The sequence below is a fragment of the Protopterus annectens genome, chromosome 5.part0, assembly GCF_019279795.1.
Source record: "Protopterus annectens isolate FY-2018-M chromosome 5.part0, PAN1.0, whole genome shotgun sequence".
NCBI classification, from domain to species: Eukaryota; Metazoa; Chordata; order Ceratodontiformes; family Protopteridae; genus Protopterus; species Protopterus annectens.
Window position 1 is genome coordinate 1,415,175,202 of NC_056735.1, and position 72,089 is coordinate 1,415,247,290.

The window sequence follows — 72,089 nt, forward strand, 5'->3', positions numbered from 1 at the left end:
GTCAATATTTAATTTACATATTGAACTCCAGAATAGCCTTCAATGAAATACTATCATTGAGTCCCGGAGGTGTAGTTGCATCTGTAAAAATTTGCCACCATGCTTCTCTGTAATTTAAAATTTTTTTATTGTCTCTACCCCTGGGGTCATTACGAACTAAGTCTAATAGGGCAAACTTAAAATGATGTTTAGGACCTTTTTGTTCTATGTGCTTAAATAATGCACTTTTCTGATCCTTCTTTCTAATATTGTACATGTGCTCATAAATGCGTTTTTTTAAACATCTTTCCGTTTTTCCCACATAATAACTGAAACACTCTTGGCAAACAGCAATGTAGACAACCATCTTAGAGTTACAATTCCCTTTGATAGGTCTAATTCTAGGTCTAAATATATTGTTAAGTATAATTTCCTTTTTATCAAGTATGTAACTGCATTGTCTGCATGATCCACATTTGTTGGTGTTTTGATCCATGTCATTCCCTTTTTCTCCATTATTTAAGCACATTTGTTACGCACGTTGTTATTTGTTTCGCACTTTGTATCTCAACGCATTTGGTTTTTGCGTGTATTAGTGTGCGAACAAACAGGAGTTATCACTGTGATTTTAGTCTCAATTATTCGTTTTTAATTATTCGTTTTTACAAACGTAACGATTTCATAAACCAGTTTTTGAATGCATTGGACTGGCGTGCTGCTCAGAGGAATAATAGAAATTGTACAGGATACAGTCGCAGATTTTTGTTATAAGTGGTAACATTGTTAAGCGAAAGGGCATCATATCACAAGCAGAAGTTTGGCCATATAATGAAATCAGAGGAGGTACAAACTAAGGGTGTTTGAGCACTTATTGGGACTCTATGGTAATACTGACTTTCAGTTCATTTGTGTCAGATTATTACATAGGCGATAATTAGTTTAACATTGTCAAAGGAAGGTACAGGATGGTTATGAGGAGTTAAAGGAGTGGAGTTTAGATAAATTACTGCTGCATAACCTCCTTTTCTTTTGAGTCATTCAGCTGTGATCATGTTGAACCCACGGGAAAGTACTTTGATATCTTTGATGTGAGGTTTGACTCAGTGTCTACTAATATGTCAAGGGATTGTAGTATTATCCAAGCACATAATTCAGTGATGTTATTACAAATACTATAGATGTTTACTGTGATAAATTTAAGTTTATTATTTGCAGTTGGAGAATCTGCTAGTGATAGGGATAAGGATGGTGTGAAATTGGAACCAGGGTTAGGGTGGATGTCACCACAGAGTAGTAGAAATTTAATGAAAATACTGAAAAGATAAACTTTAAATGTGAATATATTGGAAGTATGTTTGATGCTAGACAAGTAGAGTGGTGTCTGATAATGTTTGGGTTTAAAGAAGAAGCCATGGTTCATGAGAAATAGATGGGGAGTGGTGGTTATGGAGTAGTGATGTGTGAAATTAGAGAAAGAGGCAGTGCCTGTAGTAGGGGAGAGTGTAGCTGGAACTGCTACTAAGTATGGTGAAAGGGAAGATGGGGAGAAAAGCATAAATGTAAGGAGGGTAGGAAGAATCATGATAAAATTAGGATTGAAAGACGTGAAAAATTGTAGAAAAAAGGAATGAGTAATGAAGGTTGTAGTGAGGAGTATATTATGTATAGTTAGAGGGAAGGATATAAATAGATTAGAAGTAGTACATTTTTTTGGAAATAGAAATGGCGTGGGTGAGATAGTAGTGGTTTTCTGGGAAAGTGGTAAGGCAAATAGGGGTGCCTTGTACAATAGTGGATAGGATAAGTGATAGCTTAGATCGGAGAAGATTTAGTGAGATAGGAAGTTGAAGTAAGAAATTAAGTGAAGAGGGGAGGGTTAGTGCAAACTTGTGGGAAGAGCAGAAATTCTTATTGGGTGGAAGAAGCTGATGGAGTGGAGTAAGTAGAGTTTAAGTTCAAGTGTAGTGGGGGTGGGTCAGATTTTACGGTAGAGTAGGGGAGTGGAGAGAGCCTGAGTGAAGCAAGGGCTGATGGAGCGGGTAGATTCCAGACCCCAGACAAGCATTAGACTGCCAGAATCAATCAGAAAAAAATGGAAACTAGCTCACGTTAGTAAAACTACAGTATCAAAGTTATTAGAGTTCTACTGATGGGGGGAGCACCTCTATAGTGGGGGAGTGCATCCTAGCTCAAGCTACACTGCAACAACAACTACCATACCAGACAGTAGACAGATGTTGTTCTAAATTAACCACAGTCGCACAGTTATCATACACTAAAAAAAGCTATCATACTCCAAAATGACAGAACATAGAAAGTTAGGGGCATGAAGTACCTTAAGCTAGTTAACAGGGAGAGTAGAAACAAAAAGTTAGCATAACCATCTTGTGCTGCTGTGCACAACATTTTGGATGAGATGTGGCTTAACACAAAAAATAATTTAAAGGACGTACAGTTGAATTAAGTCTTTTACAAAGTTCCATTTTTTTTTTAGTGGATCCTGCACAGCTGAGATGAAGGATGGCGAAAATGAGTTACAGTAACATCAGCTTCTTAAAAGTATTCATAGGTTCATAGGTGTTTACTAGGCTAATGGTCCTGGAGCCTTTACAAGCCTATCCCATAGGATTACCCTGGCACCGTGCCACCCAACAATAGTTCCCAGTGCCTCTGTGGGGTAGAGCCAATGGAGTAAGGTCCCTGGGGTGAATTTTCTATTTCCCATTCACTCATCAAGATTTCTCTTGAAGAGGGCCAGTGAGGTGCTCTGTTTCACATGTATGGGAAGTCTGTTCCATAGCATGGGCAGTCTCTGGGTTATGAACCAGTGCCTCCAGCACATTCGGTTGATTGTGGTAATGAGGTTGAGGTCTCTGGAGCATGTGGTGTGGAGGGATTTCTTTAGATATAGCATTTCTAACAGAGCTGGGTCAGACATGGCTTTGTAAGTCAAGTAGAGATCGCCTCTAAGTAGGCGATATGAGACAGAGAATAGTTGGAATTTTTTTAGTCTGGCCATATAGGACAAGTGTTTAAGGCCTATGATCCTCCTTGTAAGGTACTTTTCTGGCCTGTCCAGTTGTTGCAGGTGTCTAGTGAGGTACATGCCAAATGGGGCATTGTACTTGATGATTGGCCTAATGAGGGAAGAGTAGAGGGAGACAATGACCTCTTTCTTCCTGGATGCAAAACCCTTAGTAATTAGATGTGCCATATAGAAGGACTTTCTGACCACAGTGTCAGTGTGGTGGTCAAAAGAGAGGTTGCTGTCAACCTGTGTTCCCAGATCTCTTATAACGCCTTCTGTGTTCAGTGGACTATCATCGATGTGGTAGTTCATGGGAACTGGGGAGGTTTTCCCAAAGGGGATGACGACACATTTTTTTTTTGGCATTAAGCTTAAGGCCGTGGTTCTAACACTAGTCATTGGCCTCAGTGAGGCTTTTCTGTAGGATATCAACATCACTTGGGGAGTTAATAATGGCTCCCAATCCAGTGTTAGCTGCACCTGAAGTATCTCTGATGCGTTATGTTGGGCTACCAGTCTGGAGGTATGCACATCTTTTATGAATATGGAAACACCACCACCTTTGGAGCTTCGGTTCAAGTTATGGGGCTGAAAGGTGTGAAATGAGTTATAGCCTGGTAGTGCATGCCAAAATAGCACTACAGTGTAAATAGTGTTAGATAAGGAAACGCTGCTTCGGAAGCTGCATTCGTAGCTCCTCAACACTAAAGTAAAAGTCATCTGTACAAGAAGCATAACATAAAGCTCCTATGCTAATATTATAACATCCAATTCACAATTTAAACTTACAGACTGGATAGCAAATATTACAGCTACTCAAAAATGTACTAATATTAAAACAGCTAACTTGCAATTTAAACATACACACTGGATAGCAAATACTGCAGCTAAACAAAAAATGCAGTAAAATAAACCTGTGAACGGCAGGAGATGAGAATCTGTGCAGTTCTGAATATCTGATAGTGCAGGAAGTGGTTTGGGTAGCTGTCAGCTGGCTTTGAAGACTAACAGGTACTAAGGAAGTAAATATTTGTCAAAGCATTGTTTCTGTAAGATTGAATTATCTAGATAGTTAGTGGTACTGAGTTTATCCTTCATGGTGACAGAACACATGAACCTTACAATCAACTGCAATGTTCTTGTTTACAACACTTATTGCAGAATTTTAAACAACTATTAGGACATGGAGAGCTCTGCATCACACCATGACAAGATAAGATACAAAGCTTATATCCCACAGTGCATCAAATCTGTCTAAGGTACATCTTCCATGTATTTTTTCCTGAGCTTATAAATTGGACTACATTTTTAACTTTAAAACATCTTAAAAAAATCTCATGTTTTCACATACAACAGTAATTCTCTGCTATTGAATTATCGTAAATGAGTCATTCCATCTGAGGATGGTATCATTATACAGAACAGAAGGAATAAAATTAAGAACAATGCTTTCATGTACATTATGTGCAAATATTTGGGATGGGCAGATTTCACTTCTTGAGCATGTCTAATTAACATTCATATTTAACTGTTTTTAAATATTTCCAAAATATAGCAGAGTAGTTTGGTTCTGCCTTTCTTTAAGTAGCGGTTTACTAATGTTTATCTGAATTCAGAGGATAGTATTTGCTGCTTAATATACACTGATTTTTGTTGTTCTGTCTCACAGGACATATGCCATTAGTGGAGGGATTTATGGTAAACTCTGTTTAATGTGTACTCCTTCAGGAATTATTTAACGTTTAGAGGAGAATAATCCCTATTCACATCAAAATCTCAAATTAAAACATGTATACCCATTTAAAATAATCCATTCATAATGTACTGCAGTTAAATGCTCCTTTTACTACAGCCATGTTAGCATTGTGTTACAAAGGATGCAATAAGTGGAAGATAGAAATGGAAAAGTGTACATTCATATGGCAGGTGGTATACTTTACACTGTTACCCTTGTGAGGATAAATTTAACATTTTTATGCTTCAGGAGTTAGCTTTCAGAATGAAGAACACAAAAGTATGCGACAAAACTTTCTGTCTGTGTTTGCCTTGGTGACAATTCATAACTTTTGTACCTCTCTCTGAATAAATGTATGTTATTTCAGTCATATTTCATTATATTAGACTGATGGCAGTAACAGATTATAAGCATATCTAGTCTGCCCATTAAAATGGATTTAACATTTTACTTTGCTTCCATTCCTCCCCTTCACATTTTTCTATCTTTTACATGTAGTCTTGTGTGCCTGCATTGACTCCTTTGCCCACTGTGCATTGTACTGGTCTGGTCCTGGCTGTGAAGAAATACTTTTCCAGCTCTAGGGAATGACTGGTCTCTCAGCATACTGCCCATGCATGCCTCTTCCTCCCTGATCCTTCCTGCTCAGGTTGATACATTTACATCTCCCTGACATGATCTTGTATATGCATAACATGCCTCCCGGCCTCTTCTGGTCTTTGGTGAAAAGGATACAGTTTCCTCCAGTTTATCATCATAATCATTCCCCTCCGTCCCACAAACCCTTCAGGATAATTTTCTCTGTACTTTTTCCAGCAGTCTCATGTGCCTATCCCTGTATGGTCTCCAGAACTGCACACAGTACTCAACATTTCCCAGCAAAGTTTATCCTGTTAAGGATGCACATCGACATGTTCTTCATTGCTACAAAAGCCCTGTCACTTTGCTGCTGTTCATCTATCACCATCACTTCCACTACCCCTCTGAACTGTTACCTCTCACACGTTTTGTTGACATCTTTATTGAATTATCACTAATGACATAGGCAAACATCATTATATAAACAAAATAAAAAGAAAACAATTCATATTAACATGTTCACAGTTACAAACATTATACATCACATATATTCTGTACAATTATTATCGATCCAACATTATATAAATTGCTCAATTCCTGCCTTCCTTTAAACCTCACTCCTGCAAAACAGTATTCTGCATGTGTTGTTCCCACAGTTCCCATTTTTTCTATGTAGTTTGTTCCTACGCTTTTCTAAAGACCCCAGTCCCAGTTCTTTCATCTCTGTTACAATCTTCACTACTTCAAATACAGCTGGTGTACGCTTTGATTTCCATTTTTAGCATCCACCAGTATTAAACGTAACAGCCTTACTATATCTTCACAATACAGATACTGTATTCCAGATCAAAAAAATCATTTTCTTAGTTATACCCATTCACTCACCCAATATTTCTGACAGAGTACTCTGTAGGCAATTTTTAAAATCTTTGTAAAAAACTGAAAACAACTGAACTCGCACAACGCTCCACCTCTCTCGGGCAGCAAAGCCAAAAACAAGTAGTAATACCACTGTTCCAATTCAAAACTGCTCAGTTCAATGCTGGAAAATTTTACAAACACGCTTTATTTCACGTGAAATTGTGCGAATTTTTAAAATCTGCCAACTTATTACACTGCTGAAACATGTTCCCAATTACCTCTTTCTTCCCCATCACACCTCCAGCATTTGCAATTTACCTGAGGAAAAATTCTTTGGAGTCTGCTTGAGGTATAAAATACCTGTGCAAACACTTACAAGTAACAATCTTAAATCTTCTAGACTTTGTTGCATATATAGGAGACATACATATGCCTTCTTATTGTTCCTTTGTGAATTGCTTATCCAGTCTCTCCTCCCAATATTTTCTAACCCCCTCTGATTGATGCCTATAGTTATTGTACATTTTTATATGTCATACTAATTATCAGTTTTTTAGCAGCAGCTTTTGTTCTAGATTCAATGCAAAACTCTACCAGAGCAGCTCTTTCACTTTAGGACTGCCCTATCTATCCCTTTCTCTTTGCCTATGCTCTGATATCAATCCCTAATAGGAAAGGTAGTCTCTAGCCTGCAGTCCAAATGTCTTCTTGACTTCTTTTCGTTCTGTTACCTTTCTCTCTCTAGTTATTTGTTCCCAATACCTTGGTTCCTTTGTAAGTTTTCACTAGTAAATTCCAGTCCCCTCTTGCCTATTCACTACATCCCTAATTGCAGTCATCCCTAGCGGCAGAATCTCCTTTCTCCATTGCCATGTTGGCTTAGTTCTTAGAATACTTTCTGCTACTTTATGAATATAACATTCTGTATGGCTGTAGTTATTCTCCCTTAAGGATCTGCATCTTAAAACCCATCCTCACCTTATTTCTTGAATTTTACCCCCTGCTTCATCATCATCCTTTTCTACTTTAATTTGTAGTTTTCTGCTTGTAATTTTTTATGTGATTACTTAATAAATTATGTAAAAGTGAATGCAACATATTTCCTGATCTTTTCTGATGCACATTATGTAGACTTTGTTCTCACCTTAATAAGCCTTCATATTTTGTTTAACACCTTTTTCACTACAGGCAACAGGAGAATGCAAATAATTATCTTTAGCGCTAATTGTCTAACCATGTACAATAAAATAAAACAAATTTCTGAACTGCGGCAGAAAAGTAACAATTGTGTACACACTGCTGTATATGTTTACACACCATTGTTAACTTTATTTTTACGTATCAAATTCTGATATACTACATTCTATTGAACTCCTTACTGGAAAACTCTTAAAACCTGCCATTATGTTCTACGTTCTCTTCACACTGAGAGTAACTTCTGGGCTAAACATGAAATAGATGCAGTGGGATCAATGCTATTCCCCAGTAAACATATTTAAATAAATAGTTAAAGGAAAGCGTTATAACTTCAGTGCTATGCAACTTCCTCTTAGTGGAGGAACAAAGAATGTGTACAGAACCATCATACTGTGACCTTTAGGGAGTTTGGTTGTATGTTCAAACCTCCTTGCTATGCTAAGTAATAAAGTAAGTGTGTTTTGATACTGCAAGACAACTGCTACTGTCTGTGTGATGGCATGTCATCTTTTGCCCATCTGCTTTGCATTTTGTGTGCTACCCCTGTTGATGGCTCTATTCTCCACTGCAGTCTGTGGTCTAGATGTGCTAGATATATCCACCTACAGTCCCTCATGTGAGAGTGGGGAGCCACCATAGCCATGCCATTCCTCTCTACCCCATTATTATCTCCTCTAATACCTGGACCACTAATTGTACTCTCATCATGTGGACCACAGTCAGGACTTCATCACTCTGCACCACAGAGCTGACCACAACATGTGTTAGAAGTGGTACCGAAGAAGGAAGAATCAACATTCTCCAACTGTTTTGTGAAAGGGTTGAGATAATTAAGTGACTTAACAACTAAATGCAAATCTGTTCCACAGGGAAGGTAGTAACAGTTGATAGTTTGTGATATCAAATCCCATTCTCAAATTCTCTGGCAAAGGCTGGACCAAACAAATACTTGGTGTATTAATCATGGGCTTACCCCGAACACTAAGAACTACATAATAGTTTCTTTCAGTAAATCTAGCATCACTACTGATTACCGTATAGATAACACTACACTTAAATTTAACGCAGTCATCAGGGACTTGGGATGTAAATTGATAACAGACTTTTCTTTGACCACCACACCTCTGTGGTGATTCGAAAACCCTTTTATCTTGTACATCTTATCCATTGTAGTATCTCATCAAGGTTCAGAAAAGTTGTAATTCCACTTTGTTAATTTCTTATAATACCCATTATTGAATATAATGCACACTTCGGCATGTACCTTGCTAAGTACCTAAACCAGCTTGAGAGACCTCAGTATTTCTTCTACAAAAATTATCTCATGTCTCAGTAACTTTAGCCAATCTAATAGACTAAAATCCCTGTCACTCTACTCAGTGGCATATAGATGCCTAAGGGGTGATCCCTGCTTAGGTTCCCATGATATGGATGATCCAGCACTTTTTGAAATCCATCACCTAAATATGTTCAGTGATAAAGCAAACACCCATTCAATAGACTTAAACCTGTACTACTACATCAACAACAACATATGGCATGACATATACCTACCCAACGTATATCCCTCTTCTGGAATAGACTGCCCTTATCAATCAAGCAGAGAACCTCTCTAGTAACCTTTAAAACTAGTCAAGATGACTGGATGGGTGACTGCAAATTTTCACAAGAGATATGTGGAGAAAGTTTGCTTAATGAGAGCATTGTTAGTCTCCCACATTATTGGGTTATGTGACTGACTTTCTTGATGGTCTCCTTCGGCCATAAGCTTAGTAAAAACCTATGAATTTACATATGAAAGAATTTCTTAGTGACGTTGAATGTGTAAACAGAGCCAGTAGTGAAAACAAAGTATAGTAGCTACTCACCTGAAGTATAAAGAAAAGTCACACCCTCCCTGGCATTTGCATCCATCCTAAATAATTTTAGTTTGCTTGATACTGGTTAGAAGACAGTGAAAGAAGAATACAAGGATCTTGCTTGTTCTGTTTTTACTGCACTCTGGAAACACTAGTACAAGAAACGAGCTTTACTATTCATATCAGGACATACTCTAATTTTGACATAAAGTCATTGTTTCCAAGAGAGACAGGAGTCGCAAATGGAAAGAAATCTGAAAATGGTATATAATGTATTGATTTGTTTGTCAAGGTTGTTAGGAAACACATGAAGCACAAGTAAGTTAAAAAAAATGCATGCCACTTCATCATTCTTTCAGATGCTGGAAAGCGTCATTGCACCTTCCCTGTCTCACAAAACTTTCCATATGTGCCAAAGATCTAGCGTCTTGCTTGCTACCTCCTGTACAAACTGATTTTCTAAACTTCTGTCCCTTCTTCTTCCATCTACTAACTACAGTCTCTTCTCCTATTCTTCATACTCCGTTAGTTCAGGAACAATGACTTTGCTCCAACCTCCATTTAAGCTGTGTAACACAGAAACAGCCTTTCACAACACTTTACCTGTTATGTGGAAGTCCTTCTATCTTGGGAACTACCATTGCCTTAATGCAATCAGTGTATGTTTCCACAACCATCTGCTCAAATCCCCCCAGTATATTATGCTTTGCTATACCTCCTTAACATCGTCTCCCTTCTTCTCCTCCTCAACTCCTATCCCAGTTCTACTTTTCCTAACTATCCTTGACTCATCCGACATTCCCTTCATTATTTCACTCTCTGCTCCTAGTACCCTGTCAGTTCCATAAGATTTTCTCTATTAGTTATTCTGCATTTTGCATCTATACTGTATATAAATATCATACATATACATGCATACATACATACAAATATTTCAAGCACGGGCATGAATGCCCTTCTAGCCTTCCAATATACAAAATCACTTGTTCCCATAATAAGTGTCCAGGCTGTTCTTAAAAATATCTAAACAGTAGCTGCTTTAATGTAATTTGGTCGTCTGTTCCATGCATCAGCTGCTCTCTCAGAGAACCAATTAGTACACTTCTCATTCCTATAGAATCTTCTACATAGATTGTCTGTTGATTCTTTAGTACTTTTTGATAACCCCAAAACTTCCCAGAGGTAGATGTTTCTAAATACCCCATATCCCTGCATAAGGTTTCCTCTTATGTATTTATATGAGGTACAGTACAAATTCAGAGAGTTTAGTCTTTCATAATAACTTAGATTTTACATCCATGAATGCCCTGGGTATATTTCTGTTGTACTCTTTCCAGTTTACTCATGCTTGTTTTCTTATAAGGTTTCCATATTGTTATTCTATACTCAAGTTTGGGTCTAATGTAACTAACAAACAATGATTTCCTCATTTCTGATTTCCTAGACTGTATAAATCTTTTTATACAACCTACAGTTCTATAACTATCATTAACCAATTTGTTAATATGATTATAAAAACACAAAGCTGGATCTACCTATATACCCAGGTCCTTAAATGAATCTACAGTTTTAATCACTGTGTGCTGTATTAAATATTCACTTTTCAGTTTATGTCTCTCAAATCTAATATGCCTAGTTATTGATATATTTATCAGCATATTATTGTCCTGTGCCCAAATAGTCAATTTAGTTAAGTTCTTTTGCAGACATGCCTTATCTGTAACACATATAATCAGTTTACCCAATTTCATGTCATCTGCTTACAGACTGTAGAACACCTCATATGAAAGAGACAGAGCTGAATGATACAATCTAAACAAATATGGGCTTAGGACAGAGCCCTGTGGGACACCCAGGCTATACCTAAAAATTGCACCTGTCCAATTCCTGTATGATACTTCCCATGTCCTATTTGTAAGTCACACAGCTATCTATCTTATCAACAGCACAGCAATACCTAGGTATTCCGATTTATTGATCAATGTTTTATGTATGATCCTGTCAAATGCCGAAGTTAAATCTATATAAATTATATCACAGCACATTTTTTTCATTCATAACTATTATTATATTGTTATAGAACATCATGTTACAGGTGGTAATAGATTTATTTTCAACACATGCAAGCTGATATACAGTTTCAAGTCCCACCCTTTCTAATTCTGACAATAACTTATGCAATGTTATCTTCTCCGTTATTTTTCCACAACATGAAAATAGACTTAAGGGTCTGTATGACTCTGGGTTTGTCCCACTTCCCTTTCCTTTAAAGACAGTTTCAATAAGTACGTCTCCAGTCTTGAGGAATCTCCCCATGTTTATATGACCTAGTAAATAATAGATATAATGGTACTGTGCAGTGTATGCCCACATTAAATGATGTCATATTATCATACCTTGCCTTTATGTTCTTCTCTGCATCACCTCTCCGTAGAGTGTTTTGAATTATTGCTATTATTTTAACGTCTCCATTAAATTTATGCTCTCAGACAGTTGCTTTTCTTTTCTAGTTTGGACTTATTTTTTTTTTTTTTGTAAACAAGTATGAATTTCTTTAAACAGGAATTCTTCACCTAATCCATCACTCTGCTAGCACATATTGTAAAGTTTCCTTCATTAATGCTTGAATATCTTACATAGCTGTAACTAACCTAATGCAGCTGACTTGTTGATCTTTCAGGAAATGTTTTCCCTCAGTACAACAGTATTTCTATGATGTGTGATATAATAAAGATTTAAGTTAAATATTTGTTCAGAAAGAAAACACAGCTACAAATTCCTTGATGTATAGGTATATTCCGGGTCACATTTATAACAAGTATGTATAACACAGAGGCCGGTGAGAAATTCCTAAAGAGACATGAGACTTCCTGCAGGTCTTACATGGTATGTACAAAGGAGTCTGAATAGGAGAGAAATATCACACAAAGGGAGAAATAGGTCATGCTTTTATTTATAAGTGGCAGAGTAAGGATCATGCTTTTATTTATAAGTGGGAATGGAAATGCCATGCCCAATGTGTAACTGTCCTTTAATGGTATTAGAATCTGATTCAGACCATGGTAAAATAATGATATCCTCATATTAACTTGGATGTCTGTCAGATTAAATGTAAGGCAGTCTCTATTTCAGTAAAATATGATGACCGAAGCAAATAAACTTTGGACATTCCAGAAGATAATTTATATGCTGAAGAAAGTGTTGAATATACCCATGAAATGACTATCTAAAAGATAAATGTAAAACTAAAATTAGTATGGCCCAGAATACCAAAAGCACTAAGACTGTTATTCAGGAGATTATGAGGAATCAAAAATCAGTCTTTTCTATAACATGAAAGAAGATATCTTCCTTCTGACCTTATCAGGGTCTAGATTCTGCCAAATAGTATTAAGTATTTACAGTGCAGTTAGAATGCTATAGCCACCAGTGAAACCATAGTGTCTGCTCCTGTATTACCTGAATATACTGTGCACATATATAATACTACAAACAGGAAGAAAGGCATGAAAACTGATTTAAAGAGAGAATGAAAGAAGAAACTAAACATAGGGAGTGTGTTCATGTGTGCATGAGTGTGTGTGTGTGTGTGTGTGTGTGTGTGTGTGTGTGTGTGTGTGTGTGTGTGTGTGTGTGTGTGTGTGTGTGTGTGTGTGTGTGTGTGTGTGTGTGTGTGTGTGTGTGTGTGGTGTTTCTTTTACTGCTACCCCATAATGAGTAATAACAATCAAAGTAAGAATAAAAGTGCCTCAGAAAATTGGAGTACAGGAAACTTAATAACCAGGCCATGTCACATGTTATCTGCCTTGCTGAATCTTTTAATGCTAACTGGATAGCCCTTCTTTCTAGTCACTACAAAGAGATGTATGAAAGTAACACAAATAAATTGCATCTGTTGCTGTATCATTCACAGATACAAAAAGACACAATACAGTGTATGATTACAAAAAAGTCTTAGAATTGTGGCTGCCACCAGCTCATCCATCCTGGGGTAAGGGAAGCAGCTTAGCAGCCTGCACCGGTAACACCTACAGGAGTACAGGTGTATTACTGCAGTAAGGGGGGGGGGGGGGCTAGCATCATCATGCTGTATAGCAATGTACTATGTAGCCAGGTGGTAGTACATGTGGATCTCCTGGGGACAGCAATTGTGGAGCCATCAAGTTACCAACAAGCATTTACCTGCCCCCCTTACCCAGGTGTGATAACCCCAATGATACCCTCAATCCTAAACTGCAGCCCTACAGATCTTACTAAAAACCCTTTCTCTAACAGTACCAGTATGCAAAGTGTAAGCACATGCTAGTGCTAGTTATATTTTTTGTTAGGTCCACCAATCAGAAAAGGAGTCTGTTTTCTTTTTGTGACTGGTGTAGTTTTGGCTATTTTATCCTTTGTGTGCTGTCAACATGCAGGAAATACTGTAATATGTTTTAATGTTTCTGCACACTGACAGTAATGCCAAACTAAGACAGATATAACAGATAAACAGACAGACAAGGATTGAAATGAGTATCTTTTTGCACACCTTTATTGACATAACTTGTGACACACGCAAACTTACATTTATATAAAAGTAATCAAACCATATTAACAAGTTCACATTTACAAACATTATACATCACTTTGTTTTTGTATCTCCTATAATCCAAACAACATGAAACAAATTATTTATTTCCTGCCTTCTGTGAAACTTTATTCCTCCAAAACATTTTTTCTGCATGTATTGTTCCCACTGTTTCCATTTTTCTATGTAATGTACTCTTAACCTTTTCTGAGGCTCCCTATTGAAAAGTTGGCACTCAAAATGCTGATTGCTGACATGCCAACAAAAGACCGAAACACAGGAGAAGAGTGAGTCTTGAAAATCATTCTTCTGCTTTAAACTTCTTTTTGCAGGGAGGGGCAAGCTCCCTGCACCTCCACACCTCCCAGACTTATATATACCAACTCCAAGATCGCCATACTTCAGAGAAAAGGGAATATTCCGAGAAATGGCGACTCAGACTTAGTGTATATATATATATATATATATATATATATATATATATATATATATATATATATATATAAAAATATTATCTTAAACACAGAGCCAATAATTAAATTCACCAATTTTTTAAAAAAAAATACATATTAAAATTTCTTTAATAATATGTGATGAATTTTATTGGCTGTGACTTAATTAAGGTTTATATAAATTGTTTTTAGTAGGTGTATTGAGTTAATACTAATGAAGGGTGTTTAACCTGAAAGCTTTGTTCTTCTTATTAAACTACTATGCCATTCAGTTCGTTTTTGTTCTATTTCAAATTGTTGCCCTTTTTTAAAGATCCCACTTCCTCTTCTCTTAGAATCATCTATTACTCAAATAGCATGACACAGTGCATGAAAGATGTACATATATAATGTCCTTGGAGGCAAAAATCTCACACACAGTAAACTCAGACACCAAACTCGTCAGCAGTACACCACACAACACACTTCTACAAGGCCATCACAATACACATAATCCATAATATGTTGAGGTTCTACACATTAACTTGCCTAAACCTCAAAGAACTCCAAAACACAACACAGGTACAAAGCACACTTGACAAGTTAAACTTACCACCTCACACAGTACAATGAGTCCACAGTCATGGATGCTGAGCCCATAATTCAGGCATCTACCCAACCAAACATTCTAGTCGTAGGTGACTCCATTGTAATGCACACAGATTTATTTATTTATTTTATTTATTTATTGCAGTTGGTTTACCAGGATAGTCCATTGGGCCATAAAGAACCCGTTTTCAATGGAGTCCTGGGGAGAAAAGCTCCACAAAAAAAATGTACTTTCAACATTTGACAGAGAAAATGTAGGTACAGAGAGTTGATAATACAATGTAGACAGGATACAAGTGAAAACTTATCAAATATACAGTAGCAGTCATAACAGTTAATACATTGAGAAGAAAAATACTAGTAATCGAACAAATGTTAAACATTATACAGATTAGAGAACAAACATAGTAGCTATATAAAGTAGGATGAGATATTGGAGGACTATGAGTAGAGTTAGTTATGTAGGGTGGGAGCATGAGCATTCCCACTGTGATGCTAGATGTAAAAAAAGAGACTTTTTGAAGGTAGAGTGGTTGGAGGTGGTGCGGATGAGTGGGGGTAGGGAGTTCCAGAGGCGAGCGAGGCTGAAGGACAGAAGGCTTTTGCCTGGGAGATGAGTAGGTTTGTGCACTTCTAGCAGATTTTGATTATTTGACCTTAGAACTCTGTTAGGTAGGTGCATTTTAAAGGCAGAGGAAAGGGAGGGACAGAGGGAGGGATTTTGAATAAGCTTATGGGCTAGGGTTAGTTGAGTGTAAGATAGTTGGTTGGGAAGTTCTAGCCATTTTAGTTTATGGAGGGATAAACAGTGGTGAGTGGAGGAGTTATGGCTGGTGGCGAATTTTGCAATTTTATTATAGCAGGAGGTAAGCTGTTTTTTTAACAAGGACTGAAGATTAGTTAGTAGTGGGGCACCATAGAGTAGGGAGGGGATAAGGAAGGAAGTAGAGAGAGTGATTTTAGTGGCAGATGTGAGGTAGGCATTCTGTCTATAAAGCATGCCAAGTTTTTGATGTGTTTTTTTGATGTTTATTTGCAGGTGAGAATTAAATTTGAGTTGGTTGTCGATTTGGACCCCAAGTAGTTTGGTCTCTGACACTATTTCAAGAGGTGAGTTGTTTTGACTAGTAATTAAGAATAATAATGAATAAAGAGGACCAGTGGAGTGAATGCTCAACGGAACAACAAGCTCAAAGATAAACAGTTAAAAACAAACACCGCTGAGCAAAACAATGGAGGATTGCAGTCTCATTTAAATCACAAGTAGCTCCTAAATCCAATAGCCAATGATGTAAATAATCCAAGTGCAGGCGAGGTATGTAAAAAGCAGGTTTATTAATAAAAGAGGTGGCGCATGAGCTTCTTCAGACCTATACAACTAAACTGTCTGTAAACATCAGTTTAAAAAGCCAAAATGGCGCCAAAATCCTGTCCATTATTTAAAGGTACATGGCTCATTAAAAATATCATGTAAAAAGTCATATATAAAATTCCTATACACCATCTTAAAACAGTACGGCATTTCAAAACAAAGCCATTCATATTCATATCCATTATTGGAATAAATAAATCAAAAGTATGTGTGACAGATGGGGATTTAGTAACATAACTATCAAAACATTGACAGAGCATCTATGCATATAAAGGTTCAAAAGACCCTACTGGCCACAAAGTAAAAACTCTTCATAGCCTCTTAACATCTTTTGGACAATAACCTTCTTGATTTCAGCAAAGGTGGGAACCCTTCCATTGAGACCGGTGATATCTGCCCTAAACTTAATAATCCAATGGATTTCCCTGGTCTCTGTATAATTGTTAATGTCCCTCTCCTGTATGTCCTTGAGATCTGTTCCAAGATCCTGAACTTAAAACGATGCTCTTGACCTTTGTCATTAGTGTGTTTGGATAGTGCATTATGTGTAGTACCTCTCCTTGTGTGGTATACATGCTCACGAATCCTATCCCTCAGTGTCCTATTGGTCTTGCCTACATAGTAGGCTGGACAGACTGTGCAGCAGGCTAGGTAAACTACATCTCTGGACATACAATTGCCCTCGTCCTGATGTAGTAAATACCGAACCATATGGATATCGGAAGACAGGGTCGGTTTCTATATATGAACAAAAATTGCATTTGTCGATATGGTCATGTAGGGACCCAACAAAGCAGGTGGATCATTGTGGACCCTTGGGTAGCAGAGCAAACTCTTTAAGTTCTTTTTATTCCGGTGCATCTGGAGTACCTGTAAGGCTCTTAATAGTTGGGTCAACTGATAAAAGCGTGCCAATGCTTAGAAAATATCTTTAAGTGTACCTACATCCCTGGTGTAAAAATGGGAAATGCAATTCCATTGTCCATAGTTGAACCGCCCTCTTGGCTATCCAAGCCATCACTGGCCTCTCGCGTATATTTCAACAGCACCATCTGAGAAATATGGTTTCGCTCTGTCTATCCTCAGATCTGCAATGCCCGCCATCCCTCTGGAGATATCTAAGTGGTCATAGCGTTCCTCAATTGCTGCTAAGGTCTCCTAATTCACTTGCCAGATGGCTGTCTAGGGGTGTATATCTAGACATCGCATTGATTGTCCCTTCACTATGTTCTTATATACATAGCCAGGATGCATGCTTTCGAGCGATGCAGCAGTGTATTCCTATAGCAGGTCTTGCGATAAACACCGTTGACTATCCCACAGGGTAATTTATCAACAAGACATCTAAAAAGGAATAGTGGTCTTCGACCAATCCATAGTAAACTTCAGAAGGTGACAGACATGTTGATCTCTGTAAAGGACTCTAATTGTATTGTAGAGCCACTCCACACAGGAGATCATCCACAAAACGCCTATAGAATGGTACTGACTCCTGAAACAAACTATTCTGAAGCAAGGAGCGATATTCGCACTCTGCCATCACCAAGTTGCCGTGGGTATTGGCACAGGAAGGGCCCATAGCTTCGCCATCCTTCTGAAAAATCTTGTCATGGAAACAAAAGATTGGATTCTAAAATAATAGCCAACAACATAAGAATCAAATCAACATCATACTTCAGAGGGAGGTCGGTTCTCCTCAGATATGCACCTACCATTGTTCTGAAGTATGATGTTGATTTGATTCTTATGTTGTTGGCTATTATTTTAGAATCCAATCTTTTTTGTTTCCATGACAAGATTTTTCAGAAGGATGATGAGCTATGGGCACTTCCTGTGCCAATAGCTACGCCAACTTGGTGATGGCAGAGTGGGAATATAGCTTCTTGTTTCAGAATAGTTTGTTTCAGGAGTCAGTACCATTCTATAGGCGTTTTGTGGATGATCTCTTCCTTGTGTGGAGTGGCTCTACAATACAATTAGAGCCCTTACAGATCAACATGTCTGTCACCTTTCTGAAGTTTACTATGGATTGGTCAAGACCACTATTCCTTTTTAGATGTCTTTGTTGATAAATTACCCTGTGGGATAGTCAACACGGGTGTTTATCGCAAGACCTGCTATAGGAATACACTGCTGCATCGCTCGAGCATGCATCCTGGCTATGTATAAGAACATAGTGAAGGGACAATCAATGCGATGTCTAGATATACACCCCAGACAGCCATCTGGCAAGTGAATTAGAGACCTTAGCAGCAAATTGAGGAACGTGGCTATGACCACTTAGATATCTCCAGAGGGATGGCGGCATTGCAGATCTGAGGATAGACAGAGCGAACCATATTTCAGATGGTGCTGTTGAAATATACTGGAGAGGCCAGTGATGGCTTGATAGCCAAGAGGGTGGTTCAAATATGGACAATGGAATTGCATTTCCATTTTTACACCAGGATGTAGGTACACTTAAAGATATTTTCTAAGCATTGGCACGTTTATCAGTTGACCCAACTATTAAGAGCCTTACAGGTAACCGAGATTCGCATCGGAATAAAAAGAACTTAAAGAGTTTGCTCTGCTACCCAAGGGTCCACAATGATCCACCTGCTTTGTTGGGTCCCTACATGACCATATGCACAAATGCAATTTTGTTCATATATAGAAACACCCTGTCTTCCGATATCCATATGGTTCGGTATTTACTACATCAGGACGAGGGGCAATTGTATGTCCAGAGATGTAGTTTACCTAGCCTGCTGCACAGTCTGTCCAGCCTACTATGTAGGCAAGACCAATAGGACACTGAGGGATAGGATTCGTGAGCATGTATACCACACAAGGAGAGGTACTACACATAATGCACTATCCAAACACACTAATGACAAAGGTCAAGAGCATCGTTTAAGTTCAGGATCTTGGAACAGATCTCAATGACATACAGGAGAGGGACATTAACAATTATACAGAGACCAGGGAAATCCATTGGATTATTAAGTTTAGGGCAGATATCACCCGGTCTCAATGGAAGGGTTCCTGCTTTGCTGAAATCAAGAAGGTTATTGTCCAAAAGATGTTAAGAGGCTATGAAGAGTTTTTACTTTGTGGCCAGTAGGGTCTTTTGAACTTTATATGCATAGATGCTCTGTCAATGTTTTGATAGTCATGTTACTAAAATCCCCATCTGTCACACATACTTTTGATTTATTTATTCCAACAATGGATATGAATATGAATGGCTTTGTTTTGAAATGCCGTACTGTTTTAAGATGGTGTATAGGAATTTTATATATGACTTTTTTACATGATATTTTTAATGAGCCATGTACCTTAAATAATGGACAGGATTTTGCCATTTTGGCTTTTTAAACTGATGTTTACAGACAGTTTAGTTGTATAGGTCTGAAGAAGCTCATGCAAAGCCACCTCTTTTATTAATAAACCTGCTTTTTACATACCGCCTGCACTTGGATTATTTACATCATTGGCTATTGGATTTAGGAGCTACTTGTGATTTAAATGAGACTGCAATCCTCCATTGTTTTGCTCAGCGTGTTTGTTTTTAACTGTTTATCTTTGAGCTTGTTGTTCCGTTGAGCATTCACTCCACTGGTCCTCTTTATTCATTATAGTTTCTTAGAGCTCATTTGAACCAGTGGAGGCATGATTGGAGGAGATTCGACCTCTATTGAGCTGCCGTATACTCCATCTAGCACCAAGGAAGTACCGATGACATCATGTCCGTCTTTGGACCGTTTTGCAGACTGCTTGCGCACTGGAATGAATCCATTGGCGTCATTCGTAGAAGAGGATGTTGGCTCAGCCCCCACTAGTACCTTGGATTATGATCGTGAAGGGCTAAATCGAGCAGTGGAACGGTTGGAGCAGGATTTGTTCAAACTAAAGCGCATGCAAACCCAGAGACAGCATTTCGAGGTTTGCTTACAGCGCCGGCTGGTGCCCAGAGGACTAAGGGTATTGAAGATGCCGACAACTGGCACCCTCTACCCGGAGCTGTTGTATGATTGGCAACAGCTTAATATTGAGGTAAGCCTCAAATATTTGAAACTTATGAATGCTTTTTTTCTCCCGTTAGAGGAGAAACTCAAAGAAGATGTCAGGAAGGCGAAGAATGAGATACTCAATGTGTTTCCGGTCTCTGTCGTAGACCATACCTTATCTGCTTTGTTGGACAATGTTTCGGTTTATGAGCGGCGCCTTCTGAATCAGAAAAGGGCCAAGTTGCAGCGGGACTCAACGGATTTCCGTTTGGGCAACATCTTCACTTGGCCCAGGCACAATGATTACAACAGTACCAACAATACAAACAGTGCATTCCGTCAGGCCCCCGGAACATGTGCCTCTTCCTCCATCACCACAGGGAATACCAGTGACTTAGGGAACACGGACCGTGCTCCCAATAGAGATGCAATCGATGTAGGCACGGTTGAACTTCCTGGCTCATGCCTGGACAACGATCACACTGGCTCCAACAGCAATATTGGCCCAGCCATCCCCACAGACCAAGTTGGTCGTGCAGGTACCGTTGCCAACGCTGTACCCATCGGAACGGACTCTGTGCTGGAGTTGACAGCTACCACCGACTTGGATGCCAATGCTGATTCAGTAAGAAGGGCTGAATCTTTAGTCAGCAGGGTTGAACCAACTGTCCCGCCTCTTGAACCAGTCGTTAGGAGGAAAGTTTCCTCCTATGCATCGAGTAGAGATCCTGATGGACGGGATCCCATTTCCCCCTTGGATTCCACTTTTCACCATTCTCCCCTCCAGAGGGATGGCAGACACCCTTTTCCCATCAGGGTGCCTACGAACGAGGAGAAGCCATTCCAGAATGCCAAGGGGAGGTACAAGAGGAAACTTTCGCCGGATCGTCCATCCAACTGGACAATCAAGAAAATGTGGGAGGGGAAGCATTAGGACTCGTGTTCAATTTGTCTAGTCATGTTTTGACTGAACATGAGTCACAAGTCCTCTCTAAGGGTCTCACTTTTATTCCAACCTCAGATAGTAGATACGAAGAGACCTTAAGAGACTTTAAGCATTTTGTCAGGAATTTGTCCCTGAAGGTTTTCTTCAACAGCACAGAGATGAAGGCCAATACCACTGTGTTTAGGACACCTAGTACATTCCTCCCTCTGATACACCCTCTGGTTGCGGCATATAGCAAACTGGTAGAAGATGAGATATATAGGTTGAATGGGTCAGAATCTGGCAACAGGAGAAGGAAATATAACCTCAGCCTTATACAACATAGGGCCTTGGACTCCCTACGTAACAACAGGGAGATTATTATCCGACCCGCAGACAAAGGAGGTGGGATTGTAGTTTTTGACATGGACAGGTATAATAATGATATGCTACTAATGTTGGCTGATGACAAGTTTTATGTTCCTATTACCAATGATAGGGTGGACAGCATCATTGAGAGCATACGCTCTATATTATTTGGCCTTTTTGATAATGGTGTTATTGATACTTCTCTATATGAATTTTTCAATGTGGTTCATCCCCTATTACCTACCATTCAGGGTCTCCCAAAGATCCATAAGGATTCACTACGTCCACCTCTTAGACCCATAGTTGCAGGGAGCGGGTGGTCAACTGAACCCCTGTCACTTTTTGTTGAGGCACAACTCAGACCATTGGTTGATGCCAATAGGTTCATTCTTAAGGATACCAGACAGTTTTTGTTGGATTTCTACCAATATATCAACACTTGTTCTGGAATTGAAGACCTCATATGGGTCACCATGGACGTTCAGTCCTTATTTACGGTTATACCCAATGAGGAAGGTAGAACAATGGTAGGTGCATATCTGAGGAGAACCGACCTCCCTCTGAAGTATGATGTTGATTTGATTCTTATGTTGTTGGCTATTATTTTAGAATCCAATCTTTTGTTTCCATGACAAGATTTTTCTGCAGAAGGATGGTAGCTATGGGCACTTCCTGTGCCAATAGCTACGCCAACTTGGTGATGGCAGAGTGGGAATATAGCTTCTTGTTTCAGAATAGTTTGTTTCAGGAGTCAGTACCATTCTATAGGCATTTTGTGGATGATCTCTTCCTTGTGTGGAGTGGCTCTACAATACAATTAGAGTCCTTTTTTACAGAGATCAACATGTCTGTCACCTTTCTGAAGTTTACTATGGATTGGTCGAAGACCACTATTCCTTTTTTAGATGTCTTTGTTGATAAATTACCCTGTGGGATAGTCAACACGGGTGTTTATCGCAAGACCTGCTATAGGAATACACTGCTGCATCGTTCGAGCATGCATCCTGGCTATGTATATAAGAACATAGTGAAGGGACAATCAATGCGGATGTCTAGATATACACCCCTAGACAGCCATCTGGCAAGTGAATTAGGAGACCTTAGCAGCAAATTGAGGGAACGTGGCTATGACCACTTAGATATCTCCAGAGGGATGGCGGGCATTGCAGATCTGAGGATAGACAGAGCGAAACCATATTTCTCAGATGGTGCTGTTGAAATATACACGGGAGAGGCCAGTGATGGCTTGGATAGCCAAGAGGGCGGTTCAAATATGGACAATGGAATTGCATTTCCCATTTTTTACACCAGGGATGTAGGTACACTTAAAGATATTTTCTCTAAGCATTGGCACGTTTTATCAGTTGACCCAACTATTAAGAGCCTTACAGGCACTCGACCGAGATTCGTTTACCGGAATAAAAAGAACTTAAAGAGTTTGCTCTGCTACCCAAGGGTCCACAATGATCCACCTGCTTTGTTGGGTCCCTACATGACCATATGCGACAAATGCAATTTTTGTTCATATATAGAAACCGACCCTGTCTTCCGATATCCATATGGTTCGGGTATTTACTACATCAGGACGAGGGGCAATTGTATGTCCAGAGATGTAGTTTACCTAGCCTGCTGCACAGTCTGTCCAGCCTACTATGTAGGCAAGACCAATAGGACACTGAGGGATAGGATTCGTGAGCATGTATACCACACAAGGAGAGGTACTACACATAATGCACTATCCAAACACACTAATGACAAAGGTCAAGAGCATCGTTTTAAGTTCAGGATCTTGGAACAGATCTCAAGGACATACAGGAGAGGGGACATTAACAATTATACAGAGACCAGGAAAATCCATTGGATTATTAAGTTTAGGGCAGATATCACCCCGGGTCTCAATGGAAGGGTTCCCCTGCGACCTTTGCTGAAATCAAGAAGGTTATTGTCCAAAAGATGTTAAGAGGCTATGAAGAGTTTTTTACTTTGTGGCCAGTAGGGTCTTTTTGAACCTTTATATGCATAGATGCTCTGTCAATGTTTTGATAGTTATGTTACTAAAATCCCCCCCCCATCTGTCACACATACTTTTGATTTATTTATTCCAACAATGGATATGAATATGAATGGCTTTGTTTTGAAATGCCGTACTGTTTTAAGATGGTGTATAGGAATTTTATATATGACTTTTTTACATGATATTTTTAATGAGCCATGTACCTTTAAATAATGGACAGGATTTTGGCGCCATTTTGGCTTTTTAAACTGATGTTTACAGACAGTTTAGTTGTATAGGTCTGAAGAAGCTCATGCAAAGCCACCTCTTTTATTAATAAACCTGCTTTTTACATACCTCGCCTGCACTTGGATTATTTACATCATTGGCTATTGGATTTAGGAGCTACTTGTGATTTAAATGAGACTGCAATCCTCCATTGTTTTGCTCAGCGGTGTTTGTTTTTAACTAGTAATTAAGAATGTATTCAGGTCGGGAGGAGTGACTCTAGAAGGAGTAAATAACATTAGTTTGGTCTTGGTAGCATTGAGGGCTAGATGATTACTTAGCATCCATTGCTCTGTGGAAGAGAAGGCATCTTGAGCAAGTTTTTGTAGTGTAGTGATAGAAGAGGCAGAACAGATGGTAGTTGAATCATCTGCATATTGGATGATGCTAGAGTATGGGATTGATTTGTGGAAGTCGTTAATAAAAATATTGAAGAGAAGAGGACCAAGTATGGAGCCTTGTGGAACTCCTGTAGGGGTACTAAGGAAAGCGGAGGTGGCTTTTTTCCATTTTACAGCTTGGTTTCTGTTAGATAGATAACTAGAGAACCAGTTCAAAGAGGTGGAAGTTAGGTAAAGTTTGGAGAGTTTAGTTAAGAGCAGGCTGTGTGAGATAGTATCAAGGCTTTGGAGAGGTCAAGAAGTAAGGTGGAAACAATTTGTCCAGAGTCACGGGCTTTATTTACAATTTCAAGGAAGGAGAGGAGGGCAGTCATAGTGCTGTGGTTAGGTCTGAAACCGTGCTGTGTGGGAGTTATAAGATGGTTGTCTAGGAGGTGAGGAAGGAGTTGAAGATGGACACATTTTTCTAGGAGTTTTGAAATGGGGGACAGGATGGCTATGGGACGGAAATTAGTAATGTTGTTATTGTTGCCACCTTTGTGTAGAGGTATAATAAAGGCTTGTTTCCAGATTTGGGGAACTGTGCATTCTTGTAGGGAGCGGTTAATTAAGATGCTAATAGGGTAGGCAAGAGTTTCAGCTGCTATACTGAGAAAGTAAGAAGGGATATTGTCAGGAGCATTGGTACATGGTTTCAATTTCTGAAGTAGTTTCTTTATAGTAGATGTAGGTATGGGATTTAATGAGAAGAGGGTGCAGTCAGGAGGGGGGAAATTATGGGGTGGTGTAGATGAGGATAGAGTTTGCGTAGAAGAGTGGGTAGAGGAGTTAGTGGGTGGGGAGTAGGGTATAGAAGTAGAGAGTGGGGTGGGTGAGGGGTATTGGATAGCAGGGAGGTGTTGGAGAATGAGGAGGTCAATTTGGAAATAGAGTCAATAAAGAAAGAATTAAATTGGGTGGCTAAATCAAGTAGTGGAGCATTTGGATCTGGAGAAGGAGTATCTGGTTTGCTAGGGTGGAGGAGAGTAGAGATCCCTTTCCAGAATTTTTGAGGGTTGTTTTTATTATGGTTTTGGAGTGTAGAGAAGTAGTTTTGACGATCAGAAGTAATGAGTTTTTTTACTTTATTTCGGAGCATTTTATATTCGTTAAGGAGTGGTGCTGTCTTGTGTTTTTGGTAGCGTGCCCAGACTTTGTCTCTCTGTCTCATGGTAGCAAGAGTACTTTTGGAGAGCCATGGGGCTGATTTAGTTTTTATTCTCTTTGTCCGTAAGGGAGCTTGGGAGTCTAGTAATTTTAAAAATGTTGAGTTAAAGTGTGAGACAGCATTGTCTAGGGGTAGAGTTTTTAAACAATTCCAGTTAATTGCTTGTAATGAGCTTGAAAAGGTTATTGGGTTGAAGTTTTTTTGGTCACGGATAGTAATGTAGTTGTGGGTTCGTTGGAGGATAGTGGGAAGCCGGTGGGTAAAGGTGGGTATGTGGTCACCAAGTGGGTTGGGAAGAGTGCCACTGTTGGTGAAATAGTGAGGATGGGAGACTAGAATCCAATCCAATATACTCCCATTGGAGGAGTTTTTGGCAGGGTGAGTTACTGAAGTGATCAGTTGTGAGAAACTGTAGAGGTTGATGTTAATAGGATTTGTAGGAGTCTGGATAAGGGCCCAGTTAATATTTACATCTCCTAGGATTATGGTTTCATTACTAATGTTACTGGATAGCCAGGAAAGGATAAGTTCGAGTGTGGAGATATTATAACCTGGGGGGATATAAAGGGAAGCTATACATATGTGTTTATGTTTATTGATTTGTAGTAGGGTGAGGAGAAGTTCGGCGTTGTTAAAGTGTGGAATAGGTTTGTTGTAGGGAGTAACTACTAGGGAGGAAGTAAATAGGAGGGCTACTCCTCCACCTTTTTTATGAGGTCTGTCTTTTCTTATGATGGAGTAGTTTGGAGGAACAATTTCAGAGTCTTTAATGTGTGGTTTTAGCCAGGTTTCAGAAATAGTCAGGATGTCAGGTTTATTGTGTGTGAGCCAAGCATGAAGGTTTGGGACTTTGTTTACTATGCTTTGGGAGTTAAAGGAAGTGAGTAATAGGGATTTATTTGTAGCAGTTATAGTGGTGGGGCCCGGATTTGGATGGATGTCTCCAGATGTGAGAGTGCTAATCAGATGTAATATGGAATTGTTTCTATTTCATTGTTCCTCTTACTAGGCTAAGCAAGGAAAGACTGATGGTTAGTTGCTTGTTTGGTGTCAGGAGTCTTCAGATATGCACTCAAATTGTCGAACAACAAGAAGCAGTATGATACAGTCATAGTACATGTGGGTGTCAATGGGAAACAGTATGATACAGTCATAGTACATGTGGGTGTCAATGGGAAACAGTATGATACAGTCATAGTACATGTGGGTGTCAATGGGAAACAGTATGATACAGTCATAGTACATGTGGGTGTCAATGGGAAACAGTATGATACAGTCATAGTACATGTGGGTGTCAATGGGAAACAGTATGATACAGTCATAGTACATGTGGGTGTCAATGGGAAACAGTATGATACAGTCATAGTACATGTGGGTGTCAATGGGAAACAGTATGATACAGTCATAGTACATGTGGGTGTCAATGGGAAACAGTATGATACAGTCATAGTACATGTGGGTGTCAATGGGAAACAGTATGATACAGTCATAGTACATGTGGGTGTCAATGGGAAACAGTATGATACAGTCATAGTACATGTGGGTGTCAATGGGAAACAGTATGATACAGTCATAGTACATGTGGGTGTCAATGGGAAACAGTATGATACAGTCATAGTACATGTGGGTGTCAATGGGAAACAGTATGATACAGTCATAGTACATGTGGGTGTCAATGGGAAACAGTATGATACAGTCATAGTACATGTGGGTGTCAATGGGAAACAGTATGATACAGTCATAGTACATGTGGGTGTCAATGGGAAACAGTACGATACAGTCATAGTACATGTGGGTGTCAATGGGAAACAGTACGATACAGTCATAGTACATGTGGGTGTCAATGGGAAACAGTATGATACAGTCATAGTACATGTGGGTGTCAATGGGAAACAGTATGATACAGTCATAGTGCATGTGGGTGTCAATGGGAAACAGTATGATACAGTCATAGTACATGTGGGTGTCAATGGGAAACAGTACGATACAGTCATAGTACATGTGGGTGTCAATGGGAAACAGTATGATACAGTCATAGTACATGTGGGTGTCAATGGGAAACAGTATGATACAGTCATAGTACATGTGGGTGTCAATGGCTTGAGATGCATCTCCCTGGACTATATACTGAGAAACATGCTGGAGCTCTCAGACAAAGCAGGTATGAACCTAACATTGAGCAAAATTCTTCCTTCCCCAAGGATGATGCCACAATATGAGCAAAAAATAATTGATTTCAAAACTTGGCTTACTTTTTGGAGTTATTCAAAGGGTATCCAATATTTGTCAGCCTGGGAGGATACAAACAACAGCCCACTCTACTTCACCAGGTATATCTTGCGTCTGTCCCATCTAAGGTTTTGATTTTTGGAAAAGACTTTGTCCACCCCTGTAGTGCCTTTTTTAGCCAGTGCCAACCTGATAAATCTACCAACAAACTGAAGCAAGCAAAGGAAAATATGAAGGTGTTACTAATCAATGCTAGAAGTCTAAACAAGAAACTCCACTTCCTATGAGCCCTTCCCATCCTGGAGGATGTAGATGTCTGTGTGACACAAGAAAGCTACAATGCCTATCTGCAAGAACTAGAATCACTCTGTATTAAATCCAATGCCATTTTCCTAGGTGACCTAAGCTATCCAGCTATAGACTGGGGAAATCTACACCACCACTAGTGCACAAGCACAGAAATTCCTAGCCTTTGTCATTATCCATATCCTGAAACAATTAGAGTACCAGTGGATCTTGTTCTTACTAATATGGGAGTATCTTGTACCATCCCTTGCATATCTTTCTCACTTGTTATGCCTAACCATAAAGCCATCTCCTGTGAAGTAAAATTGAAACCAGAGGCCTCTTCCACCCAAGGTACCTTTAGAAATTTCTCTAAGACAAACTATCCACTCCTAAGTGATACTTTGGCAAGCTTCATATCCCCACCAAACCCAGTTAACTCTGCTGAATACAAAAAATGTACACCACCAGCCACCCCACTATACCAGTATGTAAACAGCTGCGTAAATACAGCAGTATCCTATAGGAACAAGCTCGTGGCAAACACTAGAAATAATCTCCCATGGTGGAACAGTAATATCAGCAGTCTTTACAATAAAGGAAGAGAATTTTGACCAAAAGTAAGAAAAATAATTCCCAGAATAATAGACCCCTTGTTGCTGTCATAATAAACAAACAGCTCAGGAGCTTAAGAAAATCCACCAAAGCTAGGCAAAAATAGTTACCCAAGTCAAAGACAATCACTAGGCCTTTTTTCAGTTATGTTGACAATCACGGAAGCACAGTGCAGCAATGCACTGAGATGACAGTGAATGGTGTTCCCTACACTGAGGCTGAGGATATAGCAAACCTACTGGTCAATAAATTCAGCTCAAACTTTACCCCTCTCTCACCTCCAAATGTCCCACAAGATATCTCTGAAATCAGCTCACCTACAGCTATCACCAAGTCCTAAATGTTGCCATCAAAAGCTATAAATACTGCATCGATGGGTCCTGATGATATCTCTGGATGCAGCTTAAATAGCATGAAGCACAATTTAGCCACACCCCTAACAACACTGTTCAATCTCAGCCTCCATACTGATTTTGTAACAAGCAAATGGAGAATAGCTACAGTCATTCACTTGCAAAAGGGAGGGCCTTCCACAATCCGAGGCAATTACAGACCCATAAGTCTTGTCATCCTCATATGCAAAGCCGTGAAAAGACTTATCATGGAAATAATCTATCAGGACATAGCGTTCCTCCAAACCCTGAATCCATATCAGTTTGGATTCATTAAGGGCATGTCATGTTTACTTAACCTAGTGGACTTTTTGAAAAGGTCACCAAAGCAATGGATGAAGTTAAAACAGTACCCACAGCATACCTCAACATGGCTAAAGCTTTTGACGCAATCCAGCACTCCAGCATAGTAAAATGCTAAATAAGCTGGGTATAAACCCCTATGTTACCCTCTGGATTTCCAACCGGCTCACAGATAAAATGCAAGAGATCAAAATAGGGAGCGCTACCACCACAAAGAGACTAGTGGAATACCAAAGGGTTATTTGCTGGGACCTCTCCTGTATGGTGTCTACTTCTCTGAAGTAAAACCCAATCCCAAAGGGCTCTAGTTGATTAAGTTTAAAGATGACTGCTAGCTAGGAGCAGTCATTGAATCCCCAAATGACTTAGCCATACTGCAGAAGAAGGTTTCCCAAAACAAATAACTGATGCCAAAATCATGGACTAAAAATAAATACAAAAAAATGCATTACTGTAGCCTTTGGGAATTCATTTTCCCTGAGGAACTGCCACATTGACAATATGCTCCTAAGAGGTGACCCATTTGCTCAGGATTTGGGAACTTATGTAGACAGTGACCTAAATTTAGACCAACATGTGCCCACTGTCATAAAAAAGTTCTTCTACACTGTGCAGCTTATAAACAAAAGTTTTTTATCTAGATCTAGAGACGTCATTGCCTCCCTTCACTCAGCCCTTATAAAGCCTGATTGAGTATAATGCCCCTTTGGCATGTGTCTGAATAGATGCATGCAAGAACTGGAATGCCCACAGAAATATGATACTAAAAGGACACAAGGCCTAAACAATATGTCCTACATGAACCAGCTCAAAACCCTATCACTGTGCTCGGTATCCTACAGACTGCTAAGAAGTGACTTGTATTTGTCAAACAAAGCATTCTCTGACCCAGTACTAATGGACCTCCTGCACATTAACATGTAAAATGGCATCAGATATACTCAGTCTAGGAAAACAAAACCACATCTGCAGCATCAACAAAATGGTTTGCAGGGATAGGAATTCTTACAGAAGATACCTCTGCTCTGGAACAGACTCACCATCTTTGTAAAACAAAGCTCATCCCTGTCCATATTCAAGCATAACTTGGATCTATAGAGGGGGTGATAGAAACGTTCCCCAGGACTGCCCCTGTACTAGTAATGGAATTGTAGCTACTAAATGCTTTATTCTAAGCATGGGTCCCCTCATATTGCCAGTGGTATGATCCCAGTTGTTCTTATTAGGAGTAAGATATAATTATCGACTATCGGATGGGTAAGGCCAATCTAACACCAAGTAGGATAGGTTAATTCAAGCACCAAAAGAAAGATTGGCTTAAAATGGCCCTCAATAGCAACTAATCTGGTACTTACCTATGAACCTATACATATATAGATGGAAAGATAGATAGAGAGATAGATAGATATGTTGCAGCTGGGATATTTAGTATGAGTTCACTTACTCTTCCCATTTTGCTGACCAAGGAGGAAGCTAAGCATTGCTAGCAGTGCTAGGCCTCATATCAGCATGTTACTATGGCCCCATCAGCAAGAGTATACACACACACACACACACACACACACACACACACACACACACACACACACACACACACACACACACACACACACACACACACACACACACAAACACGTGCATGCACATACACACTCTCACACACAGAATAATTCTGTGTCCGTATGTTTGTGCTTGACCCTAACTAATCTTCAGCCACAAGGTATTCTCAAGCTCTAAATGGCTAATATTTCTGTCTTCACCCCTTTAGGTGAGCAACACTGCAATTATGGTACCCATTCTCATCCCACACACCACCCCACTCCAGATAGCATGATCCATCGGTACCTGAACCTGTTACTTAAACCCTTGTCACATAGGTTGCAGTCATGACTCCATTCTTCTGTGCCAAAATCATACAGTTCAGAAAAATATACTGCCAAATTATCACTTCCATTTATGATTAAGAGCAATTTAAAAATCATCATCATAATCATCATCACCCCCCTTTTTCCAATTCTCTACAGGGGGTCATGTCAACTGTCATCATCTCTCTCTCTTAATTCAGTGCCACTCTCCTACCATCTTTGATAGTCATGCCTGACTGTCATAGGTCTTCTCTCACACATTCCATCCATATCTTTGCTGGATGTCTTCATTTATTTATTTATTTATTATTTATTTTACATTTGTTAACCGGGCTAGTCTAACTGGATATATGTCCATTTTCAGTAGAGGCCCGGGGAGAAAAGCTCCGATATATGCAATAGTATCATAACATACAATAAATGCAAATAGTATCATAACATACAATATATGCAATAGCAGGAAGTGACATTAAATTAATTTAGATCAGACATAAAAAGTGTACAGAGTTGGCAAGAAAAAAAAAATTTAAGATAACATATAATACGAAAAAGAAAAAAAATAAGCAATTTTAGATATTTTACATCAGAGGCCTGGGTACAGGCATACATACTTATACTTACTTACAGCAAAGTAGAATGTGAGTACTCAGAGCCAGATCATGGTCAAATAGGGCCCTAACCAGGATAATGGAGCAGGTCCACACCAGCAATTCTGACGTTCCATTACTTGCCTCTCTTCTCCAATTTACCATAAACACTGCTCAAAACTATCGGTGCACATAGTATTTTTTCTTTACTTTTGAAATGAAGACAGAGATATGAATTTAATTTAAAACTTTTCATTTATTTATCCTTTCTTGACCAAGTTAGTCCCACTAGGCTAGTAGCCTGTTTTCAGGGGACTCCCTTGGTGGTATTTATAGTACTAGGAAAATTTTGGTCAGGTTAATGTGAGACTTATCCCTACTCTTTTCAATAGCTCAGGTAGATGTAAAAGATCTCACAGCCCCATACCATCAACGCAGACAGATGGGGCCTTGGTTAAAAATCCCATCCAAAGGATGACAAACTCAGGAGTCCAGCAACCTCCTTTAAATGACTCTGCAGTATCAACAATCCATGTGGGAGTAGAACTCATAGCCTTCTACACCAAAGACAAGTATTCTACCTGTTGTGCTAATAACACTGCTTTCAAACTTTATAGCACAAAGACTGATGGCCATTTGTGAAACAAAGCAAATTGCACATGGAAAACAGACAGTATTAGCAACAGTAAACTTCTCTTCCTTTGAAGGTCACGTTCTCTGAAAATGCATTCACTGAAAATGCAGTGACATACACATTCATTGAAAATGTATTGAAACCCACATTCTTTTAAAATGCATGTGTGTAGTTTTGAACATTTTTCCATTAAGCAGTGAAACAAAATGTCTGACCCAATAAATGACAAAATTACCCATTTTAGAGCATTTGTATCAACTGTGATGTGTACAGTGTGGTAGATAGTGTAGAGGATTAAGTCTTGTGTCCTCTGTAATGAATGTACATGGTTTGAGCTTGCAAGTTAATTAACTAACCTACCATCCCTAACTAGAGTATTACACACACACACACACACACACACACACACACACACACACACACACACACACACACACACACACACACACACACACACACACACACACAAGTACCTGCTGCTAAAGGAATCTGTAAGCAGTTCCAAAATAATTCTAAAGCTGCAAAGTTCCAATGCTTATATTTGTTGCAATCTAACTCCATGGTTCCAAATTCTAAAGCAGCAACAGTTCCAACACTCCAACAAGATAAAATTGCTCCAATGCACATTTCAGAAATCAAATCTTGTGCATGCAGTGTACTCCTACTTTTTTTTTTGGTTTAATTAAACGTAAATGTTGAAACCATAGTGTTTAGCAACAAAGTATAGTCTATATATAAACACTTGTAAAGTAACACATGAACACATGAACATGCATTTCTGATTAAGCATACTGTGTTTATCAGCTATTTGATAACTGTACTACCTTATACCAGAAGAAAATAATATTACATACCTTGAAAGCAATTCAACCAGAGAGCAGCACCTGGACTTAAACATAGAAAATGGGGCCGAATGCTGTAAACTTTTAGCAAACTGAAGTGTAATAAAACAAATTACAGTAAACAGATATATTTCAGAGCCAGCAAATTCATCTTAACGAATGAAGTATAGCATCCAGTAAAATGCTATGACATTATCACAGGGACATCTGATAGTACTGAAAACGTATGCAGAAATCTGATCATTTGAGAGATGCATTAAGGTAATGTAAACCACTAGAGATTGTATTGTACAAACATTTAGAACTTTGAGAACTGAACCCTAAATAGTTTACTTAAGTTCTGTCACCCTCTCCCCTCAGAGGATTGCTGATTTAAACATGGTAACTCATGGGCACAGTCTGAGATCAAATTAGGTTTGTGCCAGTTCACACCAGTACTGGGTTGTGGTGATTAATATCTTGCACTATATATTTTAGCAGTGCTCCAGAGTGCTGCTTAACAACACCTAGTGAGTTTTGTATAATACCAGTATGAGAAAATGTTTTCCCTATACTGTGTAGCTACAGTTAATTGAAAGCCATCCTAATGCTAAAGTATCTGATTTCAAAAAGTAACTAATATGTACACTTTTCATAAATAAATTATATGCCACCCAGAATAGCTGGGGGATATAAAATTAGACAGTAATGCAAGTATGACTTATGTACAAATGTATGTTCTATATACAGTATTGGTGTACATATCGCTATTGTATACAGTATTGGTGTACATATCGCTATTGTATACAGTATTGGTGTACATATCACTATTGTATGCATTTTCAGCAGTGATGCAAAGTGGGAGTACTGTGCCATCTGTAGGGCTCAAGTGACATACAATAGCAGAGTACTGGGTGTGACTCAGATGCATTATATACTATATTACGTCTATATAACCACATCAGACATGGGTATGTGGATGACCTAGGCTACTCTTGTAGCAGCACATGTGCACTAAGAGCAATCTGATAATACAAAAATATCTCGTCCAAATGAAAACTTAGCAAGAAGTGAAGGATCAAATCCACTAGTTAACATTTTATTATAGCATGTGCCAGAAGCTCTGAAGAAGAAACAACAGGAAAACTATAGCAAACAGACCTGAACTCCTTATCATCTGTAGTGCAGTGCTGTTTTTTAGTGTTTTATCATAGCAGGCCAACTGTTATTCTGAACAGTTAAACGGTTCTGAACTGTTATTCTGAATAGTGAATGCATGGTGGTACAGGATGGTCTGTATCATATCATTGAAGATGTACATCATCAAATGGCATTTCATTGTAAATGCCGTTCATTGACCCACTCTCATGTCGGGGGCTGCACTCCCCCCCAATTATATATACATATATACACACACACACACACACACACACACACACACACACACACACACACACACACACACACACACACACACACACACACACACACACACACACATATATATATATATATATATATATATATATATATATATATATATATATATATATATATATATACCAACTCCAAGATCGCACTACAGTGGGGAAAGGGCAAATTTCCTGATCCCCACCATAATGCGATGTCAGTCAGAACAGTTCGACAAACGGTATCTTTGATAAAAAGCTGTTCAAAATGCCATTTGATGATATAACTCTTTGATGATATGATAGGGACCAGCACAGGCTGCTGTATGAGTCCATAGTGATATGTAATAGCACAGAATTCCTTATCATGCTGCCAACCGGTATGCTGCTCTTAATAACAGACATACAGTGCCAATGGCATGATGTCCATTAAAAAGTACAGTTTTGTACCTACCATAAATGTAGATGTTCGAGGATCTCCATTGCTGCAGTCCTGACATATGGGTATTCCGCTGTCCACCATCAGCCCGAATACCAAAGGGCTAGAACCGGCGTCGGTCATCGGCGCCCGAGACTGACGACAGTACGTGTCAGTACAAATGCGCATGACCGATGCCATAACCTCAGTCTTTCTTGCCTCAGACGTCAGAATGCAAAAAACACCACCCAAACCCCAACCTAAAAAGAAAAAGGGGGAAGGAGGGAGGAATTGGACTGCAGCAATGGAGATCCTCGAACATCTACATTTATGGTAGGTACAAAACTGTACTATGTTCTTCGCTCCCATTGCTGCAGTCCTGACATATGGGTAGAATCCCAGAGCAACGGAAAAAAGGGAGGCTGGTCAACTAAATAGCAGTAGGAGCTGCAGACATGCCCTGTAAGATTGCAGTGGCAAACCCAGCCCTAGACCTAGAATAAAGAGGTAAATGATAATGCTTTGTAAAGGTATGTACAGAACTCCAAGTAGCTGCTTCTAGAATGTCTTTAGTAGCTACCCCTCTCAAAAAGCAGTAGAAGTGGCCGTAGCCCTAGTAGAATGAGGCCTGATCCCAGCGGAACATCCTCTCCATGATGAGAGTAACAAAAAGCAATACAATGGCCAATCCACTTGGAAATAGTTTGTTTGAGACAGCTTTCCTCGTGAAGTCAAAGCAAAAGAAACAAATAATTGTTGAGATCTTCTGAACTCTCTGGTTCTGCTCAAATAATACCTCAACTGCCTATGTACATCCAAAGAATGCAAAACTTTTTCCCCTTCATTTTGGTGGTTAGCATAAAAAGTAGGCAAATGTATAGATTGGTTCAATGCCACATTAGAAATCACTTTAGGCAGAAAAGTAGGATTAGTACGTAAGGAAACTCTGTCATTGTGAAAAATCAGAAAAGGTTCCACTGCCATGAGGGCCTGTAATTCAGATACCCTTCTAGCAGAAGTAACAGCCAATAAAAAAGCAGTCTTCCAGGACAACGACTGCAATTCAGCTGTAGCTGCAGGTTCAAAAGGAGGCAGAGTCAGCTTTTCCAAAACAAAATTAAGATCCCACGTAGGAGTAGGAGCCCTCCGTGGGGGTCTGATATTCTTTGCCCCTCTAAGAAACTGTTTAACCAATGGATGCGAAAATAAAGGAGGGTCACAATCATAGTGAGCAGAAATAGCTGCAGCATGCACTTTTACAGAAGAGAAGGACAAACCCTTGTCCAATAAAATAGTCAAATATTGCAATGTACAACTCAAATTAGGCAATTCGACATCAAAGCCTTTAGCTGAACTCCAAAGAAAAAAATCTCCTCCATTTACCAGCATAAACTTTTCGAGTACTAGGACGCCTGGCTTCCAAAATAACATCCAAAACTTGTTGAGGGAGCTGAAGGTCCTCCTTCTCTAAAACAGAATGTGCCAGGCTGTCAGGTGTAGGGATTGCACCCTGACATTGAGAAAATGATTGTTTTCCTGAGACAATAAGTGAGGAATCTGTGGTAATGGCCAAGGTGGTACCTGAATTAAGCTCCTCAACAGAGGGTACCAATGCTGACGAGGCCAATCCGGTGCTATAAGGATCATGCAAGGTTTGTCCCTCCTGACTTTCAACAGCACCTTCGAAGAAGAGGCAAAGGAGGAAAAGCATACACGTGAAGGTTGCTCCAACTGAAGGATAGTGCATCTATTTTCCAGGCTTTTGGATGAAATAGCCTTGTGCAAAACAGTGGCAGTTGGAAATTCAGAGGAGAAGCGAACAGATCTATGTCCGAGTTCCCCAAGCCATTGTCAACTGAAGAAATACCTGAGGATCCAATTTCCATTCGTGAGGATCCACAATCTGTCTGCTCAGAACATCTGCTAAAGAATTTTGTGCTCCTGGCAGAAACTGTGCTCAAGAGTGATGTGCAGATTCAAAGCAGTTTCCCATAACAGCATTGCTTGTCTGCAAAGAGGGTAAGAATGAGTTCCCCCTTGCTTGTTGATGTACCACATGACAGTCGTGTTGTCTGTTCGAATCAACACCAGTCCTGGTTGAAGTAGGCTTTTGAATCCTTCCAAAGCAAATTGAACTGCCAGCATCTCTTTCATGTTGATATGTAAGTGAAGTAGCTCTGGGACCCAAAGGTCTTGAATCCATTTTCCTTTGAAATGAGCTCCCCAGGCTGACTCCGAGGCGTCTGTCGTTAATATCTGACTTGCCTCTGGTTGGGTCACAGAGAGCCCCTTGTTTAGGTGACATTCCTGAGCCCACCACAGAAATTCTCTCTGAATGCAAGGCAGAATCCGAATGACAGTGTCCAAATCGTGGCAGTGTTGAGTCCAAACGCTTTTGAGATACCATTGTAGCTTCCTCATATGCAGTTTGGCATTGGGAAGTACTAGAATGCAAGATGCCATGAACCCCAAGGCTTGAAGGACTGTCCTTGCAGTCAGCCTGGACATTACTGATAGCTGTTGGAAGTATAGGTGAAGATTCCTTTGTTTGTCCAGGGTAAGAAATGCCATCTGAGCAGCTGTATTCAGTTTCACACCCAGAAAACACATCTCTTGTGAGGGTACTAGACTGGACTTTATTTCGTTCACAGAATACCCTAGGCATCTTAAAACTGTCATTACATACTGCAGATGTTGAAGAAGTTCGTGCTTGCCTTGAGCCAGAATCAAACAGTCGTCCAGATAAGGATAAATTTGAATGCCTTGTAGCCTGAGAAAAGCTATCACTGGAGCCAGGACTTTTGTGAATACCCTGGGCAGTAGACAAGCCAAAGGGCAATGCAGAGAACTGATAATGCAAATTCCCATTCCGAAATCTCAGGAATTTCCTGCAACTGGGCCTGATAGGAATGTGAAGATAGGCCTCCTTGAGATCCAGAGTCACCATCCAGTGATCTTTGCCCAGCATAGGTAACAGCTGTTGCAGTGTTAACATCTTGAATTTTGGAATTTCCAGAAAGGTATTTAGAATGGACAAGTCCAGAATTGGTCTCCAAGTATTTCCTTTCTTTGGCACTAAGAAAAGACGGAATAAAACCCTGTGCCTCTTTCTGCAGAAGGTACTGCCTGTATTGCTTCCAACTGAAGCAGAGAAGAAATTTGAGTCTGTGCTTCCAGTCTTTGCTGACGAGGCACATCCGCATACCTTTGAAAGGAGGGAATGTGTGAAAATAAAATTTGTAGCCTCGATTTATTATGTCCAACACCCATTTGTCTTGGGTAACCAAATGCCAATTCCTTTTGAAAAGTCTCAGTTTTCCTCCTAGAGGGGCTGCCAGCAAGGCAGAGTCCGGCAGCTGAAGACACGGGTCATTGGGTCTGTTTCCGAAAGGACTGACCCCTGCCCTCCCCAGCAGAAGGGGTAGAAGAACTCAAAGACCTAGAAGTAACAGGGCCCTGAGAGGAAGCCCTACCTCTACCTCGCCTCGACCTGCCCCTAGATTGATAATCCGAAGAGGGGAAAAAACATCCCTTAGCAGGCCAATTCCTACTGAACTTAGGGGGCTGAACCTGTAAAAAATCCTTAACTGTCTGCATAGACTTAGCTTTTTCCTCCATTTTTTCAAAACTGATTCTACTGGAGGGCCAAAAAGAACATCAGATTGTAGAGGAGCATCCATAATTCGAGCCTTAACATGCTCTGACAAGGTCTGATCTTTAAGCCAAGCATGCCTACGAATAACTGAACTAGTAGCAGCCACCCTGGAAGAAGCCTGTAAAGCATCAAAACCACACTGCAAAGAATGCTTACCAACTTGGTCTGAAGCATGCACTAAATCCTGAAGCTCCTTACATTCAATACCTTCAGCTAAAGCATCTACTTTACATTTCAATTGGCCCAGCAAATAATTTTGATACCGGAGCATATGAAACTGACAATTTAAAGCTCTCATAGCCAAAGTCGAAGAGGTATACACTTTTTTACCCCACCTATCCAGGGCCCTAGCATCCTTGTCCAGAGGAACTGGATTCCTAACCACAGAAGCCCTAACCCCTTTGGGGCCCTGAGTAATAGTTTCTGGATCAGCCCTAGGACTCTTATATAAGTACTTGTGAGCTTCCGGAACCCTGTAGTATCTATCTGGTTTAACCGGGCAGGAGGCAGAGAATCTGGGTTAAGGGCAGCCTCAGAAAACACATCCTGAACAACATCCAGTACAGGGGGAATAGCCAAGGGCCTATGCTGAGGCAAAAACAAGAATTCTCTTAGTCTTTACGAGAATCAGAATAATCCTGGCCCTCCCATTTGAAATGTTCCCTCATGGAATGCAAAGTCTCAGAGAAAGAAAAATCTTCTGGAGGGGACGAGGGAGTAGAGTCCTCAGCCTCCTAATCAGAATAAGGAGGGAAATCCTGAAGTTCTTCTACAGAGGAATCTGACTCATTGGAAGACTGAACCAAACCCTCCAACTCTGTCTCTACCCTGGGCCTCTTCACAGGGGGGGGGGCATAGAACCCCTAATTAAAGTAATCAAATCTTCAGCCATCTTTAACATGTGCTTCCTAGGAGCTGGACCCTGGGGACTAGCACCAGCAGGGGCAGACTTAGACTTAGAATGGGCTCTGCTTTGAGAAGGAGGAGGCCTAACTACCCTATGAGGGAGGGAACCACTGACATCAGAGAAGCACCCTCAGCCTGGCCTAACACAGGAGAAGCCACTTCCTGCAGTAACAAAGGCTCCCCTTGAGACTCAGGTAAACTTTCAGAAGGAGCCGCTGAAGAAGCCAGTGGTACTACAGAACCGGCGTCCGGAGTGGACGCCTCATCCTGTTTGGACCGCAAAGACTTTTCTTTGCTTCTTAGAAGAACCAGTCGTCGGAGAATCCGGCATGTTATAATTACAACGTTTACCAAACACCAGCCTAGCACAGTCCAACCGACATTTAATAGTACGCTTGTTAAAAGTAGCACAAAAGCGACACCCAACAACGTCGTGCTCAGGCCCTAAACAAGGAATGCAGAGTGAATGGTAATCTCTATGAGGAATCTGTTTCCCACAAGAAATACAGTTATTAACTTTTTCTGACATCCGTCAATACTGAGGCAAGAAAAAGACAAAAGTGTCCCCAACGGGGTACTTAGCCCAACTTGGTCTCCGGTCTGAAACTCGAAAACCGACAATTCCAGAACGCCGAACGGCACTTGCAAATTCTGCTTCTGCTTAGGACCATGCGGCAAGAAAGACTGAGGTTATGGCGTTGGTCATGCGCATTTGTACTGACACGTACTGTCGTCAGTCTTGAGCGCCGACGACCGACTCCGGTTCTAGCCCTTTGGTATTCGGGCCGATGGTGGACAGCGGAATACCCATATGTCAGGACTGCAGCAATGGGAGACGAAGAACATCATACCCATAGCTGTGCAACCACACAGACTGCCACAAATGCAGAACTCAAACATACACACACATGTGGGTGCACACATACACATTTGGTAACTAATGTCCGGTGTTATCCTGTCCACAACCCCAGCTATGGCTCTCATTATCACAGGTATCTGGCTACAGGTTGTGCAGGCTCTGCTGCCTGATGTTTGCCTGCATTCCATCCCATTCATTATACTGCTTCTCCCACCTCAGGTTTGATGCCTACCCCAGCCTTGGCAGTTATTCCACACTGATAACTAACTCTTTCTGCATAGTGTGCTACACTGTAGGCCCTAACTCAGTAACAGCACTGAAGTGTTTGCATACAAAATATGGAATAGGATGTAGAATTTATTAAATCCTGCTTTGTCAAACAATTTATGTCAAAAAAGTCTGTCTTTGTGTGTGTGTGTGTGTGTGTGTGTGTGTGTGTGTGTGTGTGTGTGTGTGTGTGTGTGTGTGTGTGTGTGTGTGTGTGTGTGTGTGTGTGTGTGTGTGTGTGTTTGTGTGTGTGTGTCTGTGTGGGTGTGTAACAGCCAGTTTACTCTGAGACCACTGTTATGAAATAGCTATGTTATCTAAGATGTGGCAGCATGGTATCTTGTTAACAGAAGTAGGGACACAGTACAGCAAAGTTCCCTCCTTAGAAAGTACAGGAGGATTTACTCCCTCTCCAAAAATATGCTTTGTTTTTTTTTCCTGAAGTGCAATTTTTAAGAAAAATCTAGCCAAGCTAGACTTTCCACAGTGTGATTCTTTAAAACCTCTTGCATTAGCGGTAACATGGGATATATGCAAATGACCCCTTAAGGATATCAGATATTTCAGCTATATGGCAATTCTATATGTCCATGACTTTTTTTTCCTTTTTAAGTCTGTTATGACAAAATTCAGGCCAATAAAGCCAAACCCCACTAGCTGTGGAAATGCATGTTTTGGCCTTCTTACGTCGTCATCGGCACAGTATAATAGAATGTTTGGCTAACATTTGGAAACCTGGTATTGTCATACCCAGCTGATGTCTTTAACCATTAGGGTGTCTGCAAAATATCCCAACCAACAAACTAAAACAATGAGTAATAAGGTCCATAACAGACTTAAAAAGGTAAAAAAGTCACCTTAGTACTCATTGTTTTAAAGTGCAATTTGTCTCAAATGGTGAGACCATCCAGGGGTTATAACCAGTAATTTTAGAAATTAAAAACAAAACACCAACTGCCAGAGTGCAGAATCCACAATTGCAGCCTTCCTATCAGGAAAGTTCAAGTTTCTGGACAGAGTACACGTTTTACAAAACAGTTCTTGAAATGACAACCTTAAGCAAGAAAATCGTTTGGCCAACTAGATATTCTGAAAAATAAAATATTTAACAGAATATATATAACAATAGAATGAAACCAGGATTAATATAACATCTTTAAGTTAAATTCAATGATTCCTCACTGCACAAAAATAAAAATATTATTTTTTAAAATGTGAATGCCATGGTATACATGGTGTATGCCTGCTATATCCTTGAGGTGAGATTCTTTGGGAAGCATACCTCTCAACTTAGCAGATTTTTGCAAATTCCCGAGATTTTTACCTCATGTATTTGGTGTGTTTCCTCATAAAATTTGTATTTTTCTGGCAAATCACTGATGACTAAAGTCATTAAATAATGACATACATTTGAGTTCTAGATTTCATATCCATCAGAAAATGCATGGTTATACAAATCATGTTGCTCTAGCAACTTTTGAAGTCTATAAAAGCTATATTTAAAGTCTATCCCTATTTTGGGGACTTTGTCCCTCCTCATTATTTTAGACTTTGTCCAAATTTCTTTCTCTAAGACGTTGAGAGGTATGTTGGGAAAACTCCAAGCTGCTTCAAGGCCTAAGCAAGTCTGTTTGTTTTGGGTATAACTACTTTTAGGTCTTGTTTGTATGATGGAAGGGGATCACACTAAATGCTAAAGCTAACTCAATGATTATATGCATTTAACTAAAATTTAGTAATATATGAAGGTGATAGTACAACAGAAGGTTTTTCTGTTCCATAGTGGTTGTTTCTCCAATTCATTGCTTGTTAAGATGCCTTCTGTGCAGAGTCTGCACTCCCTCCCCTGTATCTGTGTGGGTTTTCATCAGGTACTCCAGTTTCATCCTGCATCCCCAAGACATAGGTTAGGTAAACCAGCAGTCTGCTAAGCTGTTCATAGGTGTGAGTTTGAGTGTGTAAACATTCATCCTGAGATGGTTTGGTGACCCGCTCAAGATGAATTTCTATGTGTTGTGCACTAGGGAAAGCACTGGAATAAGTGAGTGTTCAGAGAATGAATGAATGAATGAATGAATGAATGAATGAATGAAGATTAATATTGTTAGCCAAATTTAATTATATTGTGTATGACAGTTGTCTCAACAAAACTATTACATTTTGTACTCAAAGTATGTTTATTTGTATGGAGAGGCACAATGTCATTTTGCTTTGACATTTTATGGAAGATAGAATTTTTTTCCCCTGTGACTTAAGTGAGGCATTCTGTGACATGCAAAAACCCACACTCTAGTACATGCAGGTATCTTTGTAGTAACACTTCTGTGAATTGTCCTCTTTCAGCTGTACTTGGCTTTTTCTGTGAAACACCTGTCATATTCTTAATGAATACTCACCACACTATCTCTGTGAAACTATCACTGATATGAAACAGCAAATGTAAAAACAGTCAGTGGTGTCTGGCCCCAAATTAAAATGAACGTGCACACATTTCTTATATCTCTCAAATGATTCTTGATGCAAGAGACAGCTACGCCTACTATAAAATATCAAACATAATTTCTAAAATTGCAAGTATGACAATCCCCCAAACTGAGTAGTTAAGATAGATCAGATAAATGATCTGATAATAAATCATTGTTAAATTTGACAAACCCTTGCATTAAAAGGAAACAAATGTTTTCACATACGATACAGAATGTGTGGTTCAGAACTGAACAAATCTAAGCAGTGTAAATTTTCATTGCTGCTTTTTGCTATACATTCACTATGCTGTTGAGATGATTTCATGAGTGGAGATTACGAAAAGGTTCAATTGTATAACTGAATATTTTCAGAAAAAATATCTGGCCACAGATAAAGTTATCTTATGTAACAGAACTGAATCAAAAGTTTTGAAAAACTGAAGAATATGGAGTACATGTTAAAACTAATATTTGCATGTTTTTGTCTGCTGTGTTAATTCCTGGTATGATCATATGATAAAAAAAAAATTACTTTCTTTTATGAATATAGTTATGCCTCAGTGAACCACAATCAGGACACGGAAAAGATCTATAACTTCACTTGCATATTAAAATGTTTTGATCATACCAAAAAAAAAAAGGGCAGGAAAGGCAGGTATCTCATAATGTGAAATGCTGACTTAACACTGCTGACAGGCGTGGGCAGTAACAATGTAATACGAGGTGGGAGCAGAGACAAAGACAAATGGGCAGTAAGATATATGAAGCAGCAATGTGTATATGGAATATACTTCTTGTTTTCAATTTGAGTTCCTCTTTTTGTTCTGAAAGTCAACATTCTGATAAATGGGGGAAAATGCTTCAAAAATAAAAAGGTAAAAAACTCTTCTTGTTTTTTTGCACCCCCATATGCCCACCAAACTTTTATGTATCAACTCCATGGTTGCACCAACTTGAGGAAGGGAGAAATCTTCCTAAATGTGAATCATCGCTGATGCACAAAATTAGAATTTGCACTGGGCTTGATTTTCTAAGAGAAAAAAAAGAGTGTGACATTATGCGGTTCGTCTTTTTTTTCTATGAGCTACTGAAGCATGAATAATTTCACCTTGAGCATGTGTAGGAAAGCCCCCCTCTCTTTGCATGCCTTTCCTTTCCTCTCTGTACCTGGCTCCCACTCCCATTCCTTCTGTGAGAAAATCTTCATGCATGGAAAGAGGTAAAGTCTAATTTTCTGGGAAATCTGAATGTGTCTGCCAAAAGAATCACATTGACAATAAAGTGTGTTGAATGGTTGTAGATGAATTGGAATATGGCTGCTAAAACAAAGAGATGACATTAAGTTATACTGGAGAAAAAAAATCCACTGTGAGAGGTGTGTGTGTGTGTGTGTGTGTGTGTGTGTGTGTGTGTGTGTGTGTGTGTGTGTGTGTGTGTGTGTGTGTGTGTGTGTGTGTGTGCGCGAGTGTATGTGTGTGTGTGTGTCCAATTCCTAACACCAAATAAAAAGATAAAAGTTGCTGTCCTGTTATGAATTCAGCAATGTAGTCAAACAACTACATACATCAGACTAAAGCTAAGAAATAGCGAGGAATTATATGCTTCTGATATATGAGTCCCAAAACCTCTACTTGTATTCTGTGAGTTTCCAAGCTAGTCACTTTAATGGACCAAGGTTCTTGGGACACTCCTGAAAAAAACTGCAGATAACAGCAAGTTATCACCTCTGCTGCTGACAACCACAGTCACTTATTTTGATTGACTACAAAATAGTATATCTGAGTAGTATAGTTGCTTATAACCAGCTGATGTCTAGTGTTCGAGGATTTATTTGACAGTGATTGAATGTGGCTGTCTCTTTATTTAATATGTAGATCCTGCTTTTTCTTGGTCCCAGTCCATACTGAGACCACAAGGTAAATATTCAGTCACCTTAAATTTATCAAATTCATCTTTCTGGTTGGTTGGTGCGTAATTTGCCTATTCAGTTATGTGACTGCAGTACCATTTTGTGGCTTTTTAGGTTATCAATTTTAGCTATTTAGACATTTTAGAATGTTTTAAGTAACATTTAACTATATAAACTAACACAATAACTAACTTATTTACTGGTACAAAAAAGATGTAATTTTGTCTTCTTAGCATGGGGTGCATCTATGACAGCACCTCCTGATTTTCACTCCAACCATTTGTTCCAACAAAAGATCTCCTCTGCAGTTTACCAGATATGCCATCAGCTGGGGATTCTTCAAAGGTATGCATATGAAGTAAGGTACAGGCAAAGCGTATTGGTGGCCCCCCTTAACACAGAGCACAGACACTAGCTAGAGAGGCAACTATCCTGGGATGAAACCAAACCTTAGTAACCAGGTACCTTACTTGCATGTGATACTCAGGGAGCCTAATTTACTTCATAGTCCAATAGCACTGACCCTTCTCCCACATAAGACATTGTATTCAAAGGTGATTTTTGTCCACAGTTAGATCAGCATTATTGCTAGCTTTTTGTAAAACATTTTAAGTTCTCTTTCCTTGCCAAGACTTGGTTTGATTCTAATTTCAGTTCACATCTGGCAACACTCCTCCTTAAAGGTTTATGGTAATCTAATACACTAGATGCAACACCATCAGGAGGTGATGGGGTAGTTTTAATTAAACTGAAGATTAATGTGATACAGATTTCATGTGGAGGAATCTGTCAATGGTAATAGGACATACTGTAGGTTTCTCACATTTATTCCTGATTACTGTTTACCTGTAGCATGAAATCCTATTTGCAGGAGTATAATGACTTTCTTATGAGCTCACTGCTACCCAAACTGGCTTGTTTTGTGCGATTTTTGCATTAATTATTAAAGGTTTCATATTTTTTAGATAACTGCAACTCATTTTCAGTTTTTCAAGTTTCCCATAGAAGATGATTAAAAACATTTAACCTTTAGTTTTAAAGAAGAGAAATATTGCTTTTGCTGGTAGTTACGTGTGATAAACCGAGAGGCTGCCAGCCCAGTTAGATAGAATTTTGAAAATAATTCTATGTCATTGTAAATATTAATATGATCCAGAGGCTTGTGTAACAAATGTAAAAAAACTGTGTTATGTTCTGAGCTTCAAAAATGTAACCACAGTGCACCCTGCTGGAAGAATGCTGATAAGTAAAGCATATTATGGCTGCTTGATCTCAAGCTCGGAGACAGGATGTCTGTGCTAGGGAATTCTTTCTATTGTTCTAAGACAAAGATAATTACTAGGTTTTACATGTAAAGTGTATTTTATTGCTGTGGCTTCCTGGCAGGTGCAGATTATAAAAAGAAATGGTAAACTTTTGAGTTCTGTGAGCCTGGGAACTTAAGTAGAGGGAACAAGAATGATGTAATCTGAAATGGCTCAGCAGTAATGTGTATTATCAATTTAATGGGTATCTCAGAAATTAAGAATAGTGTTTTGTATTTGTCTTCAGACCTGTTTACAACTCACCAGCACTGTGCTTTGCTCTGTAAGTAAAGGTATTTAGATCTTAGTATTTCTCTTAGAGATAGATAGTAATACAGCCAGAATAGTCTAGCTGTTTTCTATATTTATGTGAGAGTATCCTACAATATTATTTTAAAGTATTTTCCTGTGATTTCTGAACTCTTTATTGTCATTGTGTTTAATTGATGAGTATTGTCTTGTGTTTTTTATTATTTATTATTAAATATTTTAAACCTTTTAACTGTGGCTGTTTTGTGTAGAGATAATTTAAGCTCTCAGCGTACTTGCATGCATTTGGTGATACTGTACTAAGCCACTCTAGAATAGCCTTAGCCCTGGGTCACACTTACTATTTGGATAACAGTAATATTACACAGTAGAATTGGTCACCCTTTGGGAAGGGCCTTATAGTAGCTGATAAGAAGGTGTTCTGGTGGCAGTGGATTACTACCTTATAGCCTGAACAGAAGGGGGCATAGCTAGTGAACCTGTGCCAGCCTTCCCCAAGAGTGTCTGTGTGCTTGTATATAAATCAAATCTCAAAGTGTGTGTGTATGTGTCAGCTACTTGGGCAGGGACATGAAGCACTGGTTGGACAGAGAAAGTGCTTGGAGGACTTGGCTTGGAACCTTAGCTAAGGACTCCACCCTATAGATGTGCTAGTGCAGAGTCTTATTGGGGATCTGGAGAGAAAAGGGAGAAATTAGCCCCAGACTAACTGTGATCTCTGTGTGCTTTTAAGAGAAATTGCACTTTACTCTGTGTGTTCTTGTTATCCTCCCAATGTGGAGACCCCTCACTGGTGTTAGTGGTGAAGATTGAGGCTCCTTGATTACTGGGCCAGTGCATGGGTGACACATTATGTATATTTTTTTTTTTCGTCTAAGACTTTCAATATGTTTGTGGTATGTACCCTGATATAAAGAGGTATCTTGTAATAGTTTTGAAGCAAGTATAACTCAGGAATTATTTATGCTTAATTCTAGACTAACATTTGGACAATTCTCCTGCAATAATCACTTTTTGATTTAGGTTTAATGGAGGCACATCAGCTAGTTACAACTGATGAAACCTCCTTGTAGAATCAGCAAAAAATGTGTCACCAGTGAAATACTGGCACTGAGTAGGGCATTCATTTTTTTATCAAGAAATAATTTATGCTGTCTAGCTGTGCACTAACAAATTGCACCTCTATCTTCTTTGAGTGCTTCATGATTTCATTTTTCCTACAAGTTTTTCCACAGGATGTATATTGTAAAAATCTGCTCCTGGTGCCTGCAGTATTGTTGTGTTAGTGCTACTGGTTTTTAATGCATTTAAATTTATTTATCAAACAAAATTGTTATAATATATATATATATATATATATATATATATATATATATATATATATATAAAAATATGTATAAATATATATATATATAAATATATGTATAAAACATTTTCTCATGAAATATCGAATGCTCAAAAGACCGATAATTTTGGATTGAATCTAAAATGACTGAAAATATGGAAAACTAAATTTTGTTTTTTTTTTCATAGAGAGGCATGCCTTCCTACCCTCCCCAGCTCCCCTGCTAATTATATATAAACAAAAATTAGGGCTCACACAGCAGTGGGCTTAAGGACAAATTACCTTACCCTACTGCATCATGATCTCATACCAAAAGCAGCCAGCAAAAATTTCATTTGAGAGAACACTTACTCATACCAGCATTCCCTTTTTATTTGCAACAGTGAAAAGCATTTGCTATATGTGTGTGTGTGTGTGTGTGTGTGTGTGTGTGTGTGTGTGTGTGTGTGTGTGTGTGTGTGTGTGTGTGTGTATGTGTGTGTGTGTGTGTGTGTGTGTGTGTGTGTGTGTGTGTGTGTGTGTGTGTGTGTGTGTGTGTGTGTGTGTGTGTGTGTGTGTGTGTGTGTGTGTGTGTGTGTATATGTATATATGTGTGTATATATATATGTGTGTGTGTGTGTGAGTGTATATATATATATATATATATATATATATATATATATATATATATATAGGGTCTACTTCAAAAGGACAAATAACCACCAACAGGGACGACTTCGCCAAAGCCACTTTTTCTTCTTCTTTTTTTTTTTGGCTTTTCACAGTTAGGGGTTGCCACAGCGGATCACCTGTCCACTCATGATTGGCAGTAGAGTTTTACGGTGTCGAGTTGCCAGCCCAGTGCCCAACCTTCCATGGAAGGCACACACACGCACGCACTCATGCCTAGGGCCGATTTAGAGTGTCCAATCCACCTTCAGCATGTCTTTAGGATTTGGGAGGAAACTGGAGCACCTGGAGGAATTCCATGCGACCACAGGAAGGACACAAAAACTTGGAACACTGGAAAGTTACTTTGGATACAAACCCCTTAGCCACCATGGTGAACTTTGCCCCTTTTCACACTGTAGTTCAATTTTGGACTTGGTATATTTAGTTGGGGGGTTTGGGGGGGTGACACCCCCCACATGGGTGGGTGTGACTTGCTTCAGTGTGTATTTTTTTGTATGGATGGATGAGTGATTAGTTTCCCTGAGTTCGTTATCTGTGTTCCGATTTTTCATTAAACTGTGTTTCTGGCAAAGTCATCTCTGTGTTTAGAGATTCGGGTAAGTGTTTTTTTTTAAGTAGACCCATATATATATATATATATATATATATATATATATATATATATATATATATATATATATATATATAAAACATAACAACAACATACAAGGACATTGGAACACAGACATGATATAATACTTTTTATTAGGCCAACCTAGGTTTTACAATTACTTGAGCTTTAAGGATAGCAGGAGGCCTTCACCAGGTATTATTATGTTACTGAAATTAGATAACTGTCTTTCAGGGGTCACCACAGCGGAACTCCGGTCCGCTAATAATTGGCAGTAGATTTTTACGTGCTGGCTTGCCGGGTCTAACGCACAACCTTCAACGAAGGAACGCCCATTCACGCATGTCGACACACAGAAGACGCTCTAACTGAGAATCGAACTTGCAACATCTAACTATGAGGCGACAACGCTACCGCAGCACCACCACTTAAATATCTGCTTGTAGCTGTTAGGGAAGCACATCACTTCTTTCTTATTGTGCCAGTGTGGGGAAAATGTGCTGCTCAGATGCTTGGTATTTCAGTTCCACCTCAGGGATGCACACTGTGTGTGTGTATGCATGGGTGTGTGTGTGTGTGTGTGTGTGTGTGTGTGTGTGTGTGTGTGTGTGTGTGTGTGTGTGTGTGTGTGTGTGTGTGTGTGTGTGTGCACGAGCGCACGCGCGCCTGCATGTGTGTGTGTGTGTGTGTGTGTGTGTGTGTGTGTGTGTGTGTGTGTGTGTGTGTGTGTGTGTAGAAGACCAGGTCATGGCATGTCATAGAACTAAAAGTTATACATGTTACATTACAGTCAGTGTTCACGTAGCACAGAAGATAACAACTTGAGAGGTTGCATAAGAAAATAAATCACAATACAGGAGATGTGTAGAGAGAAGGAAAACAAAAACTTATTTATACTATAAAATGTGATAGTCTGCCTAAATAAGCAATCTTTATAAAATAAATGTTTTTGCTGACAGAAAATGTGAATTTGCAATAATGTCCGGTTTATCATGAAGTAATATGTTATAAAAAAAAAGGCAGGGATTACCAAGAGAAGAAGGTATTATATTAAAATGTATGGATATTGTGGTTTAGCTAACTGAAAAAAAAAGAGGGAGGGAAAGAGAGACAGAGAGAGAACAGAAAATGTGACAATTTGTAAGTCTAATGTTCTGACAGATACCTATGAAGAGCAGAACTACTGAGCAAAGTTTTTTTATACTGTTACAATTCTCTAAATATTAAGGCCTTACTTACTATTAAGCTTCTGGTTACTAGTATTCTGACTATAATGTTAACTTATCTGAAAATAACCACTGAGTAAAACACAGGTGCCAAAACACAAACCCCAGTAATCTTACAGTTAATGCTACCTTTCTGAGATAGTCAACAGTTTGGACTCAGGGTAAATTCATCATAAAGTCATGCATTATCAGAATAAGAAACATTTGTTGCACTTCAGTACAGTGAGTTCATGCAAAATGACTTTCCCATCCTGATCGTTCTGCATTAGATATGACAGTTAAGATTTTTAAAGAACATAACTGTATACATTTATAAAGAAGATACGCTAGTTCAGTTGTTTAGTGTGTTAGTATTTTGAAATGGATATTTGTTTTATGAAACACTATAGCACACCTCTCAGCAACTAACAGTGGACACAAATAAGGCATAATAAAGAACAATAAACATTTCTTATTCTGTCTAATATGGAAGAAAGACCTGACATCTACCTCCATTCCCTACTTGCCTAGTAAGCTCTGTGAAAGGCACTGCCTGCTGTCAGACTTGACTTAACAGCACTAGGTGGATGGATCAGTAGGTCTCAGCTGAAGAATGCCGATTCGTACAGCAGATTAAATAAATGTCGATATCAGAGGCACATACTTATTTAATGTGATCCCAGTATTCTTCTAAAAAGGCACTGTGTAAATAAAAAAAAATACTGTGGGATTTTACTGATTCTACATTTCAGCTGAAGAATATACATTCTTATAGCAAGCTACATAAATGTTTGAATCATGTTAGCATGCTCTGTACGATTTAACTTTGAATTTTTGTCTTTCACCAATTAAGTTTGACAGCAAGCTATTTAAAGCATGGCTTTCAACAAAAGGGCCAGGATGAGAGAAGCAGGAGTTAGGGAGACTCATTAACATGAAATTACAAGTGTTAAAAATGTATTTGAAGATTCTGCTACTCCTTCTTATTCTTTTGGCTGCTCCAGTTTGGGGTCACCACAGCGGATCAACTGTTTCATTTCTTCCTGTCCTCTGCATCTTGCTCTGTCACATCAACCACCTGCATGTCCTCTCTCACCACATCCATAAACCTTATCTTAGGTCTTCCATTGTTCCTGTTACCTGGCAGCTTCATCCTTAGCATCTTTTTCCCAATATACTCTGCATCCCTCCTCAGCACATGTCCAAACCAACGTAATCTTGCCTCTCTGGCTTTGTCTCCAAACCTTCCAACCTGGGCTGACCCTCTAATATACTTATTCCTAATCCTATCCACCCTTGTCACACCCAGTGCAAATCTTAACATCTTCAACTCTACCACGTCAAGCTCTGACTCCTGCCTTTTTGTCAATGCCACTGTCTCCAACCCATATAACATAGCTGGTCTCACTACCCTCTTGTAGACCTTCCCTTTCACTCTTACTGGTACTCGTCTGTCTCAAATCACTCCTGACACTCTTCTCCACCCACTCCATTCTGCCTGTACTCTCTTCTTCACCTGTCTTCCACACTCACCATTACTCTGAACTGTTGATCCCAAGTATTTAATCTCATCCACCTTCACCACCTCTACTCCCTGCATCCTCACCATTCCTCTATCCTCCCTCTCATTCACACACATATATTCTGTCTTAGTCCTGCTGACCTTCATTCCTCTTCTGTCTAGTGCATATCTCCATCTCTCCAGGGTCTCCTCCACCTGTTCCCTACTCTCACTACAGATCACAATGTCATCTGCAAACATCATAGTCCACGGGGACTCCTGTCTGATCTCATCTGTCAACCTGTCCATCACCATTGCAAATAAGAAAGGGCTCAGAGCTGATCCTTGATGTAATCCCACCTCCACCTTAAACGCATCCATCACTCCCATCACGGACCTCACTGCTGTCACACTACCCTTGTACATATCCTGTACCACTCTTACATACTTCTCTGACACTCCAGACTTCCTCATACAATACCACAACTCCTCTCTAGGCACCCTGTCATATGCTTTCTCTAAGTCCACAAAGACACAATGCAACTCCTTCTGATCTTCTCTGTACTTCTCCATCAACTCTTTCAGAGCAAACATTGCATCTGTAGTGCTCTTTCCTTCATGAACCCATACTGATCACTAATCATCACCTCCCTTCTTAATCTAGCTTCCACTACTCTTTCCCATAATGTCATGCTGTGACTGATCAATTTAATCCCTCTGATTGAAGATTCTGCTACTATCAATTTCAAAACTGTCTCTGATGCTTAGTGGAATGTATTGTGCCTATCAAGTCAGCAGAACTAAGTCCTGAACCAGACCTACAGCTAGTGAAATGCAAGATTAAGGTATGCCTCAGAAGACTATAGCAAAGCAACATGTTGCCTGCAAATGCACAAGTCAAAACAAAGCATATTAAGTACTGCTCGTAGCGGGGGTTAAAATACTTTCTAGTGTAATTAGTAGTTACATTATTGCATGCAAGCAGACCCCATGCACAAACTGTAAACTAAGATTTGAATTAGTGTATTATTTTCTCACCAATTATTTGCAGCCAAATATATCAATTAATTGTTATTCTTTCTGGCCTAAAAGTTAACATTTTATATTTATACAGTTTTTAGAGCTCACTATTGAAATGTTGGGATGTGGATTGCTGAGTCTTGGAACAACCATAAAAAAAAGATTGAAAATACAGGAGAAGAATGAATATCAAATATCTCTCCCCTTCTTCAAACTTCATTTTTGCAGAGTGGTAAGTCTCCCTACACCCCTAAAACTTAAATATACCAACTCTGAAATTGCCAAACCTCAGAGTAAAGGGAATATTCTGAGAAATGATTACCTCAGACTTAGTGAGTGTATGTGTGTGTGTGTGTGTGTGTGTGTGTGTGTGTGTGTGTGTGTATATATATATATATATATATATATATATATATATATATATATATATATATATATATATTAATCTCCATATTTTAGGACTACACAATTCACTTCCCAGCATTTCAAAAGGTAAACATTTTAAGACTTCTCTGGCCTCTAAAAACAAGTCTGTCAAATACTTATGTGACACACTTGTGGGGAGAGGGTCAATGGAATATTTGGTTTCTTCCAACATCTCAAAGACATACCAGTAGGTGAAACAGTAATGCACTGTTTTGTCTGTAGCTGAGTATAAGCGTGCATGTGTCTGTGACTAGGATTCACATACAAGTGCTTCACAGTTGTGCTGCACTAAATTTCAAGAATATTATAGTGCAGTGTGGCCTGTAGTAGCTTAGCTATGATGACTCAGGGTTTGCATAGCAAATAGAGTGCATAGGAAATTAGGGCACCTGTACTGCAAGGACAAGTGGCATTGTGCAAGTACAGTGGGGAGACAGATCTGGTAGACATCATAGTAAGCATGTCTGAGTGTGCACAAGGCTATGCAGGATCAAGTCTACAACAAAGCACCTAAATTCTGCTACATGCACAGTGGCAGGCTAAGAATGGCCAACACATAAAAAGTGCAATCCAGTTCTTCATTTAAACAAGGTGAAATAAGTGAGATAGCAAAGGAAGAGAGGAGAGAACAGCAAGAAGGAAAAATGCACAAAGATGACCATAAGGAATAACTGGAGGATGGAAAAAGAGTACATTTTTGTGGGAAAGGCTCCAAAGTTAAATATAAGAAGAGAAGAGTTGTGGGAAGCATAGTGGGAGAACAGAAGGTTTGAAGGGCACACAAATATACATAAAATTCAGGCATAGACAGAGATGATATTGACACAAAAGGTGGGAATAACAGTTGAAAGACATGTACTGATGCACACTGGCTATTTGGTTATTAAAGGATTGGCTAACAAACAAGATATGTGCAGTGGCACACAAGACAGGATAACACAGGGATGTTGGATAGGACAGTATATTCGGCAGATGCCACAATGATCCAGAGGCCAACTCATGCAGACATCAGTCAGCTTTGTACCCAAAGTCATGTGCAGGCTGTATCTCTGACAGCCCAGTGATAAGGGTTTAACTGTCATTTGAAACAAATAGTCAGAGTCCATTGTTCTGAGGTGGGCATCCAATTACTAACACATCCCAGAGGTTACCTGCTTATGTAACTGACACTAGGTGACCACAGTTAAGCCTTAGGGTGACTGTCAGAAGAGAAGCCTCTACTCCCAAATAATGGCCATAGAGGACATTAGTGAGCCTGCCAGGTCATCTTCAGCACTACATCAATTTCCATCTTCATTAGACCACTTACTATTATGCAAATATTGTACATAAATGTCTTCGGTCTGCTAATTTTCTTTTGTCAGCAATTTTTTTACATTGCTAAACACTTCCATATATAAACCATTTACTCATATATTAACTCTTATACGTGGTAAACCTCTGTTTGTTGCTTACTTTCACTTGCTTTGTAAATTTGCTTAACTTACACTTATGTTTTGTTTAATCTTTGCTTTTTTTCTAATGTGTAGACGGCTTTTTGTATCAGTTCTGAGCTGATACTGAAATTTATACATTGGGATCAGTGCTCTATCCTGGTTACCAAACTGAGTGAATAACCCTCATACACTGATGGACCGAGAAAAATAATGCTTACAATAAAACTGCCTATCCCTAATTTTTGCTTCCCACTAAATACTCTGGTTAGGGTGATAGCAGCACAGGTCACTAAAGTGATGTCTGCACTGCTGACCAGATTGGCCGATCCTGTGGCATCACTCACCATCGTGCCAAGATCACACCAGACATCCATTTGTCATGTACAAAGGGCCATCACACTTGCCCAGGAGGTGCTCCTGGATGTTCCTGTGGAGGAAAAACAAAAAAATATCACTCATCAGGCACCACACAGCAGCTCTGGTGTTCTCAACACCTGAAGCACATATAGTCACACAGGCAAGTCACCTCAAATAACAAAATGGTAAACCTTTGTACAGAGACACACATTTTGTCATTATATGTTAAGAACTGTAGTACATCAGCAAGGTGCTACAAAATGGTTATGTAGCATACAGGCTCGGTATTATGAGCTTTACTGCTGCCATACATGTGCAAGTAGTCCATAGTCCCAGGATTAGGAGGGTGCAGCCTCTGTTGGTAGTGAGGTATGCTATAGGAATTATTCAGAACACTCATTTACATAACTACCATAGTATAAACCCCACGCTAGTACAATGCAAATCATTCTGCAAGACACCATGCTAATATAAGCAACCATGGAATAAGGGATGAATTATGACATTCGGTTTTAACATAGGTGACAAAAGCATGCTCACAATGTTGTGCCAGGCTGTGGGTGGGTGGGCATACCAGTGTCAATGTTCAGAGAGGGTGGGACATGACACATTGGGCAGGATAGCCCCTGTGCTTTAAGAGAGGCATGGCAATGCATTTTGTGTGTGTGCCGAGTGGAGGGGGTGATCATTGTATTATAGCAATTTGGTATGATGATGCAGAATGGGGTATCATGAAAACAAGCCCATAACCCCAGTACTTATAAGAAAGAGGTGGAAGAAATGTCACACCACAATAGAGGATGGGTAAGTGGGCAACTGATGTGGTTCAGGGGTAGCATGCAGTCATATGGGACATCCATAAGTCAGCTATACGCACATACACACACACACACACACACACACACACACACACACACACACACACACACACACTGATTTCCATTTGTAACCCACAGGTGTACATGACTTGTCATGAGCCCCCAAGAGAGGCACCCAGGAGAATTACGTGTTACTGCAGGTCCCCCAGTCCATGCATCCTGATCAGTGAAGACAAGCCTTTTCAGTGCAGGTGTTATGGTATGGGATGCCAGTGGTGTGGCTGGTAATAATAGGTGTTTACTACTGGTTTAACAAGAGTAACCAATATGAAATTGCATGGCAAGAACAAGGCATGCAGCATTACCATGGCCATGTCAGCCACAGGAGATGGATCACCAACACAAACTTACCTCAAGCACATTTGCCTGTGTGAAGGCTGCCAGCCTAGCTAGATAGAATTTTGTAAATAATTATATGTCCCTGTAAATATTAATATGATCCACAGGCTTGTTTGACAAATGTAATAAAACTGTGTATGTTCTGAGCTTCAAAAATGTAACCAGAGTGCACTCTGCCAGATTAATCTAGCTGTTTTCTATATTTATGTCAGACTGTCCTACAATATTGTTTTAAAGTATTTTCCTGTGATTTCTGAACTCTCTATTATCACTGCGCTGAATTGATGGCTAGTGTCTTGTGTTTTTATTATTAAATATTTTAAACCTTTTAACTGTGGCTGGTTTGTGTGTAGAGATATTTAAGTTCTTAAGAGTACTTGCATGTATTTGGTGACACTGTATAGGCCACTTCTAAATAGCCTTTAAGTCTTGGTTGCACTTAACAATTGGATAATAATAACATTGCACAGTAGAATTGGACACCCTTTGGTAAGGGCCTTTATAGTAGTTGATAAGGGTGGTTGGTGGCAGTCAGTACTACCTTATAGTCTGGGCAGAAGGGGGCATAGCTGGAGAACCTGTGCCGGCCTTCCCCCAGAGTGCCTGTGTGTTTTTATATAATTCATATCTCAAAGGGTGTGTGTGTCAGCTATTTGGGCAGAGACAAGAAGCACTGGTTGGACAGAGAGGGTGATGGAGGTTTTTGTCTTGATCACTCGGCTGAGATCTGTACCCTATAGCTGTGCCAGTGGGGAGTCTTATTGGGGATCTGTAGAGAAAACAAGAAAACAGCCCCATACTGACTGTGATCTCTGTGTGCTGTTAAGTGATATTGTACTTTACTGTGTGTATAATTGTTATTCTCCCAATGTGGACGCCCCTTATTGGTGCTAGTGGTGAGGAATGAGGCTCCTTGATTACTGCGCCCATGCAGGAATGAGGCTCCTTGATTACTGAGCCAGTGCATGGGCGTCACATATTAATTGTTTGGCAGTGGTGGGATATCCTTATCAAATATTAATTGCTTAATAGTGGTGAGTTAGCCACATCACATACTAATTGGCTTGTAGTGGTGTGGATAGTGAATTCCTGTAGCTTGTGTACAGTGATCACTTAAGGTGTTTATATACTGTAAATCAGCCACACAGTGAACATTCAGAGTTCAGATCACAATTGTTTTATTTCTTTTGTTATCTTAGTTAGTCAGGGAGAGCAGGCAAGCATGTCAGCAGAGGAGTATGGCAAGATGACAAGGAGCAAGTTGGCTCTAATGTGCCAGGCTAAAGGACTGGTGCATGGAAACTTGACTAAAGCAGACATGATTGCAGCTTTGGTCACAGTTGCATAAAAAAATAGCAACCAGGAGGATGATCAGACTGGTCGTGGAGATGTACAACACTCAAAAAATGGACAGCTCAACCTTTCTGCAGAGGACTTAAAAATCCATCTGGAGCTAAAGAGACTTGAGTTGGAGGCCACACATTTGGAAATCGAAGCAGCAGCGAGACTGAGGTGTCTAGAGACTGAGGAAAATGAGAAACTTCAATGTCTGCAGGCTGAGGATAATGAGAAACTGCTACACTGAGGAGAAAGAGAGGCAGAGGCAACATGAAAAGGAGATGCTGACTCTTTGCTAGAGTCATGGAGGTAATGGAGAAGGGAGTAACTGGACCCCAGAAGCACAAAAGGTCAGTAAGTTTCATTCATATGTTTGAGAGGGTATGTAAACAGTATGATGTTAACCAAAGGCTCTGGGTACTGTTCCTGACCCCCTTACTCCATGGTAAAGCTGTAACTATTTTGTCCAAACTGTCTGACAATGATTTTTTAATTTATAATGCTGTAAAGAATTGTGTGCTATAATTTTTTAAGCTAACACCAGAAGCTTATAGGAAAAAGTTTTGTGAACATAGATGCAAGTCAGATGAAAGTGTGAATATGTTGCTGAATTAAGCACTTATTGTTATAGGTGGGTGAGTGGATGTCAGGTCATCACTTTTAAAGGGCTGGCAGACCTTTTGGTGAGAGAACAAACCCTTAGTACTTTGCCTGAGGACACGAGGATCTGGTTAGCTGATAGACGATGCTCTACTGCAGATGAGCTGGGGAAGAAGGGAGACCTCTACCTAGCAAGCAGGGCATCCCTGCACAGGAAAGAGACCCCCAGTGCTGCTCATGGGTCTAAGGGAACCCATGGTGGAAAGCCCAGACTGCCCCAACAGAATCTGCCTGTAGCAGAGGAAGACACTACTCAAGGTACACATCGAGGACCTAGGGTTAAATGTTTTGAATGCAACCAGTCGGACCATGTAGCACTTAGATGTACACAGAGGCAAGGTGGGGAACAAAAGGTGGGAGAGCCAATAAGTGGGAATAACAAAATGCCAACAGTATGTTGTCTTGAGACAACAGGGGTACCAAACTACCATCCTACAGATGTCCTGATAGGGAAGGATTTTGATAATGCAGTACCATGTGTTTATGCAGTTACACGCAGTCAGGCTTGGAGACAAGCATGTGGGTCTGATAGCCTGGGAGAGACCCACTGCATACTTGCAGCCAGGACTGGTGAGGTGGGTACTTCAGGGAGGGAGCTACCTTGTAGCAGTGAGACTGAAGGTGAGCCACAGCTGCTTGTGGGTACTGATGTTCCCTTGGGTAGAGTGACTGCAAATGTAGAGGTGTGTAGTAGTACTCAGGCTGACAGTGAGGCACCGCTTTCAGAGGATGTCAGACTTCCTGTGGAAGGGCAGCTGGGAATGGTTACAAAGTGAGAATTGAGACAGGCTCAGCTATCAGACCCTACATTACAAGGCCTTAGGAAGGCAGCTAGTGAGGCATCTGATTCTCAAGGGAAGGGGGAATCTGTATACTGGGACAAAGGGTTACTGTATAGAGAGTGGACCCTTGAAGGAGGGCTAGAAGGTGAGAGAATACAGCTCCCTCCCTGAAGTACCCACCTCACCAGTTCCTATACACTTCTGGAGTTAGCCTATCATCTGGCATTTCCAACCATAGCCCATGATATTCCCTTTACAGGTCATATGGGCATAAAACTTACAAAGAGATGTATTATGCAGAACTTCTATTGGCCTGGGATTTCCAGAGATGTAACAGAGTACTGCAGGACCTACGAGCAGTGCCAAAAGGTAAGCAAGGCAGGAGACAAGGGTAAAGCTCCTTTGATGCCTTTGCCTGTGATTGAGGAGCCATTTCAGAGGGTAGCTATGGATATTGTGGAGCCTCTGAGTACCCCAAGTTCCACAGGGAAAAAGTATATCCTAGTGGTAGTAGATTATGCTACAAGATACCTTGAAGCCATGGCTCTGTCCTCCACTGAGGCAGAAAAGATGGCAAATGCTTTGTTAGAGATTTTTAGCAGGGTAGGTTTCCCAAAAAAATACTGACTGACAGAGGTGTCAATTTCATATCAGACCTGCTGGTTTGTCTGTGGAAGTACTATGGGGTGAAGCCCCTAAAGACCACCTTCTACCATCCCCAGACTAGTGGTCTTATTGAGCGGTTAAACTCTACACTCAAGTCCATGCTATGGGCATTTGCAGACCAGTTTAAGAGGGAGTGGGACAAATATTTGCCCCATCTACTGTTTGCTTACAAAGAGGTTCCCCAGGAATCCACAGGTTTTTCACCCTTTGGGTTGCTGTATGGGCATAGGGTGAGAGGACCTCTAGATTTAATTTGAGATGAGTGGGAAGGTGAGTGTGAATCTCACAAGGAGTCTGTTGTGGCATATGTCCTAAACCTCAGGACAAGGCTCAGGGAACTCATGGGCTTGGCCCAGGAGAACTTGGCAGAAGCCCAATAGCAGAAAAAGGTATGTTATGACAGGAATGCTTGAGCTAGAGAGTATGCTGTAAGGCAGCAGGTAATGGTTCCTGTCAGACACAATAAGCTGCAGGAAGCCTGGGAGGGACCCTACAAGGTGGTAAAAAAGGTCAGTGATGTTAACTACATGGTGGAACTGCTAGGCAGGAGGCAGGGGCACAAATTGTATCATGTTAACATGATGAAACCTTACCATGATAGGGAGGACCTTGTGCTGAGTATTTGCAGTGGATTGCAGGAGGAATCTGAGGGAGATCTGGTGACTGATCTCCTCAGTGAGGCTAGGACTGACACCTCAGTGGAAGTGGTAGCAATGCCCCAGCAGCTATCTCCTACCCAGGTTAGAGAAATCCAAGCAGTGTTACAGGATTTTGGGGAGATGTTCACTGCGAAACCAGGGTGCACCCACCTGGTGCAGCACCAGGGGGATACAGGATCCCAACTGCCTAGTAGGCAGGTCCCTTATAGGGTGCCTGAGTGATTCAAACAGATTCTGAGGGAGGAGATACAGGAAATGTTGGAACTAGGGGTAATTCAGGAGTCCAGCAGTCCCTGGGCATCCCCAGTGGTGCTGGTGCCAAAGAAGGGCAGCAGCACCAGGTTCTGTGTGGACTACAAGAAATTAAATAGTCACACAGAGTCAGATGCTTACCCTGTGCCTAGGACAGATGAGGCCATAGAGCAGCTGGGTGGGGCTAAGTATCTTATCATCATTGATCTTACCAAGGGTTACTGGCAGGTGCCCTTGACTCCCAGTGCTAGAGAGAGGTCAGCCTTTGTGACTCCTTTTGGCTTGTATGAGTTCACAAAGATGCTCTTTGGGATGAAAAATGCCCCAGTGACTTTCCAGAGGCTGGTAGATCATATCCTAGCAGGAGCAGGAAGGTTTGCCCTTGCTTACCTAGATGATATTGCCATCTACAGCCATTCCTGGTAAGAGTGCCTTCAGCATGTCAGGGAGGTGCTGGGCAGACTATAGAAGGCAGGGATGACCATTAAGCCCATCAAATGTTAGGTGGGTATGGCAGAGGTCTCCTACCTAGAACATAGAGTGGGGAGTTGTAAGATCAGACCAGAACCTGCCAAAGTGGAAGCCATTCAGGCATGGCCTGCACCTGTTACCAAAAAGCAGGTATGGGCATTTTTAGGGACAGCAGGGTACTACAGAAAGTTTGTCCCCAGTTATAGTACCATAGCTGCTCCCCTCACAGATCTCACAAGGCAAAACAGGCCAGATAAGGTAGTGTGGACCCCAGCATGTGAGCAGGCATTTCAGAAGCTTAAAGAAGCTTTGGGAGGACACCCTGTGTTAGCCATTCCAGATTACAGCAAAGAATTTGTTGTGCAGGTGGACACTTCGAACCATGGGGTGGGGGCTGTACTTAGCCAGATTTCTTCAGAGGGAGAAGAGCACCCAGTGGTTTATCTTAGTCGTAGGCTACAACCCAGGGAGGAATGCTATACAGCTGTAGAAAAGCAATGTCTAACCATACTGTGGTCACTGCATAAACTTCAGCCTTATCTGTATGGAAGGCAATTCACTGTAGTTACAGATCACAATCCCCTAATGTGGTTACATTGAGCCAGCCAGCAAAATGCCAATTTGCTAAGGTGGAGCCTAGCTTTACAAGCATATGATATGTCAGTGCAGCACCGCAGTGGGATTAGCAATGCCAATGCAGATGGGCTCTCAAGACAGGGAATGGGGTAAAATATACCCAGAAAGACCTAACCCTCTCAAGCAATGTTTCTCAAGGATCACTAGAAAAACTAGCTTGAGTTCTCAATATGATTCACTGGTTTGTTTGACAAATGTAAGAAAACTGTATATGTTTTGAGCTTCAAAAATGTAAACCACAGTGCACCCTGCTGGAAGAAAGCTGATAAGCAAAGGCTTTTATGATGGTATTTGATCTCAAGCTCGGAGATAGGATGTCTGCAGCTAGAAATTCTTTCTATTGTTTTAAGACATAGATAATTACAAGGTTTCACATGTAAAGTGTCTTTTATTGCTGTGGCTTCCTGGCAGGTGCAGATCAAAAGAGAAATGTTACATTTTAAGTTCTGTGAGCCTGGGAAACATAAGGAGAAGTAACAAGAATGATGTAATCTGGAATGACTCAGCAGTAATGTGTATTATCAATTTAAGGGCTATCTCAGAAAGTAAGGATAGCATTTTGTATTTGCTCTGGATCTAACAACAACTCATCAGCACTTGCTTTGCTCTGCAAGTAGTTTATTTAGAACAGTGATTACTCTTAGAGATAGATAGGAATATAGCCAGATTAGTCTAGCTGTTTTCTATATTTATGTCAGACTGTCCTACAATATTGTTTTAAAGTATTTTCCTATGATTTCTGAACTCTCTGTTATCACTGTGTTGAATCGATGAGTAGTGTCTTGTGTTCTTATTATTTATTATTAAATATTTTAAACCTTTTAACTGTGGCTGCTTTGTGTGTAGAGATAGTTAAACTCTTAAGAGTACAAGCATGTATTTGGTGACACTGTAATAGGCCACACCTAAATAGCCTTCAAGTCTTATTCACATTTACCAATTGGATAATAATAACATTGCACAGTAGAGTTGGATACCATTTGGTAAGGGCCTTTATAGTAGCTGATAAGGGTGATTGGTGGCAGTTGGTACTACATTATAGTCTGGGCAGAAGGGAGCATAGTTGGAGAACCTGTGCCAGCCTTCCCCCGGAGTGTCTGTGTGTTTGTATGTAATTCATAGTTCAAAGTGTGTGTGTGTCAGCTACTTGGGCAGGGACAAGAAGCACTGTTTGGACAGAGAGGAGGATGGAGGATTTGGCTTGACCGCTCGGCTGAGATCTGTACCCTATAGCTGTGCCAGTGGGGAGTCTTATTGGGGATCTGGAGAGAAAGGGAGAAACCAGCCCCAGACTGAATGTAATCTCTGTGTACTGTTAAGGGAAATTGTACTTTACTGTGTGTGTACTTGTTATCCTCCCAGTGTGGACTCCCTCACTGGTGCTAGTGGTGAGGATTGACGCTCTTTGATTACTGGGTTAGTGCATGGGCATCACAGCTTGTATTTAAGAACTGGTTTTAAGGAACCCATTTTATTGATGCCTGGTATTCGATCAGCATGCAGACACAGAATCCATTCATATTCTCTATGTTCTAATTTATTATTTAGATCCCCACCCCTAATATTCTTAGAAAGCATGTGCTTGAGGTAATTTTGTGTTATTTTATTATTAGTGTTGGTTTATTGACTGTATGACATCTGACATCATGTGATTGTTAACATTTGATTATTTAAGTTGCAATTTTATAAGTGTAGTATGTACTGATGAAGGGTTTTATCTGAAAGCTTTACATTTTATTAATTGTATTAAAGTTATTCAGCATTGCAGAGTTTGTTTGGTTTGTTTATGGCTCTCTGCTTTACCACGTTCTCTCACATTCTTTTTTGCATACATACCAAAACCATGAAGTCTTTAAAAGACACTAATAATGGTTGGCATTTGAGGGACAACAAGAAAATGGGTGGAGCTGTGGGCGCTGTATTGCAGTCATGCAGGTTATATAAACCAAACCATCTTCTTTTCTCACTAATAAATATTTATTTATGTACAATATAGCAGTGTACCACTATACATTTAGCAAATGCAATATTAAATCAGTGATTCAGCTAAAATGTTCTGATGCAGATGGTAAGGTTGCTGTTTATATTGTAAGAAAAACTGAATAACAAGAATAAGGGAAGTGCTTTACTACATCCTTGTAATGCTGTGTCATGCCCCATGGTAAAGCTGATTATAGGGGTAGCACTACAAAAATCAGTTACTGCTAGGAACAACTTCTACTTGTGTGCCAGTAAACATACAAAGAGACATTTGTAATGGCAAACATGGGAGACAAGCTTTACCTTGTTTGCATTCAAGCATTAGCTGAAACCTTCTGGAGGTCCCAACCCAGCCCCAACCCAGATACCTCTGACATGGACTTAGCCACCCAATTTAACTCTTTCTTCATAGAGTCCATTAGCAAGCTAACATCACCTTTCACCAACACATCTGCAACCCCTCCTCAGCATGCACCCATCCCTTTCTCCCCTAGCATCCCTTGCCCCCAACCTCCACCTTTCTCTATCAATCCCATCTCTATATCCACCATAAAGAAACTTCTCCTAAAATTAAAACCTGGTTCCAATGCCCCTGATGAAATTCCCTCCTATTTCCTAAAAGTAGCCACAGAAGTCATTGCTCTCTCTATCAGCATATTAATTAATCAGTCTATCTCAGAAAGCCAGGTCCCCCAGCTCTGCAAGAAAGCCTTTATTATTCCTTTCCATAAAGGTGGCAATAATAATGACATCCCAAACTTTTGCCCTATCGCCATCCTATCCCCCATTTCTAAGCTACTTGAAAGGTGTGTACACCAACAACTCTTATCCTACCTCATCAATAATCAGCTTCTTACTGCCCACACAACATGGCTTTAGACCAGGTCATAGTACCTCCACTGCCCTCTTCTCTTTACTAGAAACAATCAACAAAGTCTGTGAGTCTAGCCACTTCATATCCACTCTTTTCTTTGACCTTTCTAAGGCATTTGACACTATTTCCCACAACCTCCTTCTTACCAAACTCTCTAAACTTAACCTATCCCCTTCCTCTACCCAGTGGTTCTCAAGCTATCTCACAAACAGGCAACAAGCAGTTAAATGGAAAAAAAGCTACCTCATCATTCCATAATACATCCACAGGCATCCCTCAAGGTTCCATTCTAGGCCCCCTATTATTCAACATATTCATAAATGATTTCTTCCAAGCCATTCCAAACTCCAGTCTCATCCAATATGCCTATGATTCTACTATAATCTGTTCCTCCCCTTTCATCACAACTCTTAATAATCTAACACAAGCCGCCTTCTTTTCCACTGAACAGTGGATGCTAGACAACCATCTAGCCCTTAATACTACCAAAACAAAACTTAAGTTATTCAATACATCCAAAACCTCTTCCCTAGACAAACAATCCTTCATAATTACCAGCAAAAATAATACCCCCTAGAACTAGTCTCTGACACAAAATAACTAGGAATTATCATTGACAATCAACTAAAATCTGACAAGCATCTACAAGCAAATATCAAAAAAACCCATAAAAAATTAAGTATGCCTTCCTGCCACAGTTACTTTATCTCTCCCACCACCAGGGTTACATTAGCTAATACATACCTCATCCCATCCCTTTTATGTGGTGTGTCTATCCTAACCAACCTACAATCTCTCCTCAAAACAAAACTCTCATCTTGTGATAACAAAATATCCAAATTTGCAGCAGTTCATAGAGCCTCTTCCCACCACTGTAATTCCCTTCACCAACTAAGTTGGCTAGAATTACCAAACTTCCTCACATATACCCAGCTCATCCAAAGCACACAAACTCATTCATAAGCTATCTCTCTGCCCCTCAAAATACCTTTGAAATGCATAAGCCAGGCAGACTCCTAAGATCCAATTCCTAAAACCTAATTAAATTGCATAAACCAACACGTCCTGCTGGGAATCATTTGATGTTCTTCTCTTGCATGCCTCTGGAACTCTCTCCCTTCTCCCATTCAGACCACCAGCAGTCTCTCCTTGTTTAAAACCTCACTGCACTCACAACTTACTTCGTAATGGAAATGCTCTTGCTCTCATCCAACCTAATTCCGACCACACTTTCTTCCTAACTTTCCAAACGTACTTGTTGTCTGTCACTACCTCCTAAAGTTCTACATCCCTTGGGACGTATTTAGTCAACAACTGAAAAAATTACCTCATTGTAATTGCCTAAAAAAAAAAACACACACACATTACTACTTATTGAATTAACCTGATGTGATTTTGCTAATGAAAATCTCTTTTTTTTATTTCTGTATTATGTAACATTTATTTGAATTGTGTGATATGGATTTGTACTATCCGAAATATGTATTTAACATTTAATTGAAATGTATATTATGGATTTGTGCTTTTTCTGTACTATGTATTTGTATTTCTCTGGAGCTTTTCTCCCCAGGACTCCATTGAAAATGGGCTTCTTGTAGCCCAATGGACTATCCTGGAAAACAAACTGCAAATAAATAAATAATAAAGGTCCAAGAGCCCATTAGAAATGCTATTATATCCTTTTTACCTTTCTATACACTGTATACATATATATATATATATATATATATATATATATATATATATATATATATATATTTATACGAGTAGTAAAGAAACTGGGAAAAAAACATCGTATATAAACACAAAAATAATGTAATAATACTTAGGTAATCAGACAGACTGATGGATGTATTTTTACTGTATGGAACAAGATTAGAAAGCACAGCTGGTGGCAGTGGCTAACACTATAAAGAGTACCCAGGATATTGCAATGAGAAATCCTGACTCACTATATTAAGGAAGAGATGGGTTAGAGAACATAAAGGGAAAAGATGAACAAGAAAGGCATACAGTGATGTACAAATGTGGGGAGAATTGATTAGACAGAGCCAGTGCGACTGTATTTTCTTAAGTTTCACTTCAAAGTAAGCACATTTTAAGGTTATTCGGTAGATTTTCCATGACAACAAAAAATTACAGGAATTTACAAAGTACAAAGGTATGGAGTGGCTGGAAATCAAGTCAACATCAGAAGCATAAAAAATTGACTGCTTAGTGCATATTGTCAACAGGATGAGAATAAACCAACAGGTGTAATGCAAGCTAATCCTCGCAACATTTTTGGAACTGATGACTACATGGAGTTTTGCACAATACTTTTATTAGACAGACAATAATAATGAAGCCCTATCAGCAAGAACTGCTCAATCAAACTGCATTGTAGATATAGACTTCACACAGACAGGATATTTGAAACAAGATATGATGCTAGTGTGAGTTTCAGCATAGCATTTCTTTAACCACATGAAAAGTCAAAAATTTCTCTCTGAACACAAGGGCTGCATTTTTTTCTAGCCTTTATCTTTATTCACCATCAGGCTATAAGCCATTTTTTTCTGAAGCTCTGTGCTTTTGAGAGTTGTCTCATGGGAACATTGCAAACAGATTTCACAGTCTCTATGTGACAGAATGGCAAATTGCACAGAAATTTGTATGCTGACAGGTTATATTGCGCATCTACCTGTGCAGTTCTTCAGACCTTCTGATGGTAGCACTGGTAGCATCTAAATGTGGTATAGTGAAGAGATACAGCACTTCCCCTCTCCTGAACATGCCAAAATATTTAAGAAAAGTGATAATTCTGATTTGTTACAATGTAGAATATTTTCAGTCTGTTATCCTACATGCTATATAAGTGGATTACAGTTTCATCATGTGTAAACTTTCTGGAAATATATGTATTAACTCAGTCACCCAGTCAGTTTATGGTAGACTTAAGACTAATACAGTGTGTTTCACTTCCACAGTCTCACAGCAGATAAATCATATTATTTCTGCCTCCCCCCTGCACCACCTTAGTAATGGGTGCTAACCCTAACATTGCCCCTTTCCCCAACCCTAACCTTACACCTTACCTTAATAAAAACCTTCCCACAACACTGCCACTATACAAGGCACACTCAGTCACACAAACATACATACTAGCAACACTACATCTATTCCCTTACCTAACCTTGACCTTAACCCTAAAATGCCCTCACTCACACACAAACATACAAAATCTATTCATTCACCCAGCCCGGAAATACCTTTCTTTTGCAGAATGTCCATAGTTTTGTTTCACATTTTTGGTTTGCTTCTCATAAATATGTGATTTTCTGGCAAATCACTGAGGACTGAAGTCACTAAATAATGACATACATTTGAATTGCAAACTTCATAGCCTTCAGAAAATGCATGCTAACAGAAATTGTGTTATTCTAAAATCCAAAATAATACAAAACAAAACTCAGAGTCACTTGATAAAGGTTGGAGAAATACAAAATAAAATGCTGTAGAAAAATAAATAAAACTCTGATCAGCATGGCTGATAATTAACTATACACTGTAATAAATCAAAGAACATAGAATAAAAGATAAGCACTTTCACAGATACTCAGTCTGCTTCTTCAAACCATATAACAACCACTAAAGGAAGAGTTTTTAAAAATCTAAAAAGGTACAATCACTAAAACACATGCAATCATCTGACTATTCATTCATAAATTAATCTACCAGTCAGGTGATTACTATGAGCCAAGCCCCCAAAAGTGTAATTCAATGATGTAGGGGGCAGGACTTCAACACTGGCTTCATTGAAATCATCCCATTCAATCCTGGTGGGAGGTGTGCTTGTAAAAGTAGTATCAATATAGGTCACAGCATTCGGTTATATTATTCTGATCTCTACTCCACACATTCAGTGAAGTCAGCTTCAATACAAAAACTTTAATGAGTGGTCCCTACCTCATTCCATTACATGCTCAGCCAGAGCATTGGTTACTTTCCTCCTATTTATATGATTTATAAACTCCATAACCCTTTCTTTTAACATGCAATTCATTTTGCCAATGTAGAAGGCTCTGCAGACAGTACAGTCTGCATAGTAAAACAGATCTTTACTCATACAGTTGGCATAAAAATCTATCTCTATTTTAAAACCAGTACTGAGGTGTTTGTTAGAATATATTTACATGCTCTGCAAGTACAGCCTTTAAAAGTCCCTTTTCAATCAGAATGAACTGCAGTATCTGTCAAGTTATTCAGATATCATAATTGTCTTTTAAGAGAAAGGTTATTTCTAAAACAAAACCTTGGAGAATCCTCAGTAACCTTTCTAATGTCAGGGTCAGCTTGTAAAATTGACCAGTTCTTTTTCAAAATATTACATACTACATTCACGTCACTCAAATAGGTGAGACGAACCCTATTCTTACAACATGTACCAGCAGAAGTAATGTATCTAACAATATCTTTGCTAGACATCTCAGAAATGTAGGGTCTTCCATCCATACACCTCATACAAACTGCCTCATTCATGCGCCATTCAGTCTCATGTGTTTAATATTCTCAAGCTAGAAAATTATGTTTTAGAAGTCCAAAAGCTCGAACCAGGTCATTGTCATCATTGAGCAACCTCATTATCAGCAGGAGTTGTCCCTTCATAACATTTCTAGCAATATGACCAGGATCATACTGGTTCTATGTAGCAGGGTATTCCTCTTACAAGGTTTCCTGCAGAGACAAGTGTGACAATGCCCCAGTGTTCCCTTATCAGCTGTAATACCAAATAAGTCTATATTCTCATAAAAAAGGCAATAACTAAACTTCAGAAAATCAGTTGTTTTGTGCAAAAAAAATCAATAAAACTATTTAAGCTATGTTCTGTTTCTTTCCATACAAGGAAAATATCATCAACAAATCTCCTGCAGAACAGGATATTTCCCACAAACACATTATTATGTAATATATGCTCCTGTTCCCAGCATGCAAGGGCCAAGTTATTATAATGCTGTGTCCATTGCAACTTCTGTGTGCTAGACAGAAAACTCATTGTTGATAACAAAGATATTATTTTCAAGTATAAGCTCAATTAATTCACATAACAAATTAACCTTACTCACTGGCCAGTCACTATTGTTACCAAGGAATCACCTCACACAATCAATGCCCCAATCATTGGGTATCAATGTAAACAGTGAAGCTACATCTAATGTAACAAAGGCATAGTCATGATTCCCATCAAACTGATCATACCAAGGACAAAAAAACCCTCTAAGAAGGACTTAGTATCTTTAAGTACTGTCGCTGCCTTATTGAGTGCAGGTTTAAGCTTCATCTCTACAAAGACTGACAGGAATTGTGTGACCCAGCCATGAGTGGATACAGTGGAACAAATAGGTGATCACACAGGATCCCTATATAAGTTATGTAGGCCATATAGTATTTGAACAATGGGATAGTCAATATGAAAATATTCATGAAGTTCTTCAGTAATCTGGCCAGTCGTAAGTAGATCATAGAGTAACACATACTTTATCAATAATGGCTCAAACCAGTGAGGGTGGAGATCAGAATAATATAACAGAATGCTGTGACCTACGTTGGATACTACTTTTACAAGCACACCTCCCACTAGGATTGAATGGAAAGATTTCAATGAAGCTAGTGTTGAAGTCCCACCCTCTATGTCATTGAATTAGACTTTTGGGGGCTTGGCTCATAGTGGAAACTTGATTGGTTGATTCATTTATGAATGGTCAGCTGATTGCATGTCTTTTAGTGATTGTACCTTTTTAGATTTTTAAATGCTCTTCCTTTAGTGGTTGTTATATGGTGTGAAGAAGAAGACTGAGTATCTGTGAAAGCGCTTACCTTTTATTCTACATTCTTTGCTTTATTAAAGTGTATAATTTACTTTCAGCCATGTTGATCGGAGTTTTATTTATTTTTCTAGAATATTTAAAATCCATTCTATTTTTGGGCCTTTGTCTTCCCTTTATTTTGGGCTTTGTCCAGATTTATTGCACTAAGAGGTTTAGAGGTATGATCCCCAACTGTAACCCCTGACTTTCACATGCATGCAAAAACACATTGATCCTCTCCAACCTCACTCACCTTTCCTGATGAAATATTCCCTCGACATTTTGACAGTTTGGCTATCCATTACTTCAACATTAAGCATGACCCTTGCACTCATCGAGCAAATGGATGTTCAAAGAAATGGTGGGAACACACACTTATACACACTTTAAAGATATATATATATATATATATATATATATATATATATATATATATATATATATATATATGTGTGTGTGTGTGTGTATGTATGTACATACACATACATGCTTACATACATGTTTACCAGATATGAAAGACTGGAGGTGGTTAAGTGTATGTGATGAATACCTAGCATTTTGAGATACCTTATGATAATAGTGCAGGCAATGGTTTGTCTGAATTTGGACATGGAGAGGTTTTTTTTTTTTCTTGAAGGTTAGAATGACTTATTCTTAACATAGTCAATGTAAGTTAGGGCAAGTTTTACTTTCAACTGCTGTTTAAAATGTGATGTTTGTATAGATCTGAATTTAGCAATGAATAGGTAAAACTTTTTGAATTATTCTGTGAGTATACCAGTCATATTTATAGTTATGAAATTACTGAGTTAACCAGAAAGCTGTTAGCAATATTGGGTGCAGATGAATGTTAAATTTACCCTTGTTGAGAAGACAGATAAAGTGACATATAAAACAAATTAAATTTAATTTTGCAGAGGAAAACTGCCTACACCTCACTTCGACCCTTGTTACTTAAGTATTACAGCTCTATGTTTCAGAGAAAGGGAACAGCTCTTATCCCAAAGGATTACAAACTTGCAGTGGGTATGATGGAAGGTAAGTGGACTAAAGTCCCACTTGGAAGTGATTTTGGTAATATTACTGGCAGGGGTAAAAAGACCATTTGGCAATTTTAAAAAATTGACTTTGGATGTACTCTGATTTCACAATTTCAACCTTCATCTCTTCTAGCACTCCAGTAATAGTGATTTAGAATTTTTCTTCTATTTGTAGGGAGACTTTTTCATACTCTGCAGTTTTACTAAAAACTTAATCCGTCTGATTGTGTACAGTGGGGCATTGGTTAGTATAGCTGCCTTATACCTCTTGAATCGCTTTTTCAGTTCCCAAAAAGTATGCCTTCTGTGTGGATTCTGCATGTCCTCCCTGTGTCCTTGTGGGCTTTTTCCAGGTGCTCTAATTAGTTCCATATTCCTTAACTATGCCAGTAGGTGAAACAGCAGTCACCTGAATTGCCTACAGCCAGGGGTACATGCAGTGTACAAGTGTAGACATGTGCATTCTTTGATGGCATGCTCCACACCCAGGACTGGTTCTACACCTTATGCCTGTAGAGTGGGCTATGGTTCTGGCAGTTAGTATAGAGGATTAATGCCCTGCATTATTAAT